This window comes from Cupressus sempervirens, chromosome 4 (genome assembly GCF_028749045.1).
Source record: "Cupressus sempervirens isolate cs-2001-9-10 chromosome 4, ASM2874904v1, whole genome shotgun sequence".
Taxonomy (NCBI): domain Eukaryota; kingdom Viridiplantae; phylum Streptophyta; class Pinopsida; order Cupressales; family Cupressaceae; genus Cupressus; species Cupressus sempervirens.
In genome coordinates this window covers 131,414,739-131,486,827 of record NC_143121.1, presented here as the reverse complement: position 1 = coordinate 131,486,827, position 72,089 = coordinate 131,414,739, and the positions used below count along the sequence as shown (strand labels likewise).

Below are 72,089 nucleotides of genomic sequence, written 5' to 3'. Positions count from 1 at the left end.
TTGAAAGTTATACCAAAGCAGTGTACAATGGAAAGGCCATGGTGATCAGCACCATTAAGCAAGATGATGTAAGATTCCTAAGTAGAATTATTGCCTACTCTATATGTGCAAGTTCAAAAATTGATGAATTGTCAGCTAGATTCATCTATGCAGCATATAAGATATGTATTGAGAAGGAACAAGTAAACCTCAGTAAAATTTTGAGAATGAAACTACTCGAGAACCTTGAAAAGATCAAAAGGACTAAGAATGGTGTGCTTAGATTTTAGTCACCAATCAATCACATATTCTTTCATGTGCTTAAAAGATTTCCATATTTATTAGTCATAGAGAAAATGAGTAGTGATAGATGTATAATGGAGAAGATCACATAAGTATGCAGAAGACATCCTGCAAATAAGATATTGGATAGTGGAAACCTAATAATGAGGATATTTTAGAATTAAATGAGATAGAGATTTAGAATTGTGCCTACAATTGTAGATAGATTTAAAGATGACATTTGTGTTGTGGTTGATACATATTTTACTTATTTACAAGTAGTAGAACCCTAGAAAACATTTCTTTATCCCTTAGGTTATGAATTAAGTGATGATATTGCAATTGGATATATTGATTTGTTGTTGAAATCGAAGAAGGATAAAGTAGAATATAGATTTGGAACATATGAGGAGATTACCCTGTCAGCTCATTAGGCATCCTCGAAGAAGGCTTCTCACAAGAAGATAGAAAATATTATGAAGAAAGCTTTATCAGAGGCTGGTATGACTGAGAGTGAGTCTGAGGCAATCAAGAAAACCATGAAATAAGGCATACTAAATATGCAACCCTTGTCAGTATATGTTGTAGAGACGTCTTTAGAATAGAGCATTCCGTATGCAACAGTTTTAGATGTGCAACCAAGTGAACCAAAGAGAAAATCTAAGAGATTAGTGGAAGCAGTGACCACAAAGACTAAAAAGGTCAAGCAACAAGCCACCAAACTAGGCAAAAGAGAAAAGACATTATTGATAATTATCGAGTAGATATTGATGAAGAACAACAACAAGAAGTTAAGCAAGCAAAGAAGGTAACAACATGTAAGCAATCAGTAGGAAAAGCTCAGAAACCCTGGAAGCCAAAGATAGAAAAGATAAACTCAGCTATTGCTATTTAGGGTAACTTTGTTTAGATGAACAAAATTTATGATTTGTATAATTTTTTTGAGAAAGATCAAATTGATATCTCTACTGTGAGATACATTATAGCAAATAATCTAAAATTGAAGGATATTGAGGGAATAGGAAACCATAAAGTCTACGATAGACTTATTAAGAAGAAGGCACCAACAAGAGAAGAAGATTTTGAACTTCAAAAGTTTGTGCTAAGAACTATTTGCAAGACTAATGACGAAGAAGAGATTAAGAGATTATTGAATAATCTTGCACCTTATCTGAGAAATAAAGTGAGACCATTTTTGTTTATGGTGGGTGAGAAAGACAAGTTAAGAAGTAAGATTGTGGCAACAATAAGTCAAATGTTGATAGAATCTAAGGTAGCATCTCCACCAGCACCTAGAACCTCACAAGTGTTAATGAGTGGTGACACTATGCAGATAGATTAGACTGATGTTACCATTAACATTGATGATACTAATACATTTGAAGGTTCTGAACTCAATGAACCTAATACCAAGGATATTGAAGACAAACTAAGGCAAATTAAAGAGGAAAAGAGATTACTAGAAGAAGAGAAGAGGAAAGTAGAAGAGGCCAAGCATAAATTGCTTGAGGATGAGAAGAGAAAAAGGAAGACAAGGAAAAGAAAAAGAATAGAAGAAAAAGAAATAAGAAAGAAAACAGGGGAAGAAAAGAAGAAGAAATTGGAAGAGGAAGAGAAGAGAGAAAATGAAAAGAAGGAAAGAGAAAAGAAAGAAGAAGAGAGAAGTGTCAAAGAGGTAGCCAAGAAGCAAAGGGAGGATGACACTAAACCTTCTAGTTCATCTACTCCACTTTCACTTGCCAGCCCAACAACTGCTGATGATGATCAAACTAATTTGATCTCATCCCTGTCAAAACATATTCAGAAGAATAGAATAATGAAGAGCCTGCAGAAAACCTTGATTGAGGTTATTGACAGACTACATAGTACTCTAGCAATGCAGCACACACAAGTAGATCCAAAATAAAGGGCACAAGAAATGCTAAAGTCATTTAATGAAGAATTTACTAATTTGTTAAGTGTTGTAGAAGCAAAGGCACAAATTTCACATGATGCTAACTTGTTTAGCACCATCTTCAAAAGTGTCAATGAAACGGCAAGATATTGTATATTAAGTGTACTCTATAATATAAATTGACTAAAGACATTGACAGTCAGATTGGAGGAAAGATGAGTGAGCTAGAGGCTCTATCTAGCCAGATTCAACATCTATCTTGTAATATTGATGATTTTGAAGGACAAGTGGCCAGTATTCACAATGATACCAGGAAACTGGAACTTCAGAAGGAACAAATTTTGAAGAGAATATTGGATTTTAGAGTCTATTGCTCTGAAAGTATCTTTTGTTGAGAAATAGTTGGAGGAAAGTGTTAAGGCCAAGGACACTTATTCTAACTTTTTGTATTCAAACCTTAATGTAGTTGAGATTGCATCATATGCCTTATGTGCAATTCACACCTCTAATAAATCCACCAAGGAGACATAGACTAAAGGTATGGATATTTTGATAGCAAATTTTGATGATTGCATGAAGATCCTATCAACCTAAGACAAAAGGACAACATTTTTTTTTTTTACAACAGATAGACAATTTTGACATTTTGACCTTTGTCATTGATGTCAAAGGGGGAGAAAATGTATGAGAAAATTATAAATTAGGTAAAGCAAAGAAAATAATATCATAAAGTATATTGTAAGGTCGAGCATATGAAAAGATGGACAAATTGTAATGTAATGTTATTGTATTATTATTTTTGTTAAGTTTTTGTTACTTAGCCAATTTTCCCTATTTTTGTTGCCATCAATGCCAAAGGGGGAGATTGTTGAAAATTGGTTGATGGAGATATGTAGTTGTTGTCATTTATGGCAACATATGATGTACATGTTCACAAGAAACCTTAGAAATAAAGATATTTAGCTTTTGGTACTCAGAAAATTGTCTAAGTATGGAATTTGGTATACAACAGTGTTATTATTTTGTTTATAACTTCTTGTTGATGTCATATTGTGACTAGTGAAGTTAGATGGAGATTGTATACATGATGATGATGTGTATAACATCAAAAGTCTGTACGAACTATAGGCAACAAAGATAATCATGTTTTAATGAAACAAGACAACAAAATTGAAGGAAAGGATTATTTTGTTAACAAAATAATTACTTGTTCAATTAGGGTTGACATCCTAGATGTTACTCTATGTTGGAAAAGTGTATTGTGGTCTTAGCCAACCTAGCAATTATATTTTTAAAGGCATGGTATTTATGCAAAGGACATATTGTGAATTGAAGTGTGTTATCATGTAATTGTGATGTCGAGCAATTGTATGTGAACTTTTGTGAAAGTGATAAATGTGAAGTTTTGTAAAAGCTATTTTGTGATCCAAGATCAAGCTGAAGATCAGAGATTAGTTGAGGAAGAAGTTACAATACTTATTTTCCAGAAGTATGATTACTTGTTTGGGTAGTGAGCTCTTCTTATAATTGGAAGTGCATGTTTGGGCAGTGGGCTCATCTTGCATCTACTGTACTACAACTTCTAATAGGGCTGGCGCAACTCCTAATAGGGTTGGAATCTCCTAACAGGGATTTAAAGTCTCCTAATAGGGACTCCTTATACTGAATTTGCTCATTGACTCCTAACAGGGTCAATCCTCTAACAAGGAATTTCTATATCAGTATATTATCTAGTGGGTATCATCCCCACCAGGGTTTTCCCTTGGCTAGGGTTTCCCTATTTAACAAAATATGGTGTTATGAGTTATCTTTGTGCATGGTTAATCTTACTGTTTAGCATTACTTTATTACTTTGTTATGTACGGTTTAAAGTAAGAAATAATATCTAGTTGGCGACTAAATTTTGTAGATTGCTGATTCACCCCCCTCTCAGTAATCCCTATTTCTAACACTTTTTGCATTTTAAACATTTGAAAGGAATCTTACCCTTATACTTCCCTTTACCTCTCGGTAATCTTTTTGTGAACAAAACCTCAAAATCTTCTTGTTCAACTTATTTAGCATAAAGACTCTTAAGGTCTCTTTGATATATGGAAGTGATTTCCACCTCCTTTCCTTTATAGGGTGCAACAAGTGCAAATAAAGCATTAAAAGTAGCTTCACCCTTCAATTGACCATTGGCATGCTTTCTCAGCTCAAATACAGTCAATTTTCCCACTATGGCGTCGAGAGTTACCTCAATCTTTTCTACAAGCTTTGTTCTTTAATGGATGAGACCCTTATGACATACTATGGTAGAAAGGTTCTTAGTATCTTACTCATTGTATCATCTTCTTGTAGTGTTCCTCCAAACAAACTCTAATGGCTAACATCATATACTTCACCCTCTTTCCATATTGTTCAATATCTTCTCCTTCTTGCATTCTCATTTTGTCATACTTTCCTCTTAGGCTATCAACTTTAGCCTTTTGGACATGCTTATCTTCGCCATAGAAAATCTTAAGCTTTTTCCCACATCTCATATGATGTGTCCAAATCCTCTACATCGACATATTCAAAACAAGACAAGGTGCTTGTAAGAGCATCCATTGCAACCGTGTGACTTTCTTTCTTCTTTACCTAGTCTACATCAGGTACAAAAGTAGGTTCCACATATTTAGTCTCTATGTGACTCTGGGATGTGTCTCCAAGAGTTTTTAGATGCAACCTCATCTTTCTACGCCATAGGATTTAGTTTTATTTTAAGAACTTTGGTGCTTCTCTTTTCAACATCTTGATCTTTTACCTCAAGTTGTTGGAATCCTTCCTTAAGATGTCCTAATCTTTGATAACACACAGGTGGATATATTGAGAGAGGGGGGGGAGGGGTGAATCAATATATTGTAGATAACCTCAAATTCTTTTTTTTCTTCATAGTGGTTTGTTGTTGACAATGACTATAACTCAATCAATTAGGATTGAGAAAAAAAGATTAAGACAAAGATAACATGACATAACACAAGTATTTATCTTATGGAAATCTAGCTAGGGTGAAAACCATAGTGTGTAAGATGATCCTCACAAAGTTTGCGCTCTTTTAAAGTGTCATGCCCAAACTACGAGGGCAAAAATACACACGATTTTTTTTTTTTTTTTTTTTTTTTACACTCAACCATTATTTTATTGGCTAACCTGATTCAAAGCTCAGCCGGGAAAGAATCAGGAAGAAAACCCGGCTTCGTTGCCATATACAATAAGATTTTAAAATACAATTTTCAATAGGATCTCAATCCCAATTATAACAATTTTATCCAATTTTCTTCATGATCATAATCAAAAATTTTGTAATGTCTTCTGAATCTCGTTTCAAGAGCCATGGAGGAAACCAATAACTGATCGGGTGACAACCAAGCAGAACCAAAGGAACATCAAGCATGCACAATCATACATGGTTTACACAATAGGATTCACAATGAATCAAGACTAGGGAGAGGTGGATTCTTCCAATTGGAGAAGTCAAGCACAACACCAATTCAGATGCCCAATCGGGGCCAATAAGCAAGAACTTCCGTTCTTCCATTTAAACTTGTCATACTCATACCAGGTTTGTGCTGACGGGTAGGGGCCCATAACACCCTACCCTTTATCCCTCTTCTCATCCTGAGAAGAGACTCTACACAGGTTGGAGTCCAACTAAACAGACCTCTCCCAAGATTGGTCACTTCTGCCCTCTCCTAGGGTGAGTAATACCAAAACACCCATGCAAGGAAACTCAAAAATTTCAAACAAAAACAAGAAAGGTAAACAACCAAAATAACAAGGTTTACATATCTTCCCAACATACCCACAACCATTCAACAGTAAAACAATAACAAGGTAACAAGAACATGAAGCAAAACATAAAAACTGAATAAGGGAAATGGGAGTTTCCTACCTTCTCAAAGAGGTAATGGCAATGAACAATTTTGAGTAGAGTATCCCTCCTTCCTTCAAGCTTCAAGAAATCTTCTCTAAATGTAGAGATTGGGTAACCAAACCACTAGACAAAGGAAGGCCTCTAATAAGCCTCCAACTCAACCACCCAAAAAGAGCAATAACTATTTCCACCCACTAGCCACACTAGAAACTCCTAACTCAACCTAAACCATGGTTAAACCCTAAAAGGAGGTGGGGTAAGACAACTCATGACAACCACTTGCAATTTTTGCACAAAGGCAAAAAGGGACTTTTTGAGTGCCCTCAAAAGTCAAAGCTAGGGGTTTAGGGGTTGGAAAAGACCCCTAGCCCATACCCACACCCAAAGGTTAGAAAAAAAACATGTTTTAAAGCCTTAGGGAAGAGGTTAGAGTTAAAATAAAATCTAGAAATAAAATAGGTCCATCTAACAACTCTAACTAGCAAATTAAGTACATAAACATTTTACGAGTGTCAAGCAACACTGAAAGAACACAATTACGAACAATAGGGTTTCCAAATTTTAGCACATGGAGATTAGTTTTGTTCCTCCGTAGGGTTTCTCGACTAAATATCTGCACACTCATTGCACACATCAGTAGTCCCGAAAATCACATGTACATATATACGTATCAGAAATTTACATAATTTGAAACATACATAAATCAGGGTTTTCTTGCATCCTACTTATATCCTCAATCATAAAAATTCCAACTCAATGTGTTAATCCCACATTTTACTGATTTCATCAACATACATATACATGAGCATTAAATGACAATCATCAAATATATCTGGAAATAACATCACACAACATGAAATAATAAAATATGTTCTAAGCATCAGATAATGTCTCGACATCTCGAGTCGTGAATAACAAAATAAGGGTAATGTATCACTATGCTACGATGGGTCGGGGCGAGGCCTCACATCCTCCCCCACTAGGCATGAACTTCCTCCTGGAGTTCATAAAAAAGGTACGGGTACTGAGATCGCATCTGCGTTGCATCCTCCCATGAAGCTGTGACCTCATCGTAACAATCCCATTGGACCCTAACCTGGTCCAGCTCTCGGCCTCGAAGTGCTAGGGTCTGTTGGGCAATAATGCGGATAGGCTCCAGTGCTAGCTGCCCGTCTGACTCCACCTGTAAAGCATCTCAATCAATAATATGAGACTCATCATAAATGTATCCTCTAAGTACTGAAATATGAAACACATCGTGGATGCGTGACAGGCTAGGTGGCAAAGCTAAACGGTAAGCAACAGGTCCTATCCTCTCAAGGATCTCGAACGGCCCAACAAATCGGGGTGCCAACTTAGAGCCCTTTCCGAAACGAATCGAACTCTTGTGTGGTCGTACCCTCAAGAACACTCGATCACCAACCTGATACTCTCGATCTGTCCTCTTCGCATCTGCATACTTCTTCTGCCTATCCTGTGCCTCTTTCAGGTGCTGTCTAATCAGGGTCACCTGCTGCTCCATCTCCTTTACTAACTGGGGACCAATGGATACTTGATTCTCGATCCTATCCCAACTCAAGGGTGTCTTGCACGGTCTCCCATACAAAGCCTCATACGGCGGCATACCTATGGAAGAATGATGCCCATTGTTATAGGCAAACTCGACAAGATGAAGGTATTCCTCCCATTTGACCTGATGGTCCATCACGTACATATGTAGCATGTCCTCCAAAACCTGATTCACTCGCTCGGTCTGGCCATCGGTCTGAGGATGGTACGCTGTACTAAAATTAAGCCTAGTGCACAAAGTCGACTACAACTCTCTCCAAAATGAAGAAGTGAACAAGGAGTCTTTGTCAGATATGATCTTACGGGGAACACCATGAAGTCTAACAATGTGCCGCATGAACACCTGAGCTATGTCTCGTGTTTTAAATGTAGTACGCACGGGTGAGAAATGGGCAACCTTGGTCAAGGTGTCCGCTATCACCAGAATGGCATCATGGCGACGAGATGACATAGGAAGACCAACAATAAAATCCATAGATATAGTGTCCCATTTCCACACTGCAATCTCATGCGGCTGGAGAAGCCCACCGGGATGACGGTGCTCCGCCTTCACCCTCTGGCACTCGAGGCATCTCGCAACTATGCCAACAATTTGCACTCTCATGCCTGGCCAATGATACAACTGCCTCAAATCTGCATGTAACTTCTTAACACCGGGGTGCGCTGCATAAGGTGCTCTGTGAGCCTCAAGTACAATGAGCTCGCCCAAACCCCCAATGGAAGGTACATACATACGTCCCCTATGACGCAAAAGTCCATCGGTCTCCAACAAATATTTTGCAAACTTCCCTTCCAAGGGTCTCTGAGAATGTACTAACTGACTTACTTCTGCATAAAGCTCATCAGCTGATAAGTGCTGCAAAATCTGCTCTCTCAAGTCAGTGCAAGTAGTCACAGATGAAAGTTCATGGCGCCTTCTGCTTAAGGCATCTGCAACCACATTCTCTTTTCCCTTGATGTAGTGAACATCAAAATCATACTCACACAGGAACTCCATCCACCTTCTTTGCCTAGCATTAAGGTTCGGCTGGGAGAATATGTACTGCAAGCTCTGGTGATCTTAATGAAGCTCGAATCTATGACCCAGAAGGAAATGTCGCCATCTCACCAAGGCATGAACTACTGCCGCTAGTTCTAGGTCATGAGTAGGATAATTGAGTTCATGAGTCTTCAACTTCCTAGACTCAAAGGAAATAGGCCGTCCTTCCTGCATAAGGACTGCTCCTAAACCATCTAAAGATGCATCGGTGCACACCACAAAATCTGCAACAGGATCTGGTACTGCAAGAATTGGTGCACTCGTGAGGGCTCTCTTGAGCTCTTCAAAAGCTCTACTACACTGCTTCGTCCACTCGTACTTTTTCCCCTTCCTCTGAAGAGAAGTGATGGGGTGTGCCAACCTAGAGAATCCTGAAATGAAGTGTCGGTAATAACCTGCTAGCCCCATAAAGCTCCTCACTTCGGTAACACTGGTGGGTGCCGGCCAATCCATGATAGCCTTGATCTTTGACAGGTCTGCTGAGACACCATCACCTGATATGACATGACCCAAATAATGTATCTCGGGTCTGAAGAATGCACACTTCGACAAGCTGCCAAACAACTGATTCTCTCTCAGCCTCTGCAATACCTGTCTCAGGTGCTCTTCGTGCTCTCTCTCATCATGAGAATAAATCAGAATGTCATCAAGAAACACAACCACAAACTTATCCAAAAAGGTACGAAATACTCCATTCATGAGGCTCATGAATACAGCTGGAGCATTCGTAAGACCAAAAGGTACCACGGTGAACTCGTAGTGGCCATACCTAGTATGAAAAGCTGTTTTGGGGATATCACTATCCACAATCCTCAACTGATGGTAACCCGACTTTAGGTCAATCTTTGAAAATACTCGGGCACCCTGCAACTGGTCAAATAGATCATCGATTCTAGGAAGAGGATATCGGTTCTTGATGGTCACCTTGTTCAATTGCCGATAATCGATACACAACCTTAGTGATCCATCCTTCTTCTTGACGAAAATCACCGGTGCACCCCAAGGTGACACACTAGGTCATATATGCCCCTTCTCCAAGAGTTCCTCCAACTGAGCCTTTAGCTCACTAAGCTCATGCGTAGTCATCCTATAAGGTGCTCTCAAAACTGGCTCAGCTCCTGGCACTAGGTCTATGTGGAAATCCACTGCTCGCGGTGGAGGCATACCAGGAAGCTCTGAAGGAAACACATCGGCAAACTCCTGAAGGATTGGAAAATCATCAAGGGATGGCTCCCTTCCTGAATCTTCCTCTCGGTCACTGATAGTGATAGCAAATAACTGACAACCCTTTCGCATGCACCGTCTAAGCTGCATAGCGGAAATCATACGAAGGGACACTGGCCTCTTCACTCTGAAGATCTCCCTAGAGATACCATCATCATCCACACATTCCACCCTCTTCTGTCGACAATCCACCTTGGCGCTGTGGGCACAAAGCCAATCCATGCCAAGGACAACATCATAAGAACCTAGAGGGGTAATGCGTAGGTCAGTCCTAGTGGACATGTCTCCAATCTGCATCTGACAACTCCGCACCATGGAACTAACTGACACTCTAGCTCCTGAAGCTAACTCTACCTCCCAACTAACATCCTGTCTAACTGCCACTAGCCCGCAACGCTCCACTACAAATGGAGATATAAAAGAGTCAGTAGCTCCGGAATCAAATAAAACTGCAACCATATGGCCCTGTATAATACCTGTAGCCTCGATAACTGTGGCCTGATGCTCAGCCTGGCGGTTGTCAACCGCTGCAAAAACTCTATGGGATCTACCCATGTCACCAATTGTCGGCTCTGAAAAAGCCCTGCTCTGACCACTAGATGCCTGTCCCTGCGGACACTCCCTAGCTATATGACCCATGCCACCACAAGTGTAGCATGGTCCGCGAGAATATGATCGTGCACCCTGTGACCCAGACTGTTGTGGGCCTCCTGATCTGCTAGATCCGCTGAAACCTCCCCTAGAAGACTGCTAAGTCTTCACTGACTGAGACTGTGGGGCCTGTACTTTCTGCTCCTGCCTAGGACCCTGTGACTGCCACTACTTGGGCCTAGAGCCCTGATAACCATGAGAAGGTTTCTGTTGTTGCTGCTGCTGGGGTTTTGGCTGCTGAGACTGTTGGCCCCTAGAGGACCCTGCTGTATAATTCTGATTCCCTTTCCAAGGGGGTTTCTACTAGAAGGAGTTTTGGTTCTGAGGCCGATCCCGTGACTCCTGCCTCCCTCGAGTATCCTCAGCAACTAGTGCTATCTCCACTGCCTGTCTGAAAGTGGTAGGGAAGGCCATCCTAACTGGGCCCTGAAGAGAGAAATTCAGACCCATGATAAAGCGATGCACCCGTAGTTTCTCGTCCTTCATGTATTTCACATAGGGAAGGAGCTCGAGAAACCTACTCTCATACTGAGCCACTGTAAGGCCTCTCTGATAAAGAGAATGGAACTCCTCTATCTGCTTCTGCCGAAAATGCTCTGACAAGTATCTCTCTCAGAATCTTTCCAGGAAAGATTCCCATGTGAGGGTGTCCATCCTCACTCCACCAATGATCTCCTCCTGATGCCACCAATTGGAGGCATCCCCTCTCAACTGATGAACTGCTAATCATGCTTTTAGATTACTCCCATAAGGGCGTAACCCAAAGCACTGTTGTAAGCTCTGCAACCATGCCTCTGCTACTGAACCCTCAGTGGTACCGGTAAACAATGGTGGTCCGAGTCGAATCAATTCTCTGATGTCATCCCCTACATGTCTAGGAGGTCTGTCAAAAGGGGGTTCTCTCTGGTGTATGGACTCTTCCTCGTGATCACCTTGACCCTCTATCTGTCTCGGTGGGGGACTCCTAGTCCTCTCTCTGACTCTGGGCCCGCCTCCTCCGGGTCCCTCTGCTTCCACTACTGGAATCTGCTGGACTGGCTGAACTATAGGTACCACTCTCTGCTGAACTACACCGATCAAGGTCTGGAGTGCATCAATTATGTCTTGGTTTGGGTTCGGTGGTGGTGGGGGTGGAGGTGGAGGTGGTGGTGGTCCACCCTCTTGTCCCGCTCTACCACCCCCAGTCTTATGACCTCTGCCTCGCCGGTTGCGAGTAACAAGAGGCATCTACACAATTAAAAGTTTGAGTTAAGTTTAGGAAGCATAATGGTTTAAGGTTCCTAGTGTTGAAACACGGGCTCTGATACCAAAATGTCATACCCAAACTACGAGGGCAAAAATACACACGAATTTTTTTTATTTTTTATTTTTTACACTCAACCATTATTTTATTGGCTAACCTGATTCAAAGCTCAGCCGGGAAAGAATCAGGAAGAAAACCCGGCTTCGTTGCCATATACAATAAGATTTTAAAATACAATTTTCAATAGGATCTCAATCCCAATTATAACAATTTTATCCAATTTTCTTCATGATCATAATCAAAAATTTTGTAATGTCTTCTGAATCTCGTTTCAAGAGCCATGGAGGAAACCAATAACTGATCGGGTGACAACCAAGCAGAACCAAAGGAACATCAAGCATGCACAATCATACATGGTTTACACAATAGGATTCACAATGAATCAAGACTAGGGAGAGGTGGATTCTTCCAACTGGAGAAGTCAAGCACAACACCAATTCAGATGCCCAATCGGGGCCAATAAGCAAGAACTTATGTTCTTCCATTTAAACTTGTCATACTCATACCAGGTTTGTGCTGACGGGTAGGGGCCCATAACACCCTACCCTTTATCCCTCTTCTCATCCTGAGAAGAGACTCTACACAGCTTGGAGTCCAACTAAACAGACCTCTCCCAAGATTGGTCACTTCTGCCCTCTCCTAGGGTGAGTAATACCAAAACACCCATGCAAGGAAACTCAAAAATTTCAAACAAAAACAAGAAAGGAAAACAACCAAAATAACAAGGTTTACATATCTTCCCAACATACCCACAACCATTCAACAGTAAAACAATAACAAGGTAACAAGAACATGAAGCAAAACATAAAAACTGAATAAGGGAAATGGGAGTTTCCTACCTTCTCAAAGAGGTAATGGCAATGAACAATTTTGAGTAGAGTATCCCTCCTTCCTTCAAGCTTCAAGAAATCTTCTCTAAATGTAGAGATTGGGTAACCAAACCACTAGACAAAGGAAGGCCTCTAATAAGCCTCCAACTCAACCACCCAAAAAGAGCAATAACTATTTCCACCCACTAGCCACACTAGAAACTCCTAACTCAACCTAAACCATGGTTAAACCCTAAAAGGAGGTGGGGTAAGACAACTCATGACAACCACTTGCAATTTTCGCACAAAGGCAAAAAGGGACTTTTTGAGTGCCCTCAAAAGTCAAAGCTAGGGGTTTAGGGGTTGGAAAAGACCCCTAGCCCATACCCACACCCAAAGGTTAGAAAAAAAACATGTTTTAAAGCCTTAGGGAAGAGGTTAGAGTTAAAATAAAATCTAGAAATAAAATAGGTCCATCTAACAACTCTAACTAGCAAATTAAGTACATAAACATTTTACGAGTGTCAAGCGACACTGAAAGAACACAATTACGAACAATAGGGTTTCCAAATTTTAGCACATGGAGATTAGTTTTGTTCCTCCGTAGGGTTTCTTGGCTAAATATCTGCACACTCATTGCACACATCAGTAGTCCCAAAAATCACATGTACATATATACATATCAGAAATTTACATAATTTGAAACATACATAAATCAGGGTTTTCTTGCATCCTACTTATATCCTCAATCATAAAAATTCCAACTCAATGTGTTAATCTCACATTTTACTGATTTCATCAACATACATATACATGAGCATTAAATGACAATCATCAAATATATCTGGAAATAACATCACACAACATGAAATAATAAAATATGTTCTAAGCATCAGATAATGTCTCGACATCTCGAGTCGTGAATAACAAAATAAGGGTAATGTATCACTATGCTACGATGGGTCGGGGCGAGGCCTCACATAAAGTGTGCTCAGTCAAGAGCGTATCTTTGTAAAAATATTACAAGGACACTATTAGGTGTCACCCGGTCAAGGGATTTAGAAAAGACTTGTGAGAGTTTTGTTCAGCCAAGAGCATCTTGGTTAAAGGAATTTGGAACGCAAACTAACGTGTCACCCTGTTAAGGGATGGGGATTTAGTATAAAGAACTTGTTAAAGTCCACCCTAAATGGGATTTGTTGACGTAGTGGTTACAAAATAATAGAGAGATTGATCTAAAAATAATAGCTACTGCACTTAGCTTAATATAGACCACTTTGATGCTCTTTAGACTTGTCTTCAACTTTCTTTGCTTGCTCTCATTTCTATAATTTAGACATGATCACTATGTGCTCAACTCTACTAGCTATTGTACACTCTCTCACTATGTTGCTTGGCACACTATATTCTCATTTGTACACACTTCTTCTTTATCCTTCTCACACCAATACAATAGAGAGGGGGGAGGGGGGTGTGAATCAATTATCTAATTATTATCGCAATGATCAAACTTATTAATCCTTAACCATATGAGTAATATAATCAACAACCATAACAAGATATTTATACATAATAACACTTGATATGTTAACTAGGGAACCCCTTGATTAGAGGGAAAACCCTAGTCGGGATGGTACTCACAAAATGATGCACTAATATAAATATTCCTTGTTGGAGGATGGACCATATTAGGAGTCTATGAAATACATTCAATAAATATCAATCCTTGTTAGGAGATTTTGAATCCCTGTTAGGGGATTCCAACCCCATTAGGAGTTGTGTCAACCCTGTTAGGAGTTGTAGAAGGCAGATAGACCCACTATCCAAACAATTTCAAGGGCAAGACCAATGAATCTATTGTCCAAATGATATTTGTATTATCCCTTGCAGAATAATAGAGTTGAACTGCACTTGTACTTCCTCTTCCTATGTCCTATCAACCAGACTACTCTGCTTCTTTTGATCTCAATTCCAGATCACCAACTTCACATCCAATAATCCCTTTTATCACTTACTCACATTTACCAAATACTTTATTGTTGTTCACACTTTTCATGTCACTTCATACATCTCACACTATGTTTTAAACAAGGAAAAGATCTTTCCTTTATACGATGTCCTCAAAACAATTCCCTAAGTTGGCCTTGAGGATTTTCCAATTAATTATAATAGGACCACATTAAGATAATTAATTATTTATGTGAGGGTTTTGGGGGTTAGTAGCGGCGATACTCCTTTCCCCCCTTTAGATAATCTTGTGGTCTACCCTAGTTCTTCAAGTTTATCTTTGGATTGGCAGATGGCTACTAAAAAGGTGGAGGACGGATGGACATTAGTTAAAGGGAAAAAAACTCAAATCCTCCAAACCTTCATTTGATATGTCTTTATGTTCTCAAAAGACTAGAACAAAATGTAAATCTTGATTTTTTGGGTTGTTTAGCCCTCTTTTTGGGAACTTTGGTGTGTCCCTCTAGTTTTTTCGGGTGGTGTTCCAGAATTGTATTAAGATCTTTCATTGTTATATCTTTCTTATCTCTTTGTAGAAGGTTTTGGGTCCTTTCAAAACCTATTTATACTTAATCAAAACACTATCGACTCGCAGTCTTTACAACTTCTCACATGTGTGATTCTAGACTTTGCGCACTCGTTGTCATCACCATCAGGCTATCTTCTATCACTATATAAATTCACACATCATTATTCTATCTCTATTAGGAGATGCAATCCATTATTCAAAAACTACTTATCAGGTACTTTGTCTTTGTACTGCTCTCTGTAAATCAAACATATCTTCAGCATGTCTTTGACTTACTCAATGCACACTTAACCTCATCATCAAGACAACATGTAGAAGATGTCCTTAACCTTGTGTCACTTGAACATCAAACCTCTGTCCATATGACCTTGATCTCTATTTGCTATTTTGTCAGTCTTCATAGAAACCATACGATGTTGTCATCAATGACAAATATAGTCATGAATGCAATAAATCAATCATGCTACCAATCTCCATATGCTCTGGCAATACTTATGATACTCCCCCAAAGGAATATCAACAACATTCATGCTAACAATCTCCCCCTTTGGCATTGATGGCAACATAGATGAAGAACATCTAAGTTCCAAGAATACCAAACAACACTCTACTATTGTTCTCATTCTTTTCAAATCCTCTCCATCAATCAAATATGAAATCCTCTGGAACACTACTTTGTTTTGCATCTTTTAGAGTTAGCATCAATTGTCCACACACTAAACAAGTCTCAACTTCTCCCCCATTCAATGTTACTCTCTATTAACATCAACAACACTTTCTCTTACACATAGATCTCAATCTCCTCCCCATGCATCAATCTTCCCCATTAGAGGATCTTCTCCTCCATACATGATGCTTCTCTATTTAATCTCTCCCTATGTTTCCATTCTCTTCCTCATACTCTGCCCCATTCATATTTAGGAGATGTTTTTCATGCAGGTAACTCTTTCCCACTAACATTAATGACAAAGGATTCATTATGTCTATCATCTATCCCGAGTCTTCAATCAACTCACGTGTCCAAAGGTAGTGTTCAAAATCAGCTACCAAGAGTCCTAGATGACTCTACTCATCTCAGATACTCCTCCATATAGAAAGCATCGATATTCAGCCTAGTCAAACAATAGCACTCTATGCCACTAGACTGATGCAATCTCTACATCATCTAGTTAGAAGTGGGTAGAAGCATAAACCCAAGCATACCTCTCAAGTACTCAATTGTATCTTTAGACAAGGGCTTCATAAATATATCTATGATATGATCTTTAGTATTGACATACTCTAATCTGATTTCTTTCTCTACAAATTTCTCTCTCAAAACATGATACTTAATAGATATATGTTTAATCTTAGAATCTAATACAATATTTTTAGACATACTCACCGTACTTATGTTATCACAATGTATGACAACAAGGCCTAAAATTTCTATCCCAATGTCCTTTAACATTTGCTTCATCCGCATGTGCCACAAGCATTTGATTACAATTATTGTCATTGCCACATATTCTACTTCAGTTATACTTTGCAAAATTCAAATTTGTTTCTTGCTCAACCAAGAAACCAATCCTTGTCCTAAGAAAAATGCTCCACCATTGGAGATTTTTCTGTCATCCATACTGCCTGCCCAATTGGCATGAGTATAAACACACAAAGTGAAATCACTTGATCTGTCATACCATATTCTATAATTAGGTGTACCCTTCAAATATTCGAATATCCTTTTCACTGCTACATAATGATACTCTTCAAGATCAACTTGAAATCTAGCTACAATCTCAATTGCATTTGCTATATCTGGTATAGTGTGAGTAATATATTGCAAACCTCCAATCATTGATCTATACTTTTTATGCTCTTTTGTAGATGTTCCATCTTTGCTAGATAACTTGTGACCATTTATCATTGATGTACCAATAGGTTTGTAATTTTCCAAGCCAAATATTTTCAACAAGTCTTTCAATTACTTAGTTTGTGATATGAAAATACCATCTAGATGTTTTGCACAATCTACAAACCTAAGAAAAACATCATCTCACCAATCATGCTCATCTCAAATTCATTTTTCATCTCTTTAACAAACTTATCAATTGCTTCATCATTACCTCCAAAGATTACATCATCAAAAAATATCACTATTATTAGCAAACCATTGTCAATTCCTTTCAAATACAAGTTACCATCTGTCGTACCTTTAGCAAATCCAAGTTTTGACAAATACTTATCCAATCTTGCATACTAGGTTCTAGGTGCTTGCTTTAGACCATATAGTGCTTTCTTCAATCTGTGTACCATATCCTTGTCATTTGTTAAAGGAAATCCTTCAGGCTGCCCAATGCAAACTTCTTCAAGTTCTCCATTTAGAAAGGTTGATTTGACATCCATCTGATACACTTTGAACTTCTTACTTGCTGCATAAGCCAAAAACATTATTCACTACTTCCATCCTGGCTACAAGGGCATATATTTCCTCGTAATCTATTCCTTCTTGATGTAAATAAACTTTGCGTACTAGTCTAGCTTTGTTTCACACAACTTCACCTTGTTCATTCATCTTGTTTCTGAATACCCATTTAGTTCTTATAACATTCTTGTATTCAGGCCTATGAACTAATTCCCATGTCTCATTATTTACGATATGATCTAGTTCTTCCTTCATTGCTTGAATCCAATGATCATCTTTGCATGTCTCATTTGCACTCTTAGGTTCAACTTGAGAAATCAGATATAATTCCTCATTTACTCTATTTCTTATCATCGCTCCTTTGTCTTTGCTTCCAATTATCTGCTCTATAGGGTGATTCTTTATCAAGTTCTTATTAGGTGTAGGAGTTGTTATCTTAACTCTTATCTCTTCTATTGGTCCAGATATCTATTCTTCTCTTTGTTCAACAATCTACACATCATTCTACAAGTCATTGTTACTCTCAAAGAAAACTTCTACATTTTGTCTAACAATTCTAGGATTTTCTTCTTCCTTGTTAGAATTATAATCCATCATTCTTTTTTTAACTCCAAACATTTCATCAACTTTTACATTTGCACATTCAACAATTGTCTTAGTTTTATGATTAAAACATCTGCAAGCTTTGATTTTCAATGAATAATTAATGAACATACCTTCATCACTTCTTGGATCAAACTTACCAATATCATCATCTCTCTTTATGTAACACTCACTTCAAAAAATTCTAAAATACTTTATTGAGGGTGTATGACCAAACCACAATTCATAAGGAGTCTTATTTGTATATTTTCTAATATGTTCTTTGTTCATTGTGTATATTTTTGTATTGACTGCTTATCTCCAAAAAGTCTAACATAGGGAGGTACAGAGAACTAGGGCCAAAGGCACACCCAACTATTCAAACCGCCTATACAGAGTCAACACAGTGGAAATAACAACAAATATAAATAACTCAGAAGATAGAGGAAGTAACAAGCTTTCATTCATATACTCAGCCAAAGATCAATTACATGCCCAGTTGTAAGGCCTTCTAGGTTATGACGATATATCAATTTCAATTACAATCTTCAATGATCCTACTTTGCATTATGCTCCTTCTCTCTAAGTTATCCTCTTCCAAGATTCTAACCAAGGTCTCTTAAATACATGCATGACCACAAGTCGGCCCATTGCAAATATAACTAAATAAATGCTAGGCTGAGCCACAAGTTGGCTCGCAATAGATATCTAACACTAAATTGAATGCAAGGTCAACCTCAACAGAAAATCGCACACAGACAACTTGATAAATAAAGGCTCCACAAAATACTGACACTCGACACCCAAATAAACTTGACATCCACATGAACTTGGCATCCAAATGAACTCAAAAACCAAATGAACTCGAAAACCACATGAACTCAGTATCTAAAGGATGACTCGACAACCAAAGAACACTCGGCAACAACTATGAACTTGGCATCAACTAGGAAGCTTGACATCCACTAAATGCTTGACACCCACTAAGAACTCGGCAATGTAAGATATTGTAACTTGACAAAAACTAGGAAAACTAAAAAAATGCAAGATAATAGTGCAACCCAGGATGCTCCCACATCAGACAACCAGGGTTCTCTTGAATCATGCAAGTGCCACAACCCAAGTTGAATCCAACTCAAATTGAGAAATCTATGTAGCATCTTCACTAGGTTTGTTTTTCCATTTTACCAAATATTCATAGTAGTCTCTCCCTCTTGTGCTCTTACCAACTCTTTGCTCCGAAATCTCTCTTTATTTTCATACAAACAATCTCTAGGCCTTCTAGACTTAAAATCTCTCTTATACTTTTTCTCTCTTTTAGGAAATTTAGATGGATAATGACCAAATTCATTACAAGTCTAATATTTAAAGATTTTCTTACCATATGATTCTCTTCTCACAAGCAAGGCTATACCTTCTTCAATCTTTCTATCCTCTTCAGATCTAGTTCTATTGTTGCTAGCATAATCTCCATGGGTGCTTGCACTTCTAGACAAGCATGAACAAACACTTAAAGTATTAAAGATTGTCTCCCTTGCTTGTGTTGCTTCAAATCTTCCAAGAAAAGTCTCTCTTATAAATTTTTTAGTGTAGGGTATTAGTAGTTCAATCATTTTGTGCTACTTGCTTGAATGGTGGTGTCAATTTTTTTAGAATCTTATATACAATCTCATCTTCTTCCTTAGATCCACCACATGATTTGATTCTTGCAACAATCTTAGATATCCTACCAACATAGCTTCTCACAAATTCATCTTTCATCATTTTACCATCTTGAAATAAATATATCCAATTCTATAATCTTACTCTTTTTGTATGTTTATCTCCTTCAAAAGTAGATTCTAAAGCTTTCCAAATCTTATGATATGTTTCTAGTGATTTTATTTGACTATATTCATTTTTAGGTTGAGTTGTTAGTAAGGCTTCCCTGGCTCTCATATTGCACGTAAACAGATCTCTCTCCGCTTCACTACATTCCTCAAGCATGCTTTCCTCCACAATATTCTTGTTATCCTTTATCAGAAGCCAATAACTTTGACCCATACATAGTAGATGAGTCTTCATATTTTCTTTCCAGCTGTCATAGTTAACTCCATCAAACTTAGGACTTTCTTTTATGAAGTGACTTGCCATTGATCTCCCAAAGTTGTTAAGCTTTCTCTTCAAGGACTTGATGCTTTGATACCAATTGTTAGAATATAAAGTCTTGAATCAATTATCCAACTATTATCACGATTATCAACCTTATTAATCCTTAACCATATGAGCATTATACTCAACAACCATAACAAGACACTCATACACAATAACGCCATATATGTTAACTAGGGAAACCCTTGATCAAGGGGAAAACTCCAGTGGGGATGGTACCCACAAAATGATGTACTAATATAAATATTCCTTGTTAGATTATGTACCCTATTAGGAGTCTATGAAATACATTCTGTACATATCAGTCCCTATCAGGAGACTTTGAATCCTTGTTAGGAGTTGTGCCAAGCCTATTAGGAGTTGTAGAAGGCAAATGGACTTACTGTCCAAACAACTTTAGGGGAAAGACCAATGAACCTACTGTCCAAATGATCTCTTTATTATTCCTTGTAGAATAATAGAATGGAATTATACTTGTACTTCCTCTTCCTTTGTCCTATCAGTTGGACTACTTTGCTTCTTTTGATTTGGATACCAGATCACCAACTTCACATCCAATAATCCCTTGGATCACTTACTTGGATTGACCAAATACTTTGCTCTTGTTTGCACTCTTCACACTTCATACATTTCACACTATGTTTTAAATAAGAAAAACATATTTCCTTTATACCATGTCCTAAAAAAAATTCTACAAGTCGACCTTGAGGCTCTTCCAATTAATTACAATAGTACCACATTAAGATAATTAATCATTTCACAATCACATAACACTGTCAATTTATAATCTTTACAGCTTCTCACACACGCGATTCTAGACTTTGTACACTCCTTGATGTTACCATTAGGCTGTCTTCTTCACTGTATAAATTTGCATATCACGATTCTATCTCTGTTAGGAGATGTAATCCATTCATTAGAAACTGCTTATTAGGTACTCTATCTATGTACCATTTGTAAATCAAACATATCTTCAACATGGCTTCAACTTACTTGATGCACACTTAACCTTGTCATTATGATATTGTGTAGAATACGTCCTTAACCATGTGTCACCTAAACATCGAACATTTGTCCATATGACCTCGATCTTTGTCTTTTGTTATGCCAGTCTTCACAGAAACCATACTATGTTATCATCAATGGCAAACACAATCATGCTAACAATCTCCATATACTCTGACAATACTTAGGACACTCCCCAAAAGGAATACCATCAACATTCATGCTAATACTCTTCCACTTCTTCTTCTCTTTGAGATTACACTTAGCTTCAACTCATAGGGATCTTGCTTATTAGTTTGTAATCTCTTGTTATTTTAAGAAATGTAAGTTTTTTATATGATCCTTACACATTCTATTATGAAGCCTAATCCAAGAATTCAAATTTGAATTCTTCAGCCTATGTCAATCTTGTACTCTTATCTTTGTCTTGCACCATTATTTTTAGATGTGCCTTGTATGAACATAAGTCATGAATGTTTTATGACTTTGATAGCTTACTTTTTAGGAAACAATTCAATTTTGAATTCTTTGATGTGTACTTGTTGTGATAGTACCAATTATATTTAATACAATGTCAGCTTCATGATGTGACAGTCATGAGAATCTTACCTTTGTACTACATCATGGCTCATCCTTAATTTTTGTTAACCAGTCATACCAACCTATGTACTTGCTTGGCAACATACTTCATATCCATACATACTTAACATGATTTTGTTTAAGTATGCTCTTTTCACTGCCTCAACTTGGCTTGTCCTTCTTACTTCTCTGGTCACATTTATGTGGTCGCAAAGCTTCATCAATCATGACACCATGCTAGTCTATATTCTATCTTCACCTTAACATGAATGACAACTAGATCATAATTGGTCACTCAGGTGCCTTCACCGGTCTAGTCCTCTAGACTTTTGATAGTTATGCCAACATAATGTAAACTAGATCTTTAGAGAACCCTAGAAGAATGACAATCACAAATGACATATTAAGTGAAGATTCTACTAATATTATAACTAATGACTCAAAAACACATCAATACTAAAAGTAAATCAACAAATGAGACAAGCAGAGAGTGTAAAACATAAGATCCTAAATAAAGGAAAATGTTATACTTTATAAACTATAGATTAACATTAGTGTGATAAGTTACTAATACAAACACCAATTTCTAACTCAATACAATAGATAGAATACATATTTAACTATTCAATATTTTTGAAACATTCACAAAAACCATTAAGCTAATTTGACATAATAGACAAAATACAAAGTAAAAGAAACAAATGAATATCATGCAAACTTTATTTAAGACTTCATGAATACTTGCAGATAATCCCTACATTTATTAGAGGTTTTGAAAAGTATATTCGACGTTATTTCATACAATACCATTCACAAACCACAATGAACAATAAACCAACTTGACAATATGATTGACAAACAATAATAAAACTATTGAAAATCCATTTGTATAATGAAATCACATACCTATTACTTTCATGAGATCTATTAGGTTTCCACAATCCATGCTAATGTGCTCACAAATTTTTGGATTTGATTGTGTATAATTTTTTTACATCAATGTTTCGGATCATACTACATGATCCATCATCAGGATGCTAGACAGAAAAGAGACATGATCCATCTCTTTTCTGTCTAGCATCCTGATGATGGATCATGTAGTATGATCCAGAACGTTGATGTAAAAAAATTATACACAATCAAATCCAGAAATTTGTGAGCATATTACCTTCATTTTAAACTTAAACGCACCAACTTGACAATATTATTGACAAACAACAATAAAACTATTGAAAATCCATTTGTATAATGAAATCACATAACTATTACTTTCATTTTTAACTTAAATGAGTAACTCAATATGATGCTCTAATAGAAAATTAAGATTCCCATAAAGAATATATATGTTTATGAACATATAATATGTCATTGTTCATGAATAGATTTGAACAAAACTTTTGAAGTTTGTAGTCTTTTGAATTTTTCCTTCCAAACAAAGTTAAAAAACAATACTCACAAATTCAACTTGAAATTTGCAAACGACAAAGAAAACTAAATACTAGAAAATCATTATTGAAATAAGTATCAACAAAACAATAACCTTCAAGTTAGTAAATATAAAGTAGAGAAAAAATAAAACAAAATACTATAATGTCTTCACCCATTTTCAAACATTTAACCCTCTATTAATTATTATCACTTTTTACATGTGAAGATTTATAATTAGATAACCTTAAGAACATATACCAATGTTATTATTAAAATTTACTAGATCAAAATCTCTGTATGAATTTCACTTCTAATGATTTCTTACAAGTTAGTGATTTAAAAAAAAAATTAATTTCACCTATTTAAATGGAAATTAATTTTCATCTAGGTCAAACACCAATCTACAACACCTTGTATGATCAACACTAAATGACACAATATTGTTGACTATTCCTTGATTCAATGAAACCTGCAAATAACTAAACGAGGAATCACTCAACATAGCTAAACAACAAAAAAGCATAGAAATGTGATGTATATTAGGAAGCATTATCGACCATTCCTTTTGTCCATGCTTACATTAGCAAACACAAAGACATTGAAGAGTAGAAATAAGAAAGACTCCAATATAGGCAAAAACATTCATTTCGCAAAAGACTTAGCTAGTATGTAACAGGGTTGAACATATTTTGAAGCCTATTAAAACGAACACTTGAGATTAAATGTTGGTGAGTAAAAAAAGTGATTTTTTTGAAATATTAAATGTCCAAATGTTTCAAAAATTGGTACCATCTCGTATAAGTAAATAAGAAGGGATACACGTTAAATGCAATGAAGTTTATGTATTTGATGAAACTACGCATGCTCACCCATGAAACGTTGAACATGTACCAATCATCTACCACAAACTACTATACCACTCTAAACAATTTTTTTTGCAACTTCACATCAAACATGCACGTGAAAAGTTGCATATACACAAATGAAATAATTTAATTTAGATCTATTTATTATAAATTTTGGTAAAAGACTTCCATCTTGTTTATTTTTTATTTTTTATTTATTAATTTTTGATATTTCCTTGATCCACATAGAAGATTCATTCACTCCACCATGAATCCCTCTTCCCCAAGTCTGAAATTACGAGGAAAAAATGAGATATAAAATATACATTGTTGGCAGGCTTTATTAGTCCCTGCCTTTAGCAGGGAACTTATGTTTTTTTTATCCCCCCCACATTAAAACTTATGGCTTGGAACATTCACATATTCTAAAATTCAAGAGACTAGATTTAAAAAATTTAATTATCAGATGTCAATTTCGATTTTGTGATTGGCTAAGATTATTTAGCTGGGGTTTTAGGCATTTTTTCGAAATTAATATTACTCCGGAAAAATCTGACCGACTTATGGTGAAATCGTGTATTATGTAATTGATAAGACAGCCCAACGAACTCCTCTATCATTGATTAACGTGTAATTTGCTTTGAAATCCATCCTCTAGAATCAGCAATGGTTTGAATTTCTTCTGGAATAAATCTTTATCTTCTGACAAAAATGACACGCAAGCTGAATTATGGTATTTCATAAGATTAAACGTCCCTTCAATATGTTCGAAATAGTTGTTTTTCCTTTCCATAATATAAATTTTTATACGTAAGCTATGGCAGGCTGTAAATATTCAGAGCAGGGAAAATTAGAAAACAGTAAATTTATTGAGCATAATTTACTTTGAAATATATATAAATATATTATTATTATTAAATAAAGTTTGGGGATGGACATTTTTTTCTTGATAAATTTTCATTACTCTTTTGACTAAAAATACTTTTTAGTTTAATTTTTATTTTATGAAAAAAAAAAAAAAAAATCTTTTACTTTTGTTTATTTATTTAAAAAAATAAATTATGTTTTCAAATTCTAATTATTAATAAAATGTTTTTATAATTGAATTACACTCTATATCTATTACACTCTATATTTAAACTTAAAAATTTAGTCATTTCTATGATTTTATGTAAGTTAGTTTGATCATAAAATGACATAATGACAAAAATGCACCGCAATCTATTTTAAGATAAAGACCTCTTACATATCCAAGTTTTAGGCCCATGACTTGCTCAATTTTGTTACTTACAACCTTTAATGTAGAGTGACTATCTTGTCAAGCTAATTCTAGTCAATGATCTCAAAAGAGTCCAATGTTCATGCCTTCTAGCCCAAAAGGCAGGGACTCAAGCTCTCTAAGAGCTCTTGTTTAGGTGCACTTTCGATTGATCAAAAATTCTCTCTCGAACAAATCATCCCACCTGCCGCCTAAAGCTAGTAATAGTAAGTGTAAAAATTCCCCGTACGAGCAGCTGATATCGATTGTAATTGCGGTACTAATGCACCAGCGCAACCCTAAATAAAAGATCAGTAAACAGGGATAATACAAGAATAAAACCCAAAACCCTAGCCTCGTAAGGACAAGCCTCTAAATTACTCCAGCAAGGTTTGATCAGAGGATTTTGGGTGTCTTCTGTCTTCTTTACTTGGACTAAAGAAGAACGAAATGGAGTTTTGGGGTAAGCGTTGCTTTCTTTGTTTTTCTATCAATGAAAACTTCACTGTATTTCTAATTTTTGTCTGTCGTCGCCGGTTCAGTAAAATGTAAGCTTCATGCTAGCTCCAGCACCGACATCTTCGAGTTTCTAGCAACTCGCAGAGCTGCGGAGTTTGGATACCCTAAAAAACCTATGAGAGTTTTACTTAAAATAACGGAAGCTTTTCATATGCCTAGGAACTTTATTCAGGGTTTCAAAATTTTGGTTTTCAGCTCGAGTTTGAACTGTGTAATTAACTGTCGGAGCAAATGGCTTAATAAGGTACTTTGGTAAAGTACATGGCAAAAGTCTCGCCCAGTTTTAGCTTTTCACTAGTCTTTCGCTTTATTTTATTGGGAGAGTGTAGATCGATTACTAGATATTAATCAGTGTGTCCCATTTGGTTTAGCGAAACCCAAAGATTCCAAGTCTTTACTGTTGTACGACAGCTTGTAAGCGTGCATCACATTGTGCTTGGTTGCAATTATTGATGCATTTGATCTGCCATGCAAACCTTTTTGGAATGCTAGGACTGGCTGTAAGTAGCTTGAGAAGGTTTGATTCACGAGTAATATTTTAAAGTCTTTAGTTAAGGCCTTTGCTTGACACTAGATTGAGTGCAGTTGCGTGAGTTTGGAGTAGTATGTGGACCGGAGGTTTCACTTCGGGCCTTATGTTTTTATATTGGCACCTGCTGCTTGATCACCGAGCCCCGAGACGAGTACGAGAGCAAGGTCATCGTGTGTTAAACTTGGCTCAGTGTCTTGTTAATTAAGCCGAATCGGTAGAAGCTGTGAAATGAGAGGTGGTTGGCGTCCTACCCATGCCTAATTGCAATGGCAATTTGGAAGCGAACTATAGGGTGCGAGGGTTCATTAGTGTTATAGCATCCTCCTTTCTTGCCATATGACGTGCAGGTTGGCACAGTAGCATCTTTTAATGGGTTTTTAAGTTCACATTAATTCTTACTTGCTATACCAGTAGACCAGAGTGCAAAGAATTTGCCAGCTCGCATGATCTTTATTTTTCCTTCTGGAGCTGATTCTTAGTGATTATTCAGCTTCAATAGCTAATAGAGAAAAGGTCCAGTTTATGAAATTGGATTTTGATCTCTGTTTTCCTCTGTTATTGTAAGATCACTAAAATCTGTGTTTGTGTGAGCATCGGGGATGGCATAAATTTCTCAGACTGGGACTGATGGGTTGAAGTCATTTAACTGATATTAAATAAAATGATATTTGATAAAATAGATTAAAAAATTCCAAAAAACTTTAACAACCTAAGAAGAATTAAGTTGAATGATTCACAATGTATTTCCTACAGATGGCATGGGACAAAAATTTCTTCTCGTGGGTGGCATCCCACACTAAAGTAGTTTAAATTGACTGGAGCTCTATCTAGAACAAGACTTCTACTTCGGCATTTGCACAAACCTTTGATCACAACCAATGAGATGTGATCATATGCTTTCTTTAAGTTCTTCTGGTTCCCAGATCTCATTGAGGAATGCTTGTTTAATTTCTTTTATCTTACCAGAGATTCTGTCCAGTCTACATTTTTGCTACAGTAACATCTATTAATGGGTTTTTTTAGGCCACATTAATTCTTACCCGCTATACCAGAAGACCAGAGTTCAAAGAATTTGCCGGCCAGCTTGACCTTTATTTTTTCTTCCGAAGCTGACTCTTAATGATTATTCAGCTTCAGAAGCTAATAGAGAAAACATCTAGTTTATCAAATTTGATTTGATCTCTGTTCCCTCTATCATTGTAAGACTAAAGGCTGTGTTTGTATGAGCATTGGGGATGGCATAAATTTCTCAGACTGGGGGTGATGGGTGAAAGTAATTAAACTGATATTAAATAAAATGAACTTTAACAACCTAAGAAGAGTTAATTTGAATGGTTCACAATGTATTTCCTACAGAAAGCATGGGGCAAGAATTTCTTCTCGTGGGTGGCATCTCACACTTAAGTAGTTTAAATTCACTGAAGTTCTATATAGAACAAGACTCTTAGGCTGGCATTTGCACAAACCTTTGATCACGACCAATGAGATGTGATCAAATGCTTTCTTTAAGTTCATCTGGCTCCCAGATCTCATTGAGGAATGCATGTTTAATTCCTATTATCTTGCCAGAGATGCTGTGCTGTCTAAATTTTTGCTTGTGTATCAAAATGGATGCTAAGGAGATGATGTTGTAAACACTTTTTGTTTAAATTGAAATTTGTCATATGAGTGATTTTTCTCAGTTCTGATAAAAAAGACTGGATTAGGGAATGCTCTGATATCCCCTGAATTAATAGCAAAATAAGGGGACGTCGCCTAGATGACATCCCTTCGCCTCGTTTCTGATTCTGCCCTTATGCCCTAGACTAATTAGATGTTCAAAGTGGATGACAAGGCCCTGGGAATGTGTCCCTTGAGACATTGATGACAATAGCTAAATGTGTATTAAAGATGTTTTTGAAATACTACAAAGATGTGCTTGATAAAAGGTTTCTAAATAGATATGAACTATATGGATGTTAATTAGAAATATAGTTGCAATGAAGTAACATTGTAGATAGAAAATCATCTTGCTTGTTTTGTTAGATTTTTAGTTGGCTTGTATGTTTATGGGATACGTTTTAGATTCTTTTATCAGAAATACAGTAGGGGAACCATGCAAAGTATGGATGACTGATTTGGGAGATCCTGGAGTTTTTAACAGGGTTCAAGTATTGTTATTAAAAAGTGGCATGCCTTGGGATTGTTGCCATCTTGCTTGCAGCAATGTCCCTTTTTTAATTCCTCCGGGGTTATCATAATATCCATATAGTTTTTCAGTTCCATGTTGCTTGCAGCTGTGTCATTTTACTTACTCCTTTGGGTTTATCAAGATTTGTATATATTTTATCAGCTTGGGAAGTTGTAATTCAAGTGCTTTTGCAACAGCGTGAGTGGAAGTGTAAGTCTACATGAAAGTTAGTGAGACATGGGCTGCTTGAGTATGAAAAATATCTGTTAGTAGATTGGGAAGTTTTAATCTTCAGTTTAACTTCATCTATATATAAATAATATAGATATTTTATATCTGATGTTGAAATAAAATATCCAACATTGCATAAGCATACTCCACATCACAAATTTGAAATTAGTTCATTTATTATGTACATGGATAAAATCTGAATAATTATTTTTGTGTTCAAATACTTGTATCGGACTTTTGTGTCTGTAATGCAGCTGTAACAATATTATGTATTTGAATATTGAATACACACATTTCTTATGTGCAACATTTGTAGCTTGTTGCTCTGCATGCTTATACTTCTCTTGTGGCTTCCTGTTTTTGATGACATGGCATGGAGTTTTTTCTCGCCTAGTACAAATTCAATTTGGCTGTTGTGCCTTGTGGTTCTGAAGCAGCTGCATTCTTATCATGGTTTACATTGTTTCCTTTTAAAACATTCTTATCAGTGCTGTGTTAATTCATACTTATTTTTGTGTATCAGGAGTGGAGGTAAAACCTGGGGAGGTTTTGAATAGTGATCTTGGAAATAAGTATGTGCATTTATCACAGGTATTTTGGTGTCAATCTCTGTTAATAGGCTTTTTTTTTTTTTAAGCTATGGTTTGCTGCCTCATACACTGCTATTTCACAATTTTATTGATGATAATAAAATTTAATAGGCAGCCTTGGGCGAGGTTGAAAATCCAAAAGGAAATGAGAGGGTTCCCCTCTACGTCCATGTGAATGGCAAGAAGCTTGTGATTGGAACACTGGCATTTGGGAAATGTGACCAACTTTCATTAGATTTAGTATTTGATGGAGAGTTTGGACTTTCACACAGTTGTGCAGCAGGGAGTGTATTCTTCAGCGGTTATACTTCAGTTCCAGAAGATAAAGACGAATATCCTTTTCGGAAATGTGTGATTAAGGGTTTTATGCACTAGGTTTTAATGTAGTAAAATATTCATGCTTGTTGAATTTATGTTGCAAGCAAAGTGTTTTCTTAACTTTTTTTTTTTCACTGGAATGGAAATGGGAGGAGATGATTCAGGTGAGAATACAACTGCAGTTTGCTATATCTAGTTGTTATTTAATTTAACAATATTTACTTTTACTCAGTTTCGTGTAATACATGCTTTTCGATTATGCCAACAGACTCTGATTCAGAAGATGAAAGACAAGCAAAAGCCTTTATTAGACGTGTTAAGGAAAATGGTAAATTTTAAAAAAATGTGTCTCATGGGATGGCTAAATTGTTGCTTCTAAAATGTTGATAGTTTCCTTTGCTAGCAGACCTTTTTTTGATTTATTGACATATTGGGAGGATTTATAACATGTTTTTATACCAACAAATAAAAGTGAAGCAACTACATAATATTTATAATCAAATCTTTTGCTTCTATAGTTATAGCCTATTATTGATAGATTTCTTTCATTATAAAAATCAGAGCAGTCAATGAATATAATAGGATAGTGGCCATTTATTAGTAAAACTTTGTTGAATGGTTGACCTTGCTAGGTCAAAAAGAAGCTAAGCCAGTTAAATCTAATTCTGAACCTGTAGCAACTGGAAAGGCAGCTCCAAAGATCAAGTCAGAGGATGCAAAACTGGTTTCTGACCAAAGACCAGGGGAAGATGAAGAATCTAGTGATGATGATGACAATGAGAATGAGGTTACTGCTATGCCTGTTTACCTATGCTTATTCTATATGGCACCATGAACATTTTAACTCTAGATTTGGGTACTAATGCCATCTTTGTATTTGTTTTGGTGACTTTTAGCTACTCATTATTTTCTGGTTTGAATATACTGTACACACAATTTTTTAGTTGTCATTCATCTGATGCTCTGTTTTGTGTTAGTTCATTTTAATTTAAAATTGATGGAAGATTGTAGCAATGCAAAAATGAATGCTGTTCCTCATCTCATACTATTTTATTATCAATATCTTGCGGAGATTTCACTTTCTGGACCCCACATGGTTCTCAGCAGTGAGCCAATATCTGATTGTTATGCAGGAAGATTCAGATGACAGTGATTCGGAAGACAAAAGTGACGAGGATGAGAATCAAAAGACACCCATGGTATGATGATGAACTGGAAGGGTGTCCATTTGGGCATATATTGTTCCAGTTTTGTATTCTAGCTTATAGCTCATTTAAGACCTTTTTGATGAAAGGTTGAGACTGCTAGCAAGAAGAGGCCTTTGTCCGAATCAGCCACAAAATCCCAATCTACTGCAGATAAAAAGGCAAAGACAATAGTACCTGTTGAAGCACAGAAGTCAGGTCAGTGCTTAAATACTTTCTCATGGATAATGTGCTGATGTTTTAATGAGTATTTTGCTATTGAAATTTGTTTCCAGTTGTGAAATCTGAGGGAATGCCAATTTTTTGAAAGAGAATGGCTTACACTAACTTAACAATAAATCTATCTAATTGAAAGTGAAGTTATTTTAGACCAAATTCTAGTTGACGTTGGTAATCAACCCGATTTTCTTGTACTTGGATTCTAGACACGCAAAAGTTTTATGTACCAGATAAAACTAAGAGTTTATACTATGTATGTACTATAAGAGCAATAAATGTTCTTTCAGAGGATTTGCTGTATCTAACACCTACGTCACAAGGTTCGAGTTTGACAACTATGAAGTTTGACAATTATTTTCCAATATATATTTGATCATGACTCCTAGCTATGGGAGGGTTTGTAACTTCGTGGAGATTAAAAACTTTTTTTTGCTAATAAACAGAATTATAATAAAAGAATAATAATCATTCTATTTAATCTTTACTAATAAAATGAAACTGTGAATATTACAGAATTAAATATAATAAAAAAGTACTGTAATAATTAATAAATTAATAACATACTAAATCTTAATATTTTACTGATAATAAATAAATAAATATACATTAAATATACACATACAAATATTTTCCTACAACAAATGTCAAATACATATTGATGCAAATATTTTACTGTTCATAAAAAATTAATAAAAATAGCTTTTATTTTCATAATCTTACATGACACTAAAACCTAATAATAAAAACACCATTTATTATTATAATCTTATTAGAGTTTCAAACATAAGCAAATAAATAAAAAATGTTGTTGGCTGGAAATGGTTGTTGCTGGAGAGACCGTCAGCTGAAAGTGTACTTCGTAAAGCAGATGCAGACAGACAGAGCTAAGCGAGGTGAACGGCAGGAGGCTGGAGCTGAATGCAGCTTCAGATACGAGCATCAGACATGACCATTCAATGGCAGCACGATATTCAGGATGTTTTGACAATTTTTTTTGCCCTATGCGTTTTCAGCAGACTAAGGGCATTGTTTTATAGGTCTTTTTGCCCAGAAATCCAAAAACAGCTCTGTACGAATATTATAACAAATTTAGATTTTTTTTTTTTCATTTTTAAAAGGTTTGCTGAATTTTGAAACTGAAGCTGTAAATTCGGTGAGCCCCTTGACTAAGTCTAACACAGTATCTATTACGGAAGTAATTGGTAAAAATACTTGCTTGTTATTAACAGAGACCAAGAGGTCAATTTATACAAAATAATAAAGCGATGTTTCCTTAGGAAACTATCAAAAAGAATAGAAATATTCTATTCTAACAGATAAAGCGAAAAAAGTGAAAGCTAACTAAAGTTAATTAGATATTCTGTGCTAATTTGATAACGCCTTCATTATCAACAAACAGAGTAGTCGGTCCTGTTGGTGACATTTGCATATCCCCAAGCATTCGACGAAGCCAAACAGCTTCACATCCTGCCTTAACAGTCCCTCTGTATTTAGCCTCTGTAGAAGAGAGAGAAATTGCTTGTTACTTGTTGCTGGTCCATGTGACTGCACTGGATCCCAAACTGAACACATATCCAGATGTTGATTTTTTATCTCAACAAAGCTTGCCCATTCTGAATCTGTGAACCCACTGAGTTTAGGATTAGAACTTCGAGAGTACAAAAAACCATAATCTAAAGTGCCCTTTACATAACGAAGCACACGCCTTGCTGCCATCCAATGATCAGCCTTAGGAGCTGTCATAAAGTGTGAAATATAGCTGATTGCGAAGCTAATATCAGGCCTAGTAGTAGAGAGGTAGATGAGGCTACCAACTAGTTGCTTGTAGGTAGTATCATCAATGTAAGAAAAATCAGACTTTGCTGATAACTTGAGACCTTTTTCCATAGGTGTAGATGCAGGTTTGCAATCCTGCATTCGGAATTTGTCTAATAGGGCCCTGGCATATTTGGACTGAGAGATGAATATACTAGAAGATTGTTGCCAAACTTCAACACCTAGGCAATAATGCATGAGCCCAAGGTTAGTCATATCAAACGACTGGCATAAGTTTTGTTTGATTCCCTGAATCAAAGATGCCGAACTGCCAGTGTTGATCAGATCATCCACATAGATAACCAGAAGGATGATGTCACTGTTAGTAGTCTTAATGTACATATTTGAGTCTAAAGAACTCCTCTTGAAGCCTTGATCATTGAGGTACTTATCAATCTTGATGTACCATGCCCGAGGGGCCTGCTTCAAACCATAGAGAGCTTTTACTAATTTGAGAACCTAATGGTCTTTACCAGCAACCTTGAAACCAGGAGGCTGTGTCATGTAGACCTCTTCATGGAGATCACCATTCAGAAAAGCACTCTTTACATCCATCTGGTGGACCTTCCAGCCAAACTGTGCTGCCATGGCTAGGACTAATTTGATGGTGCTCATCTTTGCAATAGGAGCAAAGGTCTTATAATTAATGCCCTGACGTTGAGAAAAGCCCTTTGCCACTAAACGAGCTTTGTACTTATCCAAAGTACCATTTGATTTGTATTTGATTTTGTAGACCCATTTGCAGCCAATGGGTTTCTTCTCTGGTGGAAGATCAAAAAGGACCCAAGTGTTGTTCTTCAGCAGGCTCTGGTGTTCAGATGTCATTGCCTGTTCCCACTCTGGAATTCCTTTAGCCTCAGAATATGTTTGAGGTTCAAACACACTGTGTATGTTGGCCATAAGAGCAAAATTAACAGAATTTGTAGTAATGCTCTTTTTTCGAGCAATTCTCCCATCTACGAGCTCATCATCATGAAGATCAACAAGTGTCTTAGCCCACCACTTAGGCCAGATAGGAGAAGGACCAATAGTAGGTACTAGGAGATGCTTGATCAGCAAGATCTGCATTAGAAGAAGCTGGATCAAACTCAGGTGAAGCATCTTCAAAACGAGGTGATCTTGCAGGAGAAGCCGGAGGAGTCTGTACAGGTATCACTGGAATAACTGGAGTTGTAGGAGCTACTGAAGCCCTCCCATCAGGTGGAGGACCTAATGGAAACTGAACTCTCAAATCATGAGCCTACATAGGCTGGTCTGCTAGACCAGGAATAGGAGAAATAGGCATGAATGGTCCTCGCTGCTCATCAAAGACTACATCATGGCTGTATTTAAGATGAGATGTCTCAACATCAATCAGGCGGTAGGCTTTATGAAGACTGCTATATCCAGTAGGCATCAGTTTTTGACTCTTGGCATCCAACTTGGTGCGTGAAGTATCAGGGATCCAAACAAAAGCAAGAGAGCCAAAAACCTTTAGGTGATTGATTCGGGGCTTGCGACTTGACCAGGTTTCTTCCGGAGTTTTACCTTTGACCGCCACTGTGGGTGACTGGTTCAACAGATAAACTGCAGTGTTAATTGCTTCTGCCCAAAATTGCTTCGAAACATGTCTGTGTTCGAGCATGGAACGAGCCATCTTGTTGATTGTCCTGTTCCGACGTTCAACTACACTGTTCTATTGTGGCATGTGGGGTGTGGTGAACTGGCATTGGATGCCATGTGTATCCAAGAAGCTAGAGAGAACATTAGAACAAAATTCCCCCACATTGTCTGATCTAAGAGTAATAATAGATTTCTCAGACTCTTTTTCAACTAAGGGTTTAAACTTCTGAAATATAGTAAATGCATCGGATTTCTTTTTTAAGGAAATACACCCACATTTTTTTACTGAAATCATCTACAAACAATAGAAAATACTTGTACCCAAAAACAGAAGGAGTGGCCATAGGGCCGCAGATATCAGCATGAACAAGCTGAAGTACCTGAGAAGCTCGCCAAGAATCGCCACTGGGGAAAGGTGTGCGATGTTGCTTCCCAGCTTGACATGCGTCACAAACTCCAAGGTGTTGAGTTTGAATCTCTGGCAAACCAAGAACAAGCTCATCCCGAGCAAGTTGTGAGAGATAATGCACATTTAAGTGCCCATATTGCTGATGCCAAAGTGTGCTTATGGAAGATCACCAAGCAGCCATAGCTAAGTTTGGAGAATCACTAAAATCAGTAAGTCTGAAAAGACCATGATCCTCAAGACCAATTGCAACAGTAGACTTAGTCGCCGAATCAGTGATGGTGCACTAATGTGAACTGAAGGTGACTGCCAAGTGTGGAGAATGTCGTAACAACTGACTAACTGAGAGTAGATTTAGTTCCATCCCTGGAACGTAGTACACATCAAGGAATATGAGATTCCTCCCAACAGACTGAATCTGAATGTTGCCTTTACCGTCAACCATGCACTCTTCTCTGCCACCAAAAATAACAGAATTTGAATAAGGCTGGTAGTCAGTAAACTAGTCTCTGCGGTGAGTGAAATGTTGAGAGGCACTTGAATCAATGTACTAGACAGATGACTTCACATGATTTGCAGGTCTCTTAGCCATAAAGGCATAAAAGGCAAATTCTGCTTGCTCAGTGTGCTCTGCACTGTTCACTTTGGGTTGTAAACCAGATTGCGTAGATTGGGCAGCTAAGCGTTTTCAACATTCAACCTTCATGTGACCAAACTTGTGACAGTAGTTGCATTGAATGTTCTTCTTTTTGGTACCATTGGATGTTGGAGTAGAAGACTTTTGCTGAGATGGTTGCTGCAACTTGCCCTTATCCTTTTGAAAGGATTTCGCAGCAAAGGCTTGCTCAGTGGAGGTGGAATTGGAGTTGCTACCAAACTATTGTTTCCACCGATCTTGCTGAAGCAGCAGGGTGCAGAGATCAGTGAACTTTAGATCAACACCAGTAGATGTGATGTTGAGAGTCTCGATAAAATGCTCATAGGATTTTGGTAAACTCCGAAGAGTGATTACCACAATATCCTCTTCCTCCATCTTGCAACCGATGGCAAGTAGCTGATCGCGAATTTCCTGAATTCGATTCAGGTGTGCCTGGAGCGTGGTCCGCTCATCCATGACAATAGAAAACAGAGTGTTTTTCAGAAAGAAGGCTCTGCTCTTGTCAGAAGTTTCATGAAGACCTTTGAGGTGTGTCCAGATTTCGATAGCTGTGTTGCCGGATGGAATCTGAGAAAGTTGATCATCAGCCATAGATAACTTGAGAAGCATTACTGCCTCTCGGTTATTCAGATCCCATGTATCTTGATCAGGACCCGGAGAAGTCAGACGCTTCGTAACACCTAGAACAAGTTGATCAGTGTTCTGATATTCAAAGATTGCGATGATGCGTTGCTTCTAGGTTCCATAATTGCGACCATTGAATTGGAGTTATGCTTGAGCAAAATATTTGTCAGAGATGCCATGATACGTCTTTCAATGAAAATCTGTGAAGGCACGTTGTTCGAAGCAAAAATATGGAAGACCCGGAAGAATCAAAGAGTGACCCAGAAGAAAGCTCGGAAAACCCAAAAGGAATATGTTGTTGTTTTTTGAATCCGCTGGCTTGAAAATTGAGGCATGAAAAATGAGGCACCTAGAAAAAATAGATGACAACCCAGTGGAGCTCTTGAAAAACCCATCAAGAATCTGTAAAAAAAAATTTTTTTTGACCCCAAAAATTAGGGTTTCGAGCCAAAAAACCATTCGGTGGATTTGAAGGTCAAAGCAACAGAAAAATGCTGTTTGCAGATCTGAAAAAGACGATTTTGATCAAAAGGGCGTTTTTGCATGAGACAGCATAAGCAAAGAGATTTTAGCATAAAAAATTGTGATTTCACCCTAAAAAATGCTGTTCCTTGACTACAAAAAAAAGATGCCAAAACTGAAACCCTAGCTCGCAATTTTCAGATATGATGAGGTTCTGAGTTGCAAAAAAACAACTTCCAAATCTTGTGATTTTCAGTAGCTGAAAAATGATAGTGAACACACGAATTCTTCAAAAAATAGAAAACCCTAGACGGATTTTTGAGAAATCGCAGAAAAAATTTCCAAAATTTTGAAGCAAATACTTTCAAAAAAGAAATTATAGAATTTTTGAAAAAACTTCAAGTATTAGCTCTGATACCATATTACGGAAGTAATTGGTAAAATACTTGCTTGTTATTAACAGAGACCAAGAGGTCAATTTATACAAAAGAATAAAGTGATGTTTCCTTAGGAAACTATAAAAAAGAATGGAAATATTCTATTCTAATAGATAAAGCTAAAAAAGTGAGAGCTAACTAAACTAATTAGATATTTACAATAGATAACCATTAACTAATAATAGACGACTTATCTATTATTGTAATAGTATCAAAATCAACTCTGAATATATTTCATATCATATCCATAATGAGCAAGGAGCAATCAATTACAGGGAATGAGTTAGTGTGGTGCTGGTGTAATCGTGCAAAAGTGAGATACTAGACGTTGGTAAAAATAATGTTTAAATATATAGTCAGTGTTTAAAACCATCAAATAGCTTTTGTTTCTGTTGATCGGGACATGGTAACATGCAAACACATCTTCAAGAAGGTCAGGAAACACAATAAAAACCTGATTTTATGAGGTTCTAAAACTAAAACTTGTAACAAAACCTAGAGGTGCTATTGGATGGCTAACTAGTGAAGAGAAAAAGTCCTGGTTGCCACTACCTACTTACATTTTTTCATTGGAAATTTTGTGGAGTGCTTTGCGTGACATGATTTTGAAATATGGCATAATCATAAATTGTAGTAATAATTTTAAAATAGAAAAGAGTAAAAATAAAATTCAAATTTAAAATATAGATGAATAAAATTGAAATATGATATAACGGGAAAATTAAGTAAGCTTAATTAATAGTCAAAATGCGTGAAATAAAAAATTATGACTCTCTCAAATGTGAGATATAAGGGAGAAGAGAACTTCATTTGAAATGGGACATGGAAGGAGGAAAGAATGGAACATGTGAATCAAGGAAGGATTAAAGAAATAAAACTTGTTGTCATGCCCCCACCATGACACTCCTCACAGTTGGAAAACAAATTTGTAATGGAAATAGGAGAAATGATTAAGGAATAGCATATAAGATCCGATTCTCTTTCATATAACCAGCAGGTTGTCCAAACTCTTCATGTGATCAAAGATTTGTCAAGTAAAACTTTCCATGTATCAATGATTTGCCTATTGCAAGTTAAGGGATGACCTTACAATTAGCAAAAATATGCAGTGCTAAGGATTAAGGTGTAAATGATTTAATAAGGGCTGAGTTATTAAGTTGATAACCTTGATGAAAAGGCAAGAGGATATAACTGATCAAGGGGCACAACTTTTCATGCCCCTTAGAGGGATATATAAGTGGGCTAATATGTTATGAATGTCACATAAGTCATCAAGTGATTGGTATGGAACAAGAAAGATATAATTGTAGAGAAATTGAGAATAAACAAGATGCTTTTGTTAATTACAAAGCGTTGTGTATGATGCTTCACAATCTTGATTATGTTGATTCATCATATTATTATGACTAGTAGTTTATATATCATTTCTAATTTTATCATTCCTGTTAATCAAAAAGTGTTGGGTATGATGCTACATAGTCTCAAACATAGCCTTGATGTATGATGCCGCACAATCTTGATTATATTGATTCATCATATTATTATGGTTAGTAGTTTATATATCATTTCTAATTTTATCATTCCTATCATTATTGTTAATCAGAAAGTGTTGGGTATGATGCTACATAGTCTCAAACATAGCCCTGATGTATGATGCTACATAATCTTGATCATGTTGATTCATCATATTAGTATGCGTAGTAGTTTGTATATCATTTCTAATTTTATCATTCCTATTATTACTGTTAATTAAAAAGTGCTGGGTACGATGCTACACAGTCTCAAACATAGCCTTGATCATGTTGATTCATGGATAACTAATTTGTCTATAGGACCTAAATCAAGGGTTTAAGCGGGCAATGGTGCATTCCTAGATATAATTCATCCTTTATCAAATTGGGATTCTGTGAAAAATTAGAAGTGGTAAATAAGTGATTGGTAAGGGTAAGTGAGATTCTCGAATAATGTCGAGAAAATTTGTCGACATTGTTAATTTGAAAGTGTTGGGTATGATGCTACATAGTCTCAAACTTAACCCTAATGTACAATGCTACATAATCTTGATCATGTTGATTCATCATATTTTTATGCTTAGTAGTTTATATATCATTTCTAATTTTATCATTCCTATTATTATTGTTGATTAAAAAGTTTTGGGTATGATGCTGTATAGCCTCAAACATAGCCCTAGTCATGTTGATTCATGGATAATCAACTTGTCTATAGGACCTAAATCAAGGGTTTAAGCGGGCAATTGTGCATTCCTAGATATAATTCATCCTTTATCAAATTGGGATTCTGTGTTAAATTAGAAGTGATAAATAAGTGATTGGTGAGTGTAAGTGAGATTCCCTTATAATGTTCAAGAAAATTTTGTTGACAATTTTTTTATTGATAACTAACTTGTTTGTAGTACCTAAATCAAGGGTTTAAGTGGGCAATTGTGCATTCCTAAATATAATTCATCCTTTATGGAATTGGGATTTTATAATAAATTAGAAGTGGTGAATAAGTAATTGGTAAGGTTTAGTGAGATTCCCCAATAATTTTAAGAAAGGTTATGTTAACAACCTTTCATGGACCTAAATCAAGTGTTTAAGTGAGCAATTGTGCATTCCTAGATATAATTTATCCTTTATTGAATTAGGATTCTGTGATAAATTAGCATTTTTGAATAAGTAATGGAAAGTAAATAACTAAGTGACTTCAAAGGGTAGAAATTAATTATGAAGGTTTGTACTATTTCAAAGGGTCGTAAGCTATGTTTTCCAAGTTTCGGGGATGGCGGGGGACGGCGGGACGGGTTTCCAAGACGGCAAATTTTTTTGGCGATTTTGGGGACCGGGGGGGGGGGGGGACGGGGACGGCTATATAGATAGGAAAATTTTAAAATATAGTATATACATTGAAATTTGTAAATATACATGTCATTCATATGAAACTAAGCACAAAGCATGTCATTTAAACACTATGTTCCCCGGAGATGCGTACTCGGCCTAAAACCTCTTGTTTCGGGGACGAGGACGTCTCGGGGATGGGGGGATGGGTATGGGACGTCCCTCAGCCGTCCCCAAATTCCCTTTTTTTGCAGGGGACGTCCTCGAAACTTGGGGACGTGGGGGGGACAAAAGGCCGTCCTCGGTATGGAAAGGGGACGTCTAGTCGTCCCCCGATCGTATCGAGTACGGTCGGCCGTCTGTAATAACCCCAATAGGTTATAACTTCTTCAAACACCAAAAATCTTTATACTTCAATTGTTTGACATTTTGTCAAACACTTTGCAAGCAAGCGCTGATACCACTGTAATAACCCTCCTCAAATTTGCCCTCAAAAAATGTTGATGAAAGCTCAAGGATTTTCATCAAACAATTCACATGCAAGGGACGTATGACTGATATAGTATTTTAGCTAGCTTCAAATGACTTTTTCTTCAATTTGCATCAATGAGAATCTTGTGCTAGAGGACTACAATGGACTACACAATGACCTAACATGAGTGTGCAATTAATTTTGGCAATATTCAGTGCATATATATGATCTAAGCATGAGAAATGAACACCTACAGCCAACTGGCATTTTGACAAACAATTGGTATGCAAACTAACTAGTTGATAAATAATGATATTAAATTGCTTAAATGACACCAGTAATTGTTATCTTCTTAATTGCAATGAAAAAATACAATGCTCATGAAATATGGTCAAGACTTTGGCATTTACATGGATTACAAAATGATAATGCTGGTATAATGCACACTTACAGCTGAAAGCTTATAACACCCTAAAATGCAATACTAACAGAAGAACCTGGTTGTAGATGGCTGTAATAATTTCCTTCAATGCTGACCCTTCTGCTTTGCTTTTTTCGAACTGCTTTTTCGGCCTGCTTTTTCGGTTCTGCTTTTTCGGACTGCTTTTTCGGTTCCGCTTTTTCGGCCTGCTTTTTCGGTTAGGCTTTTTCAGACTGTTTTTTCGTATCTGCTTTTTCGGATTGCTACTATGTTGAATCTTAAGATCATATCTTTCAATGGCATCAAGATTTCCAGCTTGAAGGGATTTCGTTCTTCAAACTATTGAGACATAATCTCCAGAAAATATTCCAATTTCTTTGATATTTTCCAAGCATGCCTAAAAGAAGCTCTTCCATTTCTTTTATAGTGTTCTCACAAGGGCTCCATCCTTCATTTTCTCAATGTGGGATAAAACATCACTCTCTTTTATGTAATTTATGTCTCCAATGTGTTATAAAATAAAGGGAACTCTTTTAATTTAAATATTTCCCACAAACTATAGTCTATACATTAATAAAGTTAAATATTTAAATTTAATTTTATAAAATAGCTTTATCAATGCGTAACAAATCTTATCAATGATAAACAAGTCTTCTTGCCGATTTCAAACAATTACCATCGACATACCGTTGCCACTGGATGTTTCGACCATATCCAAGATGACTTACTATAAATAGTAAGTATGCCCAAAGTTGTCGCAAAACCCCTCAGAAAGACTTGCAACTGAAATTATCTAGGCCAAATGGCCTCTAAGTCCCTTTAATGTCCTGGTTAGCCTACGGGACCGTGGGGAAATAGGCAAACGACAACATCATGCTATGAATGCTAAAATGGGAACATTACAGTCCACCCTTCCCAAAATTGCTTGTCCCCAAGTAATGGTCGAACAACAACCTAATCAATCCGATCCCAAATGTAGTCATGAACTATATTGCTGTCAGTCAACATAGGCTCCTGCAACAACCTCTGAAAATTAACCAAGAGGAATCCATAATCAAATTGACAATTACAGCTCAACCAAACTCCAAAATCACAACTGCCACAGTCAGAAACCCACGAGACACAAACTCTTAGAACATCAGAACCCAAGTAAAGTGGACAAATCAAGCTGCCAACACAGTAAATACCATCAATGCATCCCACTGGCCTATATGGAATATATAATCCAACTCTGCAACAATGGTGAACGCTCTCGAATGAAACTGCACCAAGTATGGAGAATCCACACACTGCACAATTCCTGCAGTCAACACAACTCTGCAGATCATCGGCTACTGTCTCATAGCCATAACTCCCATGCACCGTTGATGGTGAAAAGACATCACAAGATAAACAGCAAGAAATGGAACCCAAACCAAATTTGCCTGCCATCAACTCCTCAACACAAAGATCAAATGCTAACTGATGTACATACCCTACAGTATAATGCTAATAAAAAGAACCAACCTCAGTCAACAACTCACCATGAACAAGTGATACAACCCACTGTGACTGATCACCAGTTAAGTGAGGAGATGTCATAGCCAAAGGCGTAGAATCAATAACAACAACCGCTGAAGCATCACTCCCAAACTCCTGCTCTAAGTCATGTATTATCAAGCTGTCAACCGCAGAACCTATCGCCATGTCATGCCCATCACAACTCTCATCCCAAGGCGTCAAACTGTCCCATAATTGATGACAAGCACTAGGAACCAAAGTACATCTCTGTATCATCATCTCATCAACATGGTCATCAAAGGTAAATTGATGAGCATACCTCACAGTATAATGCCGATAGAATGCGCCAATCTTAGTTAGTGGCTCAGACTGCAATCGATCATTAACCATGTTGGAATTGACTACTACCTCCGAAGACATCACCAAGGGAGTAGTATTACTAGCAGGAACCATGCCAACTGTCGGCTCACCAATATCACACATGATCTTTGATACAACATCTCTAGTCTTCGTGCCATTAGTACTAGAGGCCACCGCCATGTCAGGCATACCACAACAATCTGCTACAGCACCCAACTCAACTGATCCTGACTCTAGTGGGAACGAACCCGATATGCCAATGTTAGTATCAAGGATGGATGCATTCCCATCTCCACTGTCTTTGACAATCTCGACCATAGACATCCTCGAATCACCAAACACCACAGCTTGTGACTGCACAGAATCTGGTAAAGACAGTAGTCGCTCTAACTCCATGGTCACCTTAGCCAAATGAAATTGTGACTCCTCGAAAGCCAACCGTGTACTTTCAAGAATTTCAGAAGTCGCCTCGAGCTGCTGAGTAAGCTCACTCACCTCATCTTCCTTGACCAATAATGCGTCATATGTTGGACTGCCCCACTCCATAAGATAATCTCTATCGGCTACCAATTGCATATAATTCTGTCTCAGAATTCGGATAGCCTCCCATAAAGAGTGGATCTCTGTCAAGGAAAGATAACTGCCTCCTTGCTCATCACTAGGAGAACCCCATCCATAAATTGCTAAAAACTGGCAAGCAACACCAAAATGTTCGCACGCAATAGCAATGTCTCGCTTGCCAACTCTCAGTTGACTAGACACATGATTGTGCCGATTGGTTGAACTCCTATACTCTATCCTTGGTACACTGTCCAAAGGAGTAACCTCAGAATAGCTATCATTTGTAATACTCAGATCTTGAGACTCTCCTGTAAACTTTGTCATCTTTGAGAAATCATCAACATTTGACCTGACTGTAAAAAAAAAACTGAGTCCCTCCTATATGCGCTAACTCTCGAACTGAGCTCACCTCAAGACAAAGCTCGTCCACATGTCTCTCAGAATCCTGGAGAGCCAACTGAATACACACCAAGGAATTCCGAGTATCCTCCAGCTCATGAGAAAGCCGGTCAACCTCCTCCTCCTTCTTCTTCAATGCATCTAAATAGATCTCTGCAAGATTAAGGAGATGATCGCGATCTAAAAGTAGGTGTATGTAACTTACCTTCATTGCCTCCATGCCTTCCTTGATCTGCTGTAAGTCGTCACAAGAACCTGTTGTGACTCTTTTCTGTCTCTCCTGCAGTTGAATCATCCAAATGTGATTCTCAATCAATCCATGCATCCTATCATGATGAGATAAAGCCGCGACAATATCCTTGTCCCCTGTCTTCAGCTGGCTTGCCAAACCAAGTGAAGAGCTACTAACCTCTATCTCATGTGAAGAAGCATCCAACTGTGCTTGATACTCATTTTCTGCAAAGTCCTGAATGCTCACTTTCTGAGCAACTGTACTATCCTCAAACATGACAATATCCTCAACTGCTGTAACTTCATCTAGCCCAACTGTATTGGAAGCACTATTTGTGTCAATCACGCAATTCGGTGTACCTATGATATCACCTTTTGATGCAACTGGCTCAACCTGCACAACATTTGAAACCCCTTCTGCCTGTGAAGATGATGTAGATAAACCATTACCTGAAGATGTGCTAATGTCTCCCTGTATTGAATCAGCATGTCTGTTAAACTCCTCATACAAGTTTCTGCCTGTCATAGGGAAGGTACGATCCTTAGGCCTATTAAAACGTTCAATCAGTCTCTCGGTAAACTCCACATATGAGGTAATTTGTGCATGACCCATAGTGACCATACCATGATGCCACCACTCGTGTGCTAACCCATCCAGGCGAATTGCTGCATACTTAATAGCTTCTTCCTCAGGCATAGGGTTCATTTGAAAGTATGTGTCAAGCTTTTGAACCCAAGCTCTTTCGGTAGACTTCCTCGAGCCATCATAATATGGTAACTGAAGTTTCTCTACTTTCTTCTGTAGCTCATAGCTCTGGTTCTTGTCATGTCCACGTGGCATATGCTTTGTCCGCACATCTATATACTCCCTAAAGGTGATTGCAGCAATAAAATCTGGAGCTCCGGCTTCCCAATCTCTCCTTAGCTGGTCCTGTATATCAGTGATCTGGGGCTCTGGTACGGGCTGCTCTGGAGCTCTAGGAGGAAATATGGGAATCATGGGCCATGAACTCACTGTCCTAGTTTGTTGGGGTGCATGACCGAAATTGTTCCCAACTTGTTCGCCTCCATTATGTGCCCCATCCTGATTATTACCATTCTGATTATTTCCTCCACCCACATTAGCATTCAACCCCATTTGACAAGCCATCATCTGCATCATAAGCTCAAATCTCTGACTCATTTCCTGTGCTCTTTGCTCTGCTGATCGCTGTCCCTGTACTAAGGTGTCTAATAATTGTAAGAATCTTTCCTTTCCCTGATCTGGACTGACATTCATTTTGTCAAACATTTTTCTCTCTATCTGGCTATTCCAAATTCCCTATAAGATCTCCACAGGATAGCAGGACTTATAGCTCTGATACCACTGTAATAACCCCAATAGGTTATAATTTTTTCAAACACCAAAATTTTTTATACTTCAGTTGTTTGACATTTCATCAAACGCTTTGCAAGCAAGCTCTGATACCATTGTAATAACCCTCCTCAAATCTGCCCTCAAAAAATGTTGATGAAAGCTCAAGGAATTTCATCAAACAATTCACATGCAAGGGACGTATGACTGATATAGTATTTCAGCTAGCTTCAAATGACTTTTTCTTCAATTTGCATCAATGAGAATCTTGTGCTAGAAGACTACAATGGACTACACAATGACCTAACATGAGTGTGCTATTAATTTTGGCAATATTCAGTGCATATATATGATCTAAGCATGAGAAATGAACACCTGCAGCCAACTGACATTTTGACAAACAGTTGGTATGCAAACTAACTAGCTGATAAATAATGATATTAAATTGTTTAAATGACACCAGTAATTATTATCTTCTTAATTGCAATGAAAAAATACAATGCTCATGAAATATGGCCAAGATTTTTGCATTTACATGGATTACAAAATGATAATGCTGGTATAATGCACATTTACAGCTGAAAGCTTATAACACCCTAAAATGCAATACTAACAGAAGAACTTGGTTGTAGATGGCTGTAATAATTTCTTTCAATGCTGACCCTTTTGCTTTGCTTTTTTCGAACTGCTTTTTTGGCTTGCTTTTTCGGTTCTGCTTTTTCGGATTTTCGTACCCGCTTTTTAGCCTGTTTTTTCGGTTTCGCTTTTTTGGACTGTTTTTTCGTATCTGCTTTTTCTGATTGCTACTATGTTGAATCTCAAGACCATATCTTTCAATGGCGTCAAGATTTCAAGCTTGAAGGGATTTCGTCTTTCAAACTATTGAGACATAATCTCCAAAATTTTTTCCAATTTCTTGATATTTTCCAAGCATGCTTAAAAGAAGCTCTTCTATTTTTTTTATAGTGTTCTCACAAGGGCTCCATCCTTCATTTTCTCAATGTGGGATAAAACATCACTCTCTTTTATGTAACTTATGTCTCCAATGTGTTATAAAATAAAGGGGACTCTTTTAATTTAAATATTTTTCACAAACTATAGTCTATACATTAATAAAGTTAAATATTTAAATCTAACTTTATAAAATAGCTTTATCAATGTGTAACAAATCTTATCAATGATAAACAAGTCTTCTTGCCGATTTTAAATAATTACCATCAACATACCGCTGCCACTGAATGTCCGACCATATCCAAGATGACTTACTATAAATAGTAAGTATGCCCAAAGTTGCCTCAAAACCCCTCAGAAAGACCTGCAACTGAAACTATCTAAGTCCCTTTAATGTCCTCGTTAGCCTACGGGACCGTGGGGAAATAGGCTAATGACAACATCATGCTATGAATGCTAAAAAGGGAACATTACATTGTCCCCTTCTTTTGCAAGCTCAAAACATTAAAAAAAAAAAACATAAAAAAAACATTTGTGTCTTTTTTGGTCGGTTAGTGGGCCCCACTCCTCCAAAAATCCTAAAATGTATATAACTCAACACATTTAAATTGTTTTAACCATTCTTTGGTTTTTATTTTATGTTGCAGCCGGCTGAAGTTTTCATTTTGCAAGTAGAGGAGGTAATAGTTTTGCTTCCAAGAGCTTGACCAAGGGTTTGATCTTCTATTTTGTCCACCAAGTAATTATAAAACTTTTTGTGCTTTCATCTATCATTTTTTTAATAAATTTGTAGTTTGCAAAGTCTGATTTTTTTTTATTTTTTCATTGTTTCAGCTCATATATCTATTCAATTGCATATTTAAACACAATGAGCAGCAGTGGGAGTCCAAGTAGTAGTAGTGAAGAAGAAAATGTAGAGGTTGATATTGTTAGTAGTGACACTAGGCAAAAACTCAATCCTAAAGCTGATTTGTTTAAATGCCCTTTCGACATTATGAAGAATTTTGCAAAGGGTCCTTTCAATAGGAAAAAACCTCTTCTCCAATATGTCACACTTAGGCCAAAAGATAAAAAGAATTCGGGAGGGACTAGGGTGTGGGATTGTCATGTTTGTCTTAATGATTTTAGGGGCAGCTATACAAGAGTGAAGTCACATTTTTTAGGTGTTACATGCCAAAGAGTCAAAGCTTGTCCTATCTTAACCGATGAACAAAAATTAGAATGTCAAAGATTGCACTTAGAGGCTGAAATGGAGGGGCAAAATTTGACAGTGACATCACCATCCATTCCCTCACAATCTAGGCATATTTCATCTGCCATTAGTACTAGTGGCAGCCCTAGTGGGTCTAGAGGGAAGAGAAAGATAAGTAGTAGTGAGAAGGGCTCGGTGGAAAGTATGTTTAATGCACAGGCAAAGGAGAAGTGTGAGGCATCCATTAGTAGATTCTTTGTTGCTAATGGTATCCCATATAATGCAGCCCGTTTCACTTATTATAAACAAATGGTTAAAGATATAATGAGCATGAATTCCTCATTTGTGCTCGTCGGTGAGCATAAGCTACGAACCACTATCCTAGATGAAGAGTACTCAAAGGTTGCTTTATTATTTGAGGATATGAGACGCACTTGGGTTAGGATAGGCTGCTCTATTGTGATGGATGGGTGGACCGATGTTAGACATCGGCCATTCATCAATATCATTGTCACATCCCTTGTTGGCTCTTATTTTTTGAGAGCCATAGATTGCTCAAGAAAGAAGAAGGATGCAGATTTTCAATTCACCATTTTGCGAGATGCCATAAAGGAGATTGGGCCCTCTAATGTTGTACAGGTTATCACAGATTTTGCACTTGTGTGCAAATCAGCAGGTTTGATGATAGAGGGTGCTTATAGGCACATATTTTGGACCCCTTGTTGTGTTCATTCCTTGAACAATGCATTGAAGGACATAGGGAAGATTGAATGGGTGAAGCAAGCGGTGCTAGAAGCTAGAGAAGTGCAAATGTTTATTTGCAACCACCACACTTCATTTGCTCTATTCAGGTCCTTCTCTAAGAAGGAGTTCCTCAAACCAGCCGAGACAAGGTATGTCAATTATAATTATAAGTTTATTTTTAGTTTGTTTTAACTTTAAGTTATTTAAAAAAATTATTTATAAGTTAACTTGTGATGCTTTTTGTTTTAAATTTTAATCATTAATGTTTAAGTTTAAATTTTAAATTTTTAATTGTTGCTATAGGTATTGCACATATTTCATCTTGATAGAGAGGATGATTGAGGTGTATGAGGCCCTTCAATTGATGGTGGTGAATCCAGAGTGGGGACGATGGTCTCATTCTAAGTCCACTGAAGAAAAAGCGGTGAGGCAAAGGATCCTTGATGAGAGTTGGTGGTCCACAATGAAGTAAGTTGTTGATTTTTAAATTTACTATTAGTCTTTTGCTTACTGATTTTCTTACTAATAATCTTAAAATTCTTAAAATTCTAATTTTGATTTTTTTTTTGTTGGCATTTTGATCTTGCAGATATATTTGCTCTGTCATAGCACCCATTGTTGATGTCATTAGATATGCTGATACTGATGCTCCTAGTTTAGGAGAGATCTATGAGACTATTGACAGCATGTTGGGTAAGATGAAGAGAATTGTTGTGGCAAAGGATCCTACATTGGGCTTTTATGAGGAGCATATTAGGCCTATTGTGACGCGGAGGTGAAACATAATGAATACCCCACTTCATATGGCAACATTTGCTCTAAATCCCAAATGGTATGCATAGTTGGGTGGAAGGGGCCTCCCATGTGATGATCCTGAGGTTTTGGATGGTTTCACAAAAGCAATTGATAAGATGTATTCAGCTCAAGATGCCTTTACTCTTCGAGCACAGTTCCTTGACTTCACCAACCTTCGTGGCCCAAACTTGGGTAAGCCACAAACAAGGTTGGATAGAGTTGTTTTGGCATAGAGGGATCCTATTGGATGGTGGACTTGGCATGGGAGAGATACACCTGAGTTAAAGATACTTGTCGGTTGCCTCCTTTCATAGGTTGCTAGTTCTTCAGCTGCAGAGAGGAACTGGTCCACATATTCATATATCCACTCTATCAAGAGGAATAGACTTACTTCTAAAAGAGCGGAGAAGCTAGTGACAGTGCATCATGCTCTTCGACTTGCCGATCATCAGACTCCAGAGTATAGGCAGAGACCAGCTTTGCGATGGGATGTTGAGCCTGAGGATGTGGCCCAGATAGATGAGGATGACATAGCACTAGGACTGGTTGGGGTTCCATTAGATGAGACTACGCTTCCTGTGGAGGATGACAGTGAGGAAGATTCTGATTTTGATGCCATGGATTAGTAGAGGCAGAATAGGAGCAGCAGTCTGCTTCATTTTCTATGTTTTGCTTTTTATGTTGAACATGAACATGATTATGATACATTGATTATATGATACTTATTACTTAATGGCAGCCTATAGTTTTGGGCATATTTTGATTTTGATTTTCAGATTTATGATTTATCATGCTTATCATTATGAGTCTTCTGATATTGACAATGGTTAATAACTTAATGTTCATTGTTCAATGCTTTTTGATATTGTATTGATACGCATTTTGAGAATTGGATACTAAAATACTAAATAGTAAAATACTAAAATCAGATATTATTTCATAGATGGCATTCAAATGTTGTATGTTATGGTTCTATAATGTTTAAATGACATGCTTTGTGCTTAGTTTCATATGAATGACATGTATATTCACAAATTTCAATGTATATACTATATTTTAAAATTTTCTTATATATATAGCCGTCCCCGTCCCCCCCCCGTGCCCAAAATAGCCAAAAAAATTTGCCGTCCCAGAAATCCGTCCCCCGCCGTCCTCGTACCGGAAACTTGGGGGAACATAGTTTAAACATTATAGAACCATAAAATACAACATTTGAATGCCATCTATGAAATAATATCCGATTTTAATATTTTACTATTTAGTATTTTAGTATCCAATTTTCAAAATGCATATCAATACAATATTAGAGAACATTGAACAATGAACATTAAGTTATTAACCATTGTCAATATCATAAGACGCATAATGATAAGCATGATAAATCATAAATCTGAAAATCAAAATCAAAATATGCCCAAAGCTATAGGCTGCCATAAAGTAATAAGTATCATATAATCAATGTATCATAATCATATTCATGTTCAACATAAAAAGCAAAACATAGAAAATGAAGCAAACTGTTGCTCCTATTCTGCCTCTACTAATCCATGGCATCAAAATCAGAATCCTCCTCACTGTCATCCTCCACAGGAAGCGTAGTCTCATTTAATGGAACCCCAACCAGTCCTGGTACTATGTCATCCTCATCTATTTGGGCCACATCCTCAGGCTCAACATCCCATCGCAAAGCTGGTCTCTGCCTATACTCTGGAGTCTGGCGATTGGCAAGTCGAAGAGCATGATGCACTGTCACTAGCTTCTCCACTCTTTTAGAGGTAAGTCTATTCCTCTTGATAGAGTGGATATATGAATATGTGGACCAGTTCCTCTCTGCAGCTAAAGAACTAGCAACCTGTGAAAGGAGGTGATCGACAAGTATTTTTAACTCAGGTGTATCTCTCCCATGCCAGGTGTATCCCTCTGTGCCAAGACAACTCTATCCAATCTTGCTTGTGGCTTACTCAAGTTTGGGCCACGAATGTTTGTGAAGTCAAGGAACTGTGCACGAAGAGTAGAGGCATCTTGAGCTGAATACATCTTATCAATTGCTTTTGTGAAGCCATCCAAAACCTCAGGATCATCACATGGGAGGCCCCTTCCACCCAACTGTGCATACCATTTGGGATTTAGAGCAAATGTTGCCATATGAAGTGGGGTATTCATTATGTTCCACCTCCGCGTCACAATAGGCCTAATATGCTCCTCATAAAAGCCCAATGTAGGATCCTTTGCCGCAACAATTCTCTTCATCTTACCCAACATGCTGTCAATAGTCTCATAGATCTCTCCTAAACTAGGAGCATCAGTATCAGCATATCTAATGACATCAACAATGGGTGTTATGACATAGCAAATGTATTTGCAAGATCAAAATGCCAAAAAAAAAAAAAATCAGAATTAGAATTTTAAGAATTTTAAGATTATTAGTAGGAAAATCAGCAAGCAAAAGACTAATAGTAAATTTAAAAATCAACAACTTATTTCATTGTGGACCACCAACTCTCATCAAGGATCCTTTGCCTCACTGCTTTTCCTTCAGTGGACTTAGAATGAGACCATCGTCCCCACTTTGGATTCACCACCATCAATTGAAGGACCTCATACACTTCAATCATCCTCTCCATCAAGATGAAATATGTGCAATACCTATAGTAACAATTAAAAATTAAAAATTAAAACTTAAACATTAATGATTAAAATTTAAAACAACAAGCATCACATGTAAGTTAACTTATAAATAATTTTTTAAAATAACTTAAAGTTAAAACAAACTAAAAGTAAACTATAATTATAATTGACGTACCTTGTCTCGGCTAGTTTGAGGAACTCTTTCTTAGAGAAGGTTCTGAATAGAGAAAGTGAAGTGTGGTGGTTGCAAATAAACATTTGCACTTCTCTAGCTTTTAGCACCGCTTGCTTCACCCATTCAATCTTCCCTATGTCCTTCAATGCATTGTTCAAGGAATGAACACAACAAGGGGTCCAAAATATGTGCCTATAAGCACCCTCTATCATCAAACCTGCTGATTTGCACACAAGTGCAGAATTTGTGATAACCTGTACAACATTAGAGGGCCCAATCTCCTCTATGGCATCTCGCAAAATGGTGAACTGAAAATCTGCATCCTTCTTCTTTCTTGAGCAATCTATGGCTCTCAAAAAATAAGAGCCAGCAGGGGATGTGACAATGATATTGATGAGTGGCCGATGTCTAACATCGGTCCACCCATCCATCACAATAGAGCAGCCTGTCCTAACCCAAGTGCGTCTCATATCTTCAAATAATAAAGCAACCTTTGAGTACTCTTCATCTAGGATAGTGGTTCGTAGCTTAAGCTCACCGGGGGGCACAAATGAGGAATTCATGCTCATAATATCTTTCACCATTTGTTTATAATAAGTGGAACGGGCTCCATTATATGGGATACCATTAGCAACAAAGAATCTACCAATGGATGCCTCACACTTCTCCTTTACTTGTGCATTAAACATACTTTCCACCGAGCCCTTCTGACTACTACTTATCTTTCTCTTCCCTTTAGACCCACTAGGGCTGCCACTAGTACCAATGGCGGATGAAATATGCCTAGATGGTTGTGAGGGAATGGATGGTGATGTCACTGTCAAATTTTGCCCCTCCATTTCAGCTTCTAAGTGCAATCTTTGACATTCTAATTTTTGTTCATCGGTTAAGTTAGGACAAGTTTTGACTCCTTGGCATGTAACACCTAAAAAATGTGACTTCACTCTTGTATAGCTGCCCCTAAAATCATCAAGACAAACATGACAATCCCACACCCTAGTCCCTCTCGAATTCTTTTTATCTTTTGGCCTAGGTGTGACATATTGGAGAGGAGTTTTTTCCTATTGAAAGGACCTTTTGCAAAATTCTTCATAATGTCGGAAGGGCATTTAAACAAATCAGCTTTAGGATTGGGTTTTTGCCTAGTGTCACTACTAACAACATCAACCTCTACATTTTCTTCTTCATTACTAGTACTTGTACTTCCACTGCTGCTCATTGTGTTTAAATATGCAATTGAATAGATATATGAGCTGAAACAATGGAAAAAAAAAAAAAAATCAGACTTTGCAAGCTACAAATTTATTACAAAAATGATAGATGAAAGCACAAAGAGTTTTATATTTACGTGGTGGACAAAATAAAAGATCAAACCCTTGGTCAAGCGCTTGGAAGCAAAACTATTACCTCCTCTACTTGCAAAATGAAAACTTCAGCCGGCTGCAACATAAAATGAAAACCAAAGAATGGTTAAAACAATTTAAATGTGTTGAGTTATATACATTTTAGGGTTTTTGGAGGAGTGGGGCCCACTAGCCGACCAAAAAAGACACAACAAATCTTTTTTTTATGTTTTTTTTTTAATGTTTTGAACTTGCAAAAAAAGGGGACGGTCGGCCGTACCCTGTACGGTCGGGGGACGGCTAGACGTCCCCTTTCCGTACCAGGGACAGCTGGCCGTCCCCCTTTTGTCCCCCCCACGTCCCCAAGTTTCGGGGACGTCCCCTGCAAAAAAAGGGAATTTGGGGACGACTGGGGGATGTCCCATACCCGTCCCCCCGTCCTCGGGACGTCCCCTACCCGTCCCCCCGTCCTCGGGATGTCCTCGTCCCTGAAACAGGGGGTTTTAGGCTGGGTACGCGTCCCCGGGGAACATAGGTCGTAAGTGTGAAATGTTGTGACCTTTGCCAATGGGCAGACATGATGAAGAGGTGTCACTGATCACTCCAATTGGAATGTATGAAGGAAATAAGTTTTCATTTGATATGCTAGAGGAATTGAGTTGGAAAATAAATTTATTAATCTCAAAAGGTGACAATGTAGGTTGGAGACCCATTCTTATAAAATGTGGTGACCCTTTCACAAATAAATATAAAGGAGAAATCATTCCAAGCATTCAAGGATCACTTAACAATCACAACTTATGTATCTTTGAAAAGCAATCAGTTATCAAATCATGTAATCAGTTAATGAGCAAATCATTCTATCAAAAGTGCATTCATTAAATCATCAATTAGAGGTATATGAAACTAGCGTCCATCATCACTCGTTAATCATATAACAAGAAATCACTTAATCATCACTCATGAATACCTCAAATCATACAAATCAAAGGATTTCATGCTATCAAATTATCAATCAATCATTCAACAAAAATCTATCAATCATCAAGTGAAAAGGAATTAAGTAGTTTGATATAGAGAAGAATTTAAAAATAAATCTAAATTTGAAAGTAAGATAACAGTTTATAATATAAAGTAAAGTAATTCAAGTAAGTATTTTTTAGTAATCTCTATTTAAATCTGTAAGATGTAGCAGTATTGGTCTTCCTTCATCAAGTATGCCATCTCGAGTTGGATGGACTAGAGGTCAGATCATTTAGAGTTTCATTTCATGCCCTTGGGCTTGGTAGAAGAAGACAAGTATCTCGATGTTTTAACAAGAAATATAAGATTAGTAATTATTTATTTTATTTCATTCATATTGCATTGTCATAGTAATGATCATTGTGTTCCCTTTGCCTTGATTCAGGACAGCCTTACTTGCATTCTCGTATTTGTGAGTATACAAGGTATATATAGCAATTTACATGATGGTGTTCTAAAAAGAACAAACTGAAAAACATATTAAAAATTGTGTTAAAATGTGAGCAAAAATCGACTCGGAAAATGCTAACAGTCTTGTTTTGTAGAAGCGATGAATAGAGAAGTCACATTCATAGATGACATTATAACGTGGGAGAAGACACCATTGCGCTGGACAGAGAAGAACCTTTTCAAATCTGAAAACATACAGAATTGTGACGAAAAACTGCAGTTTTGTACTATAAACCCTCAAAATGTGTGAAGAGGCAGATCATTGCCTGGAAAGATCCGCTTGAAAATTATTAAAACCAACAGCAATTTTTCATAAGAAATTGATTTAAAAAGATGTGGAAACAATTTCCAGGATTGTGGTCACATTCATGAATAACATGGGAGAAGATGCTGTTGCACTGGATGGAGAAGGATCTCTTCAAATCTGAAAACACCCAAAATGGTGATAAAAAAACTGCAGTTCTGCACCATAAACCCTCAAAATGTGCAAAGAGGCAGATCACAATTTTTGCCTGGAAAGATCTGCTCTAGAATTATTGAATACCAACTGCTTTTTTTCATTAGCAATCGATTTAAAAAGATGTGGAAATTTTTTCCAGGATTGTGTTACATGTTTTTTCAAAAAAAATTTGCCAAAACTTATGAAACCCTATTGACCCAGTTTGATACCATGTTTTGGTAATTGCATTATCTTATTCATGAATATTCAAGTTATATATAGCAATTTATGTGACGATGTTCAAAAAAGAACAAACTGTTTAGTTGATAACCTATGAAAACCACAAAGGACAAACCCATTGGCCAACAACCTATAGAAAATGGGGAGGGTCTGAGACAGGAGCTGTAAGTGCCAGGAAATTTTTTGAGAATTACGGGTGATGTGATTGTAGAACTGTTGTCATGCAAGCACAGATAGAAAACACTTCAAAAATCACATTAAAAAGTGGTCAAAAATATGACCAGGAAAATGCAAACAGAGGTCGCATTTTGTAGAAGCGACGGAAGAGAGGCCACATTCACAGATGACAGAATAACACAGGAGAAAATGCCATTGCACTGGACAGAGAAGAAACTCTTCGAATCTGCAAACATCCAGAATGGTGAAAAACTAAAACTATGCACTAGAAGCCCTTGAAATGTACAAAGAGGCAGATCACAATTTTCTGCTTTGGGAAATTTGCTCAAAACTGATTGAAAACCAACGATAATTATTCATTAGAAAATGATTTAAAGAAATCTGGAATTTTTTTTCCAAGAACGTTCACAAAAACTTGCCAAATATTATGAAACCATATTGACCTGCTCTAATACTGTGTTTCTGTAATTGCATTGTCTTATTCATGAATATACAGCGTATATATAGCAATTAACATGATAGTGTTCTAGAAAGAACAAATTTTAAGTTGGAGCTACAAACTGAAGCTAAAGATAGCAACTGTGTATTCTAATATAAGAAGTCTAAAGAAAAAGTAAATGATTGGTAAAAGATCTAAAAATAATGGACTGAATATAATTAAATATTCTAAAATAGAGCAACAATATATCAACCTGGTAGACCAATGCCAAACTAATAAATTGTAATGTTCTGTACTGGGAGTGAAGCTACCTACCGGTTTCCCAATAATTATTGTACATCATTAAAACATTATTACATCTAATTTTGCAGTTAGGAGATTTCCACAATCCATGAATTATGCAACTGTTTTTCTGGGCCAAGATTGTGTATAATTTTTTTTTTTACCATTAACGTTTCGGATCATACTCCATGGACCACCATCAGGATGAGAGAGTTCATGACATTCTTACACTCTCTCATCCTGATGATGTTTCATGGAGTATGATCCAAAACGTTGATGGTAAAAAATATTTTATACACAATCTTGACCCAGAAAAACAGTTGCATAAGACATCTAATATTTTTGTAATGCAATAAATAAAAAATTATAATAGGGTTTCTCCTCATTGCTTTCCTAACCTTAATAGAGAATGGCAGAATTACTTTGCGAGGGTGCTCAGAAATCATCTACAAGCAGACTTTCTCAAGGTTTCATGTGCGCATGTTCATACCCAACTCAGGACTCCTTCCCCAAGGTTTCAGAAATACATGGCCTTACCCCATCATGGGACTTACCTGTCTTGTGAGGAATTACTGCACCTCCCCCTACACAAACCCCCTATTCTTTCAAAGCCGTTAGTGGAAGACTAAGGACTAGGTCATTAGTTATATTGGTCTTTCATGTATTACGAATTTATATGCATATAAGTGAAATTAGGGATGAGCTCAATATAAATCCCAATTCTGGTACTATATATATATTCCAAGACCACAATATATGTATTTGAATCTGCTGTGTATTCCATTTTCTTGTCAATTGAATTGTTCTCCCTATTCTTGCGAAGGCATTAGCAGAAGACCAAGGACTAGCTTATTTATTATATTGGTCTTTCATGTATTACGAATATATATGCATATATGTGAAATTAGACATAACTGATATAAATCTGAATCCTAGTATTATATATATTACATATATTCCAAGACCACAATATATGTATTTAAATCTGCTGTGTATTTTAATCTGGTCTGTCCTTTATTCTTCAAATAAACATTCTTCCCATGGTATCTCTCAATTTGAGGGACTGGTGATACCTTTTTTTATGATAAATGCCCCTTGGCAAGAGACAACCTCCTACCACTAGCACTGTGTTAATAGTGCAACTCTTTATTATGTCTGCTCACTGAAAGGACACAACCTTTCACAATCAGATCTTCACTTCTTATCTATATCAGACCTGTACTTCTGATTCCTCATTATCTGATTACAGAACACTTATTTCTTTGATTCTTTTTTGATGCCCATTTCAAATGAATACTTGTCCCTTTCAAATCCTTCCCATATGAGGGAGGAGTCGTGTCCTTTTATTGTTTTGCCCATTTGAAAGAGTCACAACTCTTGATCATTGATTGCAATTTAATTATATTGTATTCTAGGAGATCGCTGCCTTCAACTATTTTCTTTATTTTAATTTGATCATTATTTACCTTAAATAATTTCTTTGTTGTGTGGTGACATGACATTAACTTTACATGTTCAAACATAGAAAGACAAACAAGTTTAGCGGCAGGAATGCCATCTTTTAAAGCACATTCAATCATACAGGTGTGTGCAAGAGCAAGTTTTCTCTGTACCGATGATATGATATGCCGTCTACTTCGTTATTTTATCCACTCAGTTAGATTCTCCCTCCTTAATTGGGAGGAGGAACTAAAAGTCAACATACACTTCATTCATCGACAAGCAGTTATTCCTTCCACTCTGTAATCACTAATATTTTGAAATATGCCAAAATCAAATTGATAATCAATTCATAGTAGTGAACGATATAGATCACATTAATCTCATTCATCATTTAAAATTGATATTTAATCAAAATCATCAGGTTCATTGTGAGTGTGTTCTGGTGAGACTTCTGAATTTCTTATACTTATGGACTATGAAGTTAAGTTTATTTCCATTTTCTAATTTCCATTCTTGACCAATTCTAAGTTGCAGACAGACTTCTGTATTTGACGCTTTAGGAGTGTTAGTGTCAAGCCACCCGTGATTTCATTTTTATAAATTATATATTTATTTTTTGACTGTGGGTATCCTGTTTTCTTATTTTATGAAATGCCTAATTTGTAGGCTCTGATGGAGGTAAGGATGGACCTAGTACGCCTGCACGGTCCTTTGTCCTGGGTTCGAAGGATCAGAAAGGACAGACACCTAAAGCAAAAGACACCTCTGTTCCCAAAGAGGTATGATATTTGCATTTGGGTAAGCTCTGCCATAGCTAGATTATTTTTCTCAATGATATTCATTTGCAGTATTTTGTGCAGGCATCCAAGACTCCTGTAACACCTGGTACAGGCTCAGCAAAGAAAATTGGTGCACATAATTGTGCAACTTGCTCAAGGTGGGGTTATATTTGATTTCAATGGATTTTTGGCACTGGAAGTCTTGTTGGTGGAAGTTAATTGCTAAGATAATCTTTTTGAAGCAGTATGAATATAATGCTTGATTTATTTTTTATTTTTCTCTTTTTAAAAGAATTATAAATGATTTTTAATTGTTATTTCTAAATCCTCTTGGGTTGTTAAGAAGCCATGATCCTTGTTTTGGATAATGATTTAATCATCTTAAATCAGAGTGGAGAAATAATCAAACTTTCAGAGCTGCCATTGATAGACATCTTTTAATTTAAATTGAAGTGTCTGAACTATGTACAAGTAAGAGAATCACTGATACCCTTTAAGATGTATCATATTACCATGGAAAATTAACAGTCCAATGAAGTTGTCAAGTCAATGAAGCCCTGCAACCATTTTATGATGAAGCTCTTGTTTTGTTGAAATACCCCGGACCTTATGATCATATGTTCGACTGAAATTAGAATTTTTGTTGACCTGAGACACAAGTCCCTGATCAAACCACCACGAGTCACTGATGCTGATGTGCATGATATTTCTGGTTGATCACTATCAAATTAAAATAAAGAAAAATGATCAATTATGTTCAGTTTTGTGCAGTTTTTCTGATAACTGCAATTAGTTATCTGATTGCAATATCAAATGTTTCATAGGTTGATTGTTGTTTGTTGTGTGTGCACAAAAATGTTTTGAGTGTGCATCTCCATGTGCATTTGTTGTTTGTCAATGGATACTTAAGTCCAGTGTGATTGTTTGTGTTAAGAAGCAATTTCTTCCAGAGGAGGTTTTTAGATATAATAATATCTCTGCTTTGGATTTTATAGAGGCATTTAGTAACAAGTTTTTTTTGTTATTATGTACACCTATATCCGTTATTATATACACCTATATTGATAGTAGCTTGCCACTCTATGGCAATGCCATGGACTGGCCTGGCCCAGATGAATGTATTGATGTTGCTATGATGATTTTTCTCGTTAATCTGAACAATGTTCAATGAGGATAAATAAATCCTTTAAAAAATCTGAGCTCCCTTCTAAGATTCTTTATAATCTACTAACTGTTGAAGCATCTTGCTTCTCTTGTGGCATTGTTCCACATTGAATGTTTTGTATATAATTTATTTCTGCTAAGGTGGGTGCAGACAGTGTTATATATGTTGAGTTTTGACAGTGGGGAGGGGTTTAGCAGTGTGTTTTTTCCCTATCATAGACGCTCATTGTTAGGGATCTTGCCTCTTTACACCAATTCCACTGGGATGTATTGAAGGTGCTGTGATGAGTTCTCTCGTTAATCTGAACAATGTTAAATGAGGATAAATAAATCCATTCAAAAATTCTGAGCTCCTTCAAAAGCTTCTATTCAGTCACAGTAAACATTAAAACTAGTGACCATTTACTTCCTTCTAGATTGTGCTTCTCCATGCAGTCTCTTTGATGTATGATTTTTTTCATTTCGATGTTAGCTGTATCTGGCTGCACATGTCTCTACTTCCCACTTTACACCAATGCAACCGACTGGCCCTAAGGTGCTGTGATGAGTTCTCTTGTTAATCTGAACAATGTTAAATGAGGATAAATAAATCCACTTAAAAACTCTGAGCTCCTTCTTAAGCTTCTATTCCATCCAGTGAACATGTGATCTTTTGGTTTCTTCTAGAGTGTGTTTCTCCATGAAGTTTTTTTGATGTATAATTTTTTTCATGTGAATGTTAGCTGCATGTGGCTGCAGTAAACACCTATATTTAAGCCCTGCAGAAAGTTTTTAACATTTGCTTCCTTTTGGCCGAGGCCATTGAAAAATGTATCTAGTCAAGTGATCTTGTGATAAGCTGATAATCACTCTTATTAGTTGGGTTGATGATTTATGAAGATAGATAAAATTAATGGAACAATTCTGTTGGCTACTTAGTCTCAGTCAACTTTATCAAAGGTTTATTGGAAACAGTTTCAATTTAGAAGTTGGTTTTACTTTGTCTGGGCTCTATTATATATGGATGTGGTAATTCAAATGTTAAATGAAGACTGTTAAACAAAGTAACATGAATTTCTCTCAGCTTTACTGCTAATTCATTGTTAATATGGAATTGATTCTGTGTGGATAAATTAAATGCAATAAAGTTATGAACTGTAAGATGGGGAGTGGGCTGTATATCCATTCTGTTTTGTTTCCCATGATGCAAATTCTAAATGGAAGCACAGAAGGTGCTATGATAAGCTGTGTTGGTAATCTGAATAAGGCTCTTGGATGATGGATAAAATGCTTCCACAGAGTCTCACCTTCTGTTGATCCTGCATGACACAATTTAAGGTTCATCTTAGTTGGACCTGAACTTGTCAAATTGTTTAAATCCAAGCTTTTTAGTGTCTGCTTGTTGATTTATTGTACATTTATTATATTGCAGTTGACACATGTAAATTTAATATGCACATCAGAGCTTTGACAATATTTGAAAATTGTGAAACTGCTGAATTTTGCCTTGCTGTATGATTTGAAATTTGGTAAAATTTGATATGAAGGTACAGTTTTTCTTGCCAAGTTGACAATTGTTGTTGCATATCCTGATCTTATCATTTGACTGTGGCTGCAAGTCTTTTTTATAGCAATCTTCAAATGCATGCAAGTTAGGCTAACTTGTAAAATGGATAGGAAGACATTGTGAATCAGTTATATTTTGTGAGCTTAAATTTGTGTATATTTGTGGCTTCATTTCTAAAATACATGAATATATCTTGGATGTTATTGTTTTATCTGTATGCTGTACTTTTTGATGTGTTATTTTGTATCCAAACAACCTAATTACTATTATCTTAACAGGAATTTTGCCACGGAATCTGCATTGTCACAACATAATGCTGCCAAGCATGGTGGAAAGCAAGGTTGATAATGATGCTTTGTCACCAACCATTGATGGGTATTTTGTAGATTGCAAGGATGAGTTGTAACTGTGTGGATATGGTGGATGTTTATATGCGGCAATTTGAAAATCTCAGACACATGGGGACAACTGAGATTCTGTTTACTAGCTATCGTGTTAATGGAACAACAGTCGAGCTGGAGAGCTGTTCTTAATTAGTTACGATATTCTATACTACATGCCATAGACTTCGTGAACATTTTGCACAATTTCTAGCCATGTTCTGAATCTATATATAACCAAAGTATAAATTCATCAGTTGGGGGTGGTAGCTGTTTTGAAAGTGTTACTGGGCTGCTATCAGAGTTTTTATGAAGACCATGCATTTGCAATTAAAATGTTTTTAGGAAGACCATGGTAATTTAGAACTTTTTGGCAATGAGATGCTGCTGAAATAGTTTGCTATTACATTATATTGTTGGATAGTCATAAATATTCTATTTAGTTCATATATTCTCTTATTTTTTCTGTTCGTTCACTCTTAGCTAGCTATTCATATATATGTGCAATTGATACCAAGAACTATAATGTGCAGTGTTTTTGATAAGTCAGATAGGATAGAATAGGGGATAAAATTGTTGGCAAAGCAGGGCATATAAAAGTTAAATATAAAATATGCACTATCTTGATACACACATCTTGAATGGATTGCTCCATAGCCTGGTGCAAGCATTTTGATTTCCATGGACGAATTCATTGATAAGGAACATTATACTCTTATTAGCCGATAGGCTATTATATGCGAGCATTTCACTTCAAACCTGTCCAACACTTTAAAACAACTAGTTGCATTTTTAGGCGGTTTGCAGTTTTCAATCATGCAGAATCAAATCAGATTTACAAATGAATTTTAGAATTAAATAAGATTCATCCAATGATTTGATTTCACAATCAAATCAGATTTTACAATCAAATCAGACTTAAGCGATCATTTCTTATCCTATATTAGATAGTTGCTTTCTTATTATTCCAAAAAGACCTCGATTTGGAACACAGAGCAGAAGAGAGAAGAGAGGGATGGTATTCCCACCAGGATTGAAGAATATATGACTCGGGAAATTCAAAATATGGTTGTACACCAGACATACATGCTTGTGATCTGTTTAGGCATCAGTATCACGTGGAAATCCCGTCTAAGTCTTACTTCCTTCAAACCGTGGGCCACATGAAGGCAAATCGCAGTGGCTGAATTTGGTTGGAGGCAAGACTTAGGATATTAGTGACTTCAATGACTGCCCATGTGGAATTTCAGTGGGAGTGAATTCAGTCACCACAATTTTCTCTCTGCCCAGAAGATGTGACATCAGCCAGTCGTGTATACCAAGAATTGGTGAATTCTATGAACAGTGCAGGACAAAGTAAGTTTGCAGAATCAGGTCTTAATAATGTGGCCATTCTACAAATAATTTACAATGCCCATGGAAAGACACCGTAGCAGTCAGTAGATGCAATGGTGAGCTGTCCTCAAGCAATATGCCTGATTCATATAATGCAGTAGCCCACCCATTTGTCGTTTTTACAGCATCTCAGCAACATAGAGATGTTTTAAATCTGGATCCAATGCTACCAGGGCACACAACTCAGTTTACACACAGGTGATTTCTGCTCAAACAAAGAAGATGGATGTTACAAGGTTGATGATTCCAGTGTTGCTAAGATTTGTTAATGGGATTGAGGTGAGTCAAGAGGTGTTTTTAATCAATATTGCACATGTGCCCACTGCCGTAGTCACTACTTGTAATCACAGGTCAAATGTGGACAGAGAAGCCCAATTGTCGACAGAAGAAGATTGAATAGGCCATGGACAAGATAAATAGCTGGCTGGATAACATTCAGCTTGCAGAGGTGGACAAATTTGAAGACAAATTGATGGATGCAGATCACCATTACAGTGGGGGAAATTGGAAAAGAGACTTAAACAATTTTGGGGAAGGATATTGGATCTGGCAATTTTATAGCTCGATATTGGAATCAGAGAATGGTGATTTTCTAAATACACTATTTTCTGTTGGAGAAAAGCAGAGCTTAGTAATAGGAGATGATGTTGTGGATAGAGAAAAATTATGTATTAAATCTACAAAATTTAGTATTTTGAATCATGGGATGATGGGCAAGTTTGTGTCCCAAGTCTTTCATAAGCGAAGATATCTTTAATTCTGATATAATTTGGAGAAGACTCATTGGGAGTGTATTGGAATAGAGTTTTTGGCAATCTTGAGATCATCTCAAGACCCTGAAAATAGGGAAACAGGGGATGACATGATGCATGGCTGTGTCAGTTGGACTTTCGGATATGAAGCCCAATAGTCATATAACTGTTTATTTTTCCTCAACTCTTCATATTCAAAGAACTTTCTATATAATGGCTGTACACAGCCATGTAATATTATATTGTTTAATTCATGATAAAGTATTCCCTGTTGGAGTGTGGATGTCGGCAAGTTTTGCCACACCATGGTAAATCTTGTGTTCTTAGGTTTTGCCTTGTGAGTTTTTGTTTTCGTTAATTTCTCTGCTAGTTAATATTTACACTATTAATGCACCTTCCATAGATTAAGGGTATTGACAGGGGCATTCAGTATACAAATTCATGAGTAGAAATTGGGAAGCAAAGGCATTGAGAACAGGTTTGTAGGAAGCAAAAGTATTGAATTGAACAAGAGGAGTGTAGATGGAGGAGAGGTAGAGGAAGGGTTACACAAGTTTGCTCAAAAGTTTAAAGGTCTCTTTGGGGATCGATTTCAGTTTAGGATGTTCAAGGACTAGCTGCTCAGGCATAAAAGTTTCAATAAGCGCACTATAGATTATTTGGGTTATCATTAATTGTTTCTTTATCTATATAAACATATAAGAAGTCATAACTGCGATTGTAGATGTGGTTTTGGTTTCTCGAGTATATTGAATACTGTACAACCACTATTTTCACAGCAGAGTCAGAAGTTTGTAGACCCTCGATTGTATATAAAACCTTTGGCTTTGCAATGAACACAAAATTTGATAAATATTGAAATCTATTCAAATCATTGTTATCAGATAATACTCAGCTCAAGAACACAAGGCACCGATCTCTCTAGAAATCTACAAGTCTTACCTGCAATGGGGCGAAAATGCCTGAATCCCATAAAATTGCCCCTGAAAATCTTTTGAGATACATTTTATTTGTGTCGGAGGCATATGATATTCGATTAGTTATCCCATTTATGATATTTAAATTGAATTGAATTTTTGAATTCATTGGTGGGATGATTTGATTGACAGCTATTTTATGGCCAAGTAAAAATTGATTCATATTCCCTCTTTCTTGTGTTATTTTACAACTTAAACAACTTTTAGAATTTATTTGGAAGTTAAATTTTTGGGTTCTTATTGAGGTTTGTAAGATTTATTAGATAGCTTTTTCCACAAAAGAATCACTTCTTGTTGGTGACAATACTCTATGCAAAAAAATTAAAATCAATTAGTAAATATGAAATAATAGATTAAAATAGGAATGATTGCCCAACCAAGTGAAAGAAAAACTTGGAACTTTTAATTTTGAGTGAGATTGTTAGAAAAGTACAGTTTTCTAAGAAGATTTAGGGGAATGCTTGGGCGATTCGAGAAATGTTTCTATTTAAAATTGAATTGCAATTAGTAAATATTTGTTAGAAAATTAATTTTTTTTAATTTTTTAGTCAAAGATTAAAAAATATTTATATTACTCAAGTATAGGACATGATCTTTCTTTTATGTCATATGTTTATAGGGTTTTGTATCTTTGGAGTGGTGTAATGAAAGAACATATAATTATCTTTAATAATTATGTTCAATTAATTGATTTATAATTTTTTGTTGTCTATTTCAATTTAATTTTTTTTGGTGTTTATTTCAATTTAAAAGATCACAGTGTTTGTATGTATATGTTGTACAGCAAAATTCTTCTTACAAGAAGAGATAGGTAGAGTTGAAGACAAGATGAAATCCACATAATAATAATAATAAGAACAGTATGTTTGATTTTAATCAAGCAAAATAAAAAGTACATAATAAAAATTATCAAATACCTTGAGAAATGTAGGTCAATATATAAGAAAGTAGGGGAACAAAACATTACTATGAATATAGAATAACTCATTAGCCAAAATAATGAAAAACCTAAAAGTTTAAAATTTTTATGATATGGTAGAAGGTTACAAGTGAGTTTGTCTAGAGAAAAGTAAAACTTTCTATATAATTGAAGAGCAAGCTTTGGACCCATGAAAAAATCAAAACAGTTGGCTCATTTGAACAAAATGATACATTGCACACTAATCACATTATATGTTGCACTAGACCCGTAGCGGACAAGGACATCGTTTTCAAGTTAGCACCAATGTAGGGTGTATATGTACAAGGGCAAGAACATCATTTTGAATATGACTGAGGATAATAAAGAGAGTATAAAAAGACAATCATTGTTCGCTATAAACAAAATTGATTGTGTGGAATACATAATTGGCTCCAAAAAATGCTACCACTGGCATTACAATATGCGATCTACACCTAATATTTTACGTTTTTCCATGGTTGGATATTCTTGAGGCTATATGTCATCCCATGATGGGCTTAGTAAGTTTCATTTTTTTTGGTAATGCATAAAACAACTAAGGTGAACCCATTTACGTGGTGGTAGGAGTTACTTCCAAGTCTAATAAAATTTTGGGACCTCTTAAACTTGGAAGTATCTTCAATATACATTTGTACATGTGTTGTTTAACTCACCAAATTTATCCCAACGACAATTTTCTTTGCTAAAGGAGAGGTCAGTAGGTCAGACTAGAGATGCAACGGGATCAACATGGACATATATTCTCACAAATGGTGGCACAGTGGCTGGAATAGTTGTCACACATTTGAGTGAATAGTTTGAAACCCTAGTTGTGAACTCAATACTCTTAAGGCCAATTTGAAAGCATATTCAGAGCAAAATAGGCAATAAGAAAGTTACGGAGCACAAGATAAGATGAAATGTGGAACAATCTACTTAGTTCAAATTATCTTTATTGATTCTCCACAACGCAAAGTGATAGGAATAGACAAATAAATGTTCACACATAACACAAATGGTTAAAGAAGCATACAATGGAGAAGATCTTTTGTTACCACTACCACAACATACTTTCAACTAGAGAAGATATTTTTTGTATCTTTTTCAGTCACAGCTGTGATTGTAGTCCTCAGAATATCAAATAGAGGAATTTAAGCTAGATTATTAATGACTTAGTGATAACATCTGTTCTTAACCATGAATATATATAGTACATAAAATATTGAATAAAAAAATATCTTAGCAAAGTTCTATGACTACAAGAAAGAAAGCCATGTAGAACAATGTTCATAGAATTATAGAATTAAACATCCCACAAGTGAAACACTATTGAATGTTCACCCACAACCTCAACGATATTCATCCTTCTAGTCTTTATGAAATCCCACTTTTTTGTAGTTCTCATATACTCAATCTCCACTTTAAAATTAAAACTTTACCCCTTTATTAGAGATATTGGATTGATATAATTAACATATTAGCTGGAACTTTCGTAAATGATATGTACAACATATGTTGGAATATAGATTATTCTCTTTAAATACTCACAAAGATGTCTACATAAAATATTGTCTCATTGAATGCTATAATTGGAGGATGTATCCAAAATGGTAGTTGTGACTAGATTCTCTTTTTTAAAAGAGAAATGCAAGTAAAAATTAAGCTTTATGAATACTTAGATGCTAAGTATTCATTTGAACCATCTTCTACCCCAATGCAATACAAACTTTGCAATAGTTTCTAAGCAATTCTACATTAGGACATATACATTGTCAATAATGTGAACATGTAAAGTATGCAATAAATGCTACCTTGGGATGCATACCTCTTTATTCTAATGTGGTACAATTTATACTATATGTTCTCACAAGAAAGGAAGGATTTGATTATTTATGTGTAATATTATAGACCCAGGAAAATAGCTCGAAAAATTAAAAATTCTAACCCAAATTGAAGAGATGTTCATAACATGAGTAAATCCAAAGTTCAAGTGACCAACAGTCATGATGAACAATACAAATATTGTGGGCAAACAATTAGCTTCCCATAAGACATTAAAATATTAGAATATCTCTCGTGTAGAATTACAAATTTGGATGTCCTAATAGTTGAAGACCATACACATTAACATTATTATGATTTCTATGTAAGTAGAAGTTGCATATGACATTACAATATAAAATTACATATGACCCATTCTATAAGGATGTTTAATATCCACAACTACTTAATCATACAAGTATAGGCGTTTCAAACATGCTTCACCCTTGAAAATTGTTATCAATTGATACTGATAATAACATGAGATGGATATTGTCAAAGAAAAGTTACAAATTAAAGATCCAAATGACCCCCTTATTCATTTGTCAAAGCTTGAATAAATGAATATAATATTGAAGGACTTATCGACATGGATTAACCCATGCTCTTCTTGGATTGTATTGCATTGCCAATACGTACTCACTATCGTCAAGTTAAAATGCATGAATATTAATACACTTAATGAGATTCCATGATAGAAGATTTGAAAACCACCTAAGATTTTTCTATTTTGTATTGCATCTAATAATGAGACATTGCAATCAAGAACTCTCTTCTATGTTTGTTAATAAAAATCTAGATGATCACTCCATCCCAACCACCATTGAAAACCTTTGCATCCACACATAATTTTTTTTTTCTTTTTCCAAAGCTCAATTATCTTAACAATTGATGCATTTCAGATCTTCCTTGTGGGGAATTCAAATGTATTGGAACAAATGTTGCACGGTGAGCTTTTAGATACGATTACCTAGTTAGGATCTACTCTTTTGCATATTTAGTGTTGCAAATACTAAATGCCCAATGTTTCAACAATTATTTTCAATTGGCATTCCATCTATCCTTCAAAGAAACAAATAACACATGTAAAAAATATTAATAATAATTTGCATCTGATTTTCTTGTTTTTGTACCAAATGTTCACAATTTTCTGCAAAGAAGCGATAGAATTTTTTTTTTCTACCTAGACAAACTAATGGTATAGATAAGAATGACAAATGAATTTAAGAATAAATCATGTATGCTACCCAACTATTTATTATGTTAATATGATTATTTATTTTTTCTCTTTTTACATTTCCTTGTATATTATACCAAAAATAATATATGTAGGAAAAAACCATCTTATATAGACATGCACTTTTTGTCTAATTTCCTCTCCTCCTTGATTTTCTTGGTTATAAAATAATTAGGTCAATTCATATAGTTGTGTTTGTTTGGGAAGTTACGATGGAGAGGATTTTGTTCATTTTGTGTTATATAATAACCATTTACATTTGCATAGGTTGGTCGTTTGGGAAATAATGATAGAAAGGCTAGAGGTTTGATAAGCATTCTATTGTAATACATTAAAAGTTAACTAGATTTATATACAATGTTGTGTAAATGTAGATGTTATTTGGATTTCCAATGTCCTATGAGAGCATTGGAAGTTTGAGCATGAGAGTTTTGCTAGCTCATGGGCTATTTTCTCATGGGCGTTAGAATGATTTTTGTGTTTTGTTTCTTTCTGGTTATAAAATAATTATTTATATTGACATAGGTAGGTGTTTATGGTAAAAACGTTATGAGAAGAGGTTTTGAAGAAGTTATATTATAATAGATTTAAAATTAATTATCATATTAGGTTTTTTCTTGGTAATAAGATTGATTTTATTAATGACATTCATAGGTTAAGTGCAACAAGATAAATTAGAAAGTTCTTGGATGAAGCCCATGTGTTGAATCTTGAATCCTCCATCCAGAGTTGTACCCTCATTGCATACTCAATTACAAAGAGCTTCCATTGTCACTGTAATTATAGAGCAATCATAGAATTACATACAAGCAAAATTATTGTGAGATTTAGAAGACAAAAAGGAGAAGCATTAACACTAAAGTATCAAGTAGGATAGAAAGAGACATAAATGAAGCTTTCCACTGAATCTACTCTATGAAAATTGTAATTAAATTGGTGTCCATTGATTGGTAGAATTTGGCGTCCATTAATTGGTATCATTTTGCCTTTTTTGGTTGATCGTCATCTCACCATTTGACATTGTCAAAATGAAAGGGAATTTTTTACTATTTCATTTTTTTTCACTAAGGCATTTGTTGCCCCTTTCCCCATTTGGAGACCCTTAAAGAGAGAACTCAAAAGCAACCAAATTAAAAATGCTTTTCCCTCTTAAACATTAGAGGATTTACAAGTATACATGAAAGATAATAAAAAACAACATAGAGAAACATCAACACACATAAAACCAACATAGAGCAACAATGGATATGGGAAAGCAAACCCTTGTTTCCCTTAAAGGGCAAGTGGGATGAACCCTCAAGTCCTAGTTCTCAACATTGCATTTATTTTGGCTTATGGCTAGTTTTCTTCCTCATTATTTGCTTCTTCTCTAGTTCTTTACTTGTTTCTCATCATCAACAATCAACCCTACATGTGATTTCATTTGAGGCATGTCCATATTAATGATGTGTTGCATGACTAGTAGCTTGAGTGTGTACTAGACCTTTCTTGCCTCTTTAAACCTTCTCCATCTCAATTTATAATCAAATATCCACATAAATGGAGTGTATTTTGAACTTGGAATTTTTCAATTTCAATTAGCTTCTCACTCAAATTTATTCCAAATTCAAGTGTTAAGGCATCTAAAATCTCTTCTAAACTTAATAGAGCATCCTAAGGGACTAATTAGAGCATCATGAACCTAATAATGTCCTTTTCCTTTGCCAAGTTGTAACACCCATGCCATATTCATGGAGATGTTCATGTTGGTGCGATGTCTATTTTCTAGCTGGTAGAACATTTCACCAAGCAAACAATCTACATCTACCAATCTATGGTAAGTGAACTTGAACATTCTTTCCACCCTAATTCTTTTGCTATGATCATGAAATGAGTTTTGCTACTTTTGACATTGAAGGGTGAAAGTTGATTCGATTTTCGTAGCACCAAAAAACTTAACTTTGTTAAACCTTGCAATTGAAGAGACTTGCTAGTTAGAGGGAACACACTTCAATGTTTTAAGGTGGTGAATAATGACATGCAATAAAAACATGTCACATCTAACATAGTGCTTAAGGGGAATGACAACCTCTTATCGCCTTCATTTACATGATGCATTTATGAGTTGGGAAATGTGGCAAGAAGAGGGAAAGAGAGAATAATTGTTCTGGTTAGGTAAAAATAGGTTTAGAAAGGACCCAAAATGTTGTACATAAAATCTAAAGATATGACAATATAAGGCCCAAATATAGTAGTGTGTGTCACCAAACAAAGATAGGGAAAAACTAACAAATTCCCACCACAATGGACATCAATCCTCAACAAGGGAACTCAAGATTTAGATTTAGATTTAGAACCTCCCTTGTAAGATCGCAAAGTCTTATCTAGAGGAGGGATGGAGTACTTAGATTTCTTTCCTTTTACCGTTGTCCATCCATCCTCTAGCTTAACCACATCGTTTTGCCAATCCCTTGAAGAAATGAAGGAATCCACATTGCAGACTGGAGAAGAAGTATCATCCAACAAAATAGTCTCCCTAGGAGAGGCCAATTTGGGTGAACCCAAATCCAAAACATTTTGTACTACAAGTCCAGAGACAACAGATTGAAAAAGGGTCAACATTCAGGACAATAGGATCAACAGTCTAGGAAGCAAGAGCCTCCTCCAAAACAGGCTGATCCAAAACATCAGGAGTAGTATCCCCTGAACCATCAGAAGCAAGAAACTCCTCAACAACTTTCCCTCGAACAAAAGAAGGTTTAGTAACAGTGTAATGCTTATTAGAAACACCCACTCACTAGGTCGGTGCTTGCTTTGATCTTGCCTTGTTAGAAGAACATTGAGTTGCCACATGGCCAGTCATATGACATTTCCTGCATCGGAAGGGGAGACCTTCATAATCCAAAACTTGAGTTTAGATACCCCGTGGGGAACCCAGGAAAATCTTCTCAGGGAGGCCCTTAGAGACATCCATCTCAACTAGGATGTGTGCAAATGTCGAATGAAGAACATCAGAGGTCGCTGAATCCACAATCTGCCCAAGAGCCCACCCAACAGATTCCAAAATAGAATCCAACCAAAGATGCATGGGAAGATTTGAAAGCCTAACCCAAATAGGGATCTTATTGAAAGAGAGAATAATTGTTAATTTTTTCCTCCTAACTAGTATCAAAACAATTCTTTATAACAATTTTAGAATTGTGGAGATTTAAAGCCCAATTTGACATCATGTCTGCTTCTTTATTCCTTTATCTTTTAAAGTGTGTATCTTATAATTCTCTAGGGGAGATAACTCATCCTTGATTTTGAAGATGTATTTTTCAAGACATTGATAATGATAATGAAATTTGATAATAATTAATGAATCATCTTTAACATGCAATTTGTTGCACCTAGTTTTTTTGATGCTCTAATTGCCAAAAGAATTACTTTAGCTTCAGTC

General features: G+C 36.3%; 2 protein-coding genes and 2 non-coding genes across 5 annotated transcripts; all 4 read left to right on the top strand.

Moving 5' to 3' along the window:
* The first annotated feature begins 25,743 nt into the window (after positions 1-25,743).
* LOC149560301 (histone deacetylase HDT2-like) lies at positions 25,744-62,005 on the top strand. Of its 2 annotated transcripts, none has more exons than XM_089824588.1 (11): positions 25,744-25,896; positions 29,409-29,476; positions 29,587-29,807; positions 29,929-29,957; positions 30,062-30,121; positions 30,471-30,580; positions 30,927-30,992; positions 31,088-31,196; positions 58,344-58,456; positions 58,538-58,614; positions 61,445-62,005. In XM_089824588.1, the coding sequence occupies exons 1-11, from the start codon at positions 25,884-25,886 to the stop codon at positions 61,509-61,511; spliced, it is 933 nt and encodes a 310-aa protein (XP_089680714.1). In that variant the 5' UTR covers positions 25,744-25,883; the 3' UTR covers positions 61,512-62,005. The 2 variants fall into 2 exon arrangements, with proteins under 2 accessions (XP_089680714.1, XP_089680713.1); XM_089824587.1 differs by having other exon boundaries at positions 30,426-30,580.
* LOC149560304 (uncharacterized) lies at positions 46,954-49,813 on the top strand. The gene is made up of 4 exons (XM_089824586.1): positions 46,954-47,046; positions 47,142-48,392; positions 48,547-48,711; positions 48,833-49,813. Exons 2-4 carry the CDS (start codon positions 47,176-47,178, stop codon positions 49,020-49,022), a joined length of 1,572 nt encoding a protein of 523 aa, XP_089680712.1. The 5' UTR covers positions 46,954-47,046; positions 47,142-47,175; the 3' UTR covers positions 49,023-49,813.
* LOC149560303 (small nucleolar RNA U30) lies at positions 59,585-59,657 on the top strand. Its single transcript, XR_016364307.1, has one exon. It is a non-coding gene; the product is annotated as a small nucleolar RNA U30 (small nucleolar RNA).
* Positions 59,898-59,971, top strand: LOC149560302 (small nucleolar RNA U30). Its single transcript, XR_016364306.1, has one exon. It is a non-coding gene; the product is annotated as a small nucleolar RNA U30 (small nucleolar RNA).
* Positions 62,006-72,089: the final 10,084 nt, after the last annotated feature.

What these genes read in the sequence shown, in the direction of transcription:
- LOC149560301 (XM_089824587.1), top strand. An exon ending in GTTCCAGAAGATAAAGACGA is followed by an intron (nt 29,808 to 29,928) that starts ATATCCTTTTCG and finishes TTTTTTTTTCAC; the next exon opens with TGGAATGGAAATGGGAGGAG. An exon ending in AGAATCAAAAGACACCCATG is followed by an intron (nt 30,993 to 31,087) that starts GTATGATGATGA and finishes TTTTGATGAAAG; the next exon opens with GTTGAGACTGCTAGCAAGAA.
- LOC149560304 (XM_089824586.1), top strand. Translation starts at nt 47,176, where the DNA reads ATGAGCAGCAGTGGGAGTCCAAGTAGTAGTAGTGAAGAAGAAAATGTA. An exon ending in CTCAAACCAGCCGAGACAAG is followed by an intron (nt 48,393 to 48,546) that starts GTATGTCAATTA and finishes TTGTTGCTATAG; the next exon opens with GTATTGCACATATTTCATCT. An exon ending in AGTTGGTGGTCCACAATGAA is followed by an intron (nt 48,712 to 48,832) that starts GTAAGTTGTTGA and finishes TTGATCTTGCAG; the next exon opens with ATATATTTGCTCTGTCATAG.